The sequence below is a fragment of the Haliaeetus leucocephalus genome, unplaced genomic scaffold (assembly GCF_000737465.1).
Source record: "Haliaeetus leucocephalus isolate CR32 unplaced genomic scaffold, Haliaeetus_leucocephalus-4.0 Scaffold517, whole genome shotgun sequence".
In the NCBI taxonomy this organism is placed as follows: Eukaryota; Metazoa; Chordata; class Aves; order Accipitriformes; family Accipitridae; genus Haliaeetus; species Haliaeetus leucocephalus.
In genome coordinates, this window is record NW_010972953.1 from 87,078 (window position 1) to 159,166 (window position 72,089).

Genomic DNA, 72,089 nt, shown 5'->3' on the forward strand with positions numbered 1-72,089 from the left:
AGGCAGCCGCGGCTGCTGAAGGCTTGCGCTTGTTTCCTGACAGACATATTCAGAATCAAACATTAAGACTATGGGGTTTCGTGCGTTTCTGTGAGGGCACAAAGCATCCCAGCTTATTCGGTATGAAATGTTGTTGTTGTTACGATAGTAAAAATTATTATCATTATTACCAGCCTCAATTCTCTGGCGAATAAGAAAATGTCCTTCTGGAACTGCTGCAACTCTGACATTTTGTTTTGCAAAATATTTCTCTGACTGCACTAGGGCAGGATGTTAATTTTCAACATTAGAATACTTTTTTTCCTATTAGTCTAGGAAAGGCATTACTAGAATGAATATTCTTCTGCTGCTCTCCATCATTATAGTGACAGCACGGGAATTGTAGTATTAGCCTAATTCTAAAAATTTTCTACCTTGTGCTCATTTTCTATTCTTGATTGGTTCAATGTCTTTGCGTAATGTGACTGCCACACAACTCGTCTTTTGTAATGATAAAGTTATTCATCCTTGGTCACCTCATAACATTGCAGATTCTTTTATCAGAATATCTAAAAGCCTGTTGAAGTTTGAATAGCATTCAAGTTTCTTTAGGTTCTTAACCGTGTTTTGGGTTCTTAGCTATATACCTGTATTTATAACTGTTCGTAAAGAGAGCAAAATTTGATGTTAAACAGAAGCATGGGAGGCCTACAGGGAAGGGAAGACCAAAGCCTGAGAATGTCAAAAAAGCTAGGTTACACAGTGGGCTGTTCTTTCAGCATCATAGTTCCCATTGCTTACGTCTTAAAGCACAACATAATATACTGTCCTTTTTCCAGTGATGATGCTGGAAATAGTCACCTCACATTTCTTTATTTTGACATGGGGAGTCTAATCTTAAGCATCTCAATTTTCGTTGTACCATATAGAAAAAATACCCAGTGCCCTAAACTGGGATCCGCAGTAGCCTGCTTACTGAATTGCTTTAACCAGCAAATAGAAAGTGCCGAAGAAAACAATGGGCTTAAGATTCCACTTTGTTAAGGATTCAGATGCCTGACTTCGTTAAACAACCAAGGCAGGTTAGTCTTTTTTCATACAGAATACAGCAAGGAGAAGGTCCACTTATATGCAGTATTGATAGGCTGGAATTCAAGTGCCTTAGGAATTTGCCCTGTGGAAACTTAGATACACAGGGAATTCAGGTACCCTTCAGAGCTGACTGGCAACTAAGTAGAGCATTTGGGAATTAAGCTCATAGGTCCCACTTGTAAATTTATTGCTAAATGGTTCTTTTGAGTTTTATAGTTCATTTTTTTTTAACATCTAAGTGGAGAACGTGTGGTTCTTTATGCCTATGTACATGACCAAACCAGTAAAACTTAGTTGTGCTCACAATGATGTTAGGAACAACAGTTATGGCTTCTTGAGATTTTTAATTGTCTTGCTTGGAAACATGAACTGTCAAGATTGAGAAAATTGTTTTCTAAACCAAGTGGTCACAACACATGCTTTTCTCATCTCATTTCCTCCATTGATTATACTTGAAATGTATTGAATCCAGGAACAGTTTGAAGAAAAGCGCTGTAGGTCGAGATGTGATTAAACCAGAAATAGTGTAAAGGGGGGAGTGTCTGAGACTTTAGTTTGCCTTGTCTAGCTGAAATGAATTTGAAATGTAGGATAAACTTACACCCTCATACATTCCTGTGACAACCTACTTGACATCAACAGCAGTTAATACAGAACTATGAATTTGACCTCCTTGTGGCTGGGTCTAAATGCAGTTTAAAATCTGAGCAAAATGAAGACCTAGATTTGGATGCATTTTTATATATTTGTGTCATTGTGTTATAACTCTGTGGAAGCAAATGGACTGCATATGCCGATTCAGATGCATACAAGTCTGAACCTTAAGTATTTAAAGTAGTATTGGGTAATAATTTTAATGGTTTGGAGATTGGAAAATACTATTTCTGTCCGTGTGTACTTTGTTTTGTTTGAAAATTTCATCATGCTTTGGAATGGTAGCTTACCAGGGCATTATACTCTGCTAGAAAGAATTTGCATGTCTGGGTTTATTGACTGATAAATAGTAAATTGCAAGCTGTATGGCCAGCATACTTGCCAATGATTTGCAGATTGCTGTACACATACTGAAGAAATTTATGGAAAACTTCAAATTCAAGGATTTTGGCTTTAAGTACATTAAGTAATTGTCTCTACTTCAGATGTAGTGAAGCTGCTGGTTGGTACGGTGCAAAAGGCATGTTGGCAGTACCAGGCAAAGGCAGTTATTGGAATGTTTTGTTCATCACTGAATACTTGCAAATAGTGCCCTAAATAAAATTAAATAAGGAACTTAAATGAAGTTTAAAACCTAGGCTTAGTGCAAATATAAAGAAACTGTAATTCTGTATGACTTGAGAATATGATATTTATCAAGTGTGGTGTTTTCTAGGTAAATATGTGGGGCTGCTGTCAGACCTTGCATTGCAGTGACAATCATCTGGTCTAATTTGTGTATCTTGATAATATTTTGGTTACTTGGTAGGGTCTAATCACTGCTGACCACAGCAAATAACATAAGTGACAAATCCTGCTCACTCTTATCTGCACGTTATTCCCAGACACATGTTGAATGATTTTGTTTGTTTGTTTGTTTTGGTTTTAATTCTGTAATCACTAAGCGAACAGTATAGGCAACGTAATTATTATCTGTGCTGCAGTTTTCCTTTTCAATGTTGTTTGTTTCCTGAAGGATTACACTGCATGCTTTTCTTTGTTACTGGCTTCTTACAGCAGGAGATATGGTAAATGCACTATTTTCTGCCATCTCTTCACTGTACTCCTTCACAGAGTTTTCTACTCAGTCTTTCTAAAGAATTCCTTGTTTCATCTCTTAAAAATAAACTTTATGAAAGATGGTTTAAATGTCTTTACAGTGCATCTCTTAAGCCTCTAAATGGCCAAGGCATTAGTTAGGGGTTTTGACTTTCCTTCTGTTTTGTTTATTGCTTTGGGCAAATAATTGGAGTGAAAATACAAATGCTTTACTGAAGTGCAATACACTGAAAAGAACATTATCTCTTAATTTTAAATATATGCTGAATACAGGTAGAATGTGAGACTTGTTTAATATAATATTCCAGTTTAGTTATTGTATAACAGAATAAGAAATCCCAGAGGAATTTTGTTAGCAAGGTAAAATAGAATCATATACACTCCTTATTATTGCAAAAGTTTCCTTAATCACATTGTTTAAACTTTTCAATACACTGTAATGCTCATTAGTGGTTTTTCATTTTCAGCTGTCAGATAATTCCTTTTGCTAACTCTGGATAAATAGTACTCTCAATACTTTTGGTTTTAGTTATAGATGATTTATATATGACCAGACAGCTGATATAATAAAGAAGTATTGTGTTTTCCACTGTGGTGAACTTAGAGGTTCAAATGTGTTAATGCAATTGATTTGATTGTAATATTTGATAAAAGTTTCTTCAACTAAAATACTGTTAGTGATTCTTGTTGCCAAAGGTTATGAAAGAAAATTAAATGTACTTTGAGCTGTAATGATGGCAGATGGTCAGGGTCTAAACCAGAGGAAATAGAAATAATCTCGTGGTCTTTTTTTTGTTCCTGTTTTCCAATGACAACTGTACATTAACAAAAGTCCTTATAATTAGAGGCACTGAAATGTATCTTCTTTTAAATGAGCATGTGTGAGGAAATAAATGAAAATTTTCCAAGATTTGGAGTATCAGTTTGCTATGCAATTTCCAATGATGCTTCCTCTTTTTGGCTATGTGTTCCTTTTATTTCTTTTGTTTATCAATTTGAAATTTGATTTGTGTTTGAGTCGGAAGTATTCAAAGAGAGAAGTGGGTAAGGATCTTGAATAGACCTATCAAAATTGTCAGGAGCTTTTAAAAACAAATACCTAAATAAATCTCATTTTTTGTTGTTTGCCAGTTGTTGTTGTTGTTGTTTTGTTGGGGGGAGGGAAGTACTGAACCTGGGGCTGGTTGGCATCTGTATGCTTTGGTATGGAAAAGTCATCTAGTATTCAAAGGGGAAGATAATGAATGAAGAGTCTGCTGTTTAGACTTATGAGTGCACTCATAAGAATTTTCAAGTCTAGCATGAGTCTTTATGGTTTGAACTTTATAGGTTACTTTTTTTTTAATTGAAGCAAAGGAAATAAAGTAAGTGGCGTAGTTTGCTATTGAGATGTTGTATTCGGGCTAAGTGGTATTGGATAAAGGAGTTAATAGAATGTAACATGAGTACAATGTCTTAGCAATTCTGAACTGCTTAAATTTTAAAAACTTGAAATTTAGTAACTTTTTAGGAAACTTAAGGATGGAGAACAATGGAAATGGGGCAGGCTAATACTATATTTCAACCATTAATGCCTTCCTGAATCCATTAACTTTTCTAAAAATGCACTGTACTCAGCTAAATTGGGTTGTCTGGAGAGGAAAATGTTCAAAAATACCAAGAGAGTGTGGACAGTCCCCTATTTAAACTGGATCACCTCCACTATTAAGAAGTGATGTGGGGTGTTAAGGTTTTTTCCCCCGATGTCTAATTTGTATGTGTTTAGCTCTGTTTTCTTTCTTTTCAGACCAGTATTCTAAAGCCTGCAAAATATTAATAATTTTCTTTCCGTGATGATCCTTATACATGATGATGAAGTTAGTTCTCAGAGTCTTTTCTTAAACAAAAAATACTGAGTTCTGCAGGTCACTTGTAATGATGAGGGTCTTTCTGTAAGTCTTTGTTATCCCTTTTAAATAGGAACACCAGAAGAACTTGTGTTACACTTGCTTTGATTAATTGATGCATACTGCAATAATGGAATAATTTCCCCTTGTCTTCTCTACTCTTACATGGACCCAGTTACTGCTTTAATCCATTTTTCCACACCACCACAGTGGAAGCTTAAAATGGAGTGCTTCCCTAAGTCCTTCTCGGAAGCTTTCTTCTCCCAAGATCTTGTCCTCTAATCTGTACCTGTGGCTTGAATCCCTTTTTGATATCTACATTTTGCATTTTCTTGTATTAGAATATGGTAGAATACAATATATTAGAATATAGCGGTAGTAGTTTGTTAAAAATCCACATGGCTTTTTAAGCCTGAACAAACTTCATCATTGTTAATGAATTTGCCAATACTAAAAACGAAGGAGAGAGAGGACTTAAGCCTGCAGAGGGGTGTTTTTGTTTAAATAGGTCTGTGCATAAGTCTTCTCCCAAAGCACAGATGCTTGAAGAAAAATTGTGACATTTTCTGGTTTTATAAAAAGTGTCTGGAGTCTCTTGGATTTATAGAATTTTAAGTGCTGAAGGCATTATGATTTCTTTTATATCATAAGCTGTGTATAATAAATGATCAGCCTTGGAATACTGCATTGGGTTTGGCTAAGTGGAATTTCTAGAGGGGTATCAAGTGTATACTTGAAAATATAAAGAGAGAGAGAATATGCTTCTCCTGCAGCAATATGTTTCAGTTATTGATCCTTTTCCTTTAGTGAGCATGGCCAATGTTTTTGCATGGAATTTTAATAGAAGTACCCATAATTCCAAGATAGAAAATGCAGGCAAACATAAGATCAATCAGAAATCACCGATGGTAATTTCTAGTCATTCTTCTGGCCAATGGAAAAGGAAGGGGTGATCCTTCTTATCTAGTCTGTGCCCCTTAACCTTACTAACTGTTGTAAATAATTGCCATTAGAAGTTGCCTCTTTTCGGAGTGAGTCTTTTGAGATAAGATAATTAACATCTTAGTAAATTACAAGGGGTAGCTTATCACGTGAAAATCTGAGTTACTTGGCTTATATTTAGATTCTCCCCCCCCCCCCCCCGTTTAAAATTTAGGAGAATGGTATTTCCATGCTTCTCTAGCTTCAAAATGTTTACAGAAGATGAGTGACCGCTGCATTTGAACACAGAGCGTGTCCTTCGTGCCAGCTTCTCCCTGTAATGCTCAGTGGCTAAAATAGAATTCTGCTGGAACACTGAGTCACGAGGGCTGACCCAGCAGAGCGCTGTGTATGTGACACATAATGAAAGGTTGAACTGTCTGTCTCTGAGGTGGCGTAGCAGATCAAATCACAGAGGATCAGGCGGAGATATGTTGCCTTGCTCTGAGTGACAGAAGTTAATAATTAGTGACAATGATTGACAGATACACTCCATCTGCCGCTCTGACGCCCAGGAGCAGTTATTCCACAACTGTCTGCAGGCACAATGAACTCCTCTGGGAGAAAAAGATGGTCTGTGATTGACAGCTGCCTCCGAGAGAGACAGGCCACTGACAGTAAAGTCACTGTCAGCAAAAGTGTTGAAGTCTCCCCCTGTTCCCTGGAAGTTTCACTAGCTGTATACATTTATTCTCTTTCATTTATCATGTCAGGTGGGGTTTTAAATATATTACTAGCCAGCCGTTTTCTTAACTGCAGGTTTTTTTTCCAGTCGTAGTGTAGAGATCCATATACAGTGAGATGACTTCAGCTATCTTTGGCTGAATGAAATACTCTATAACAGCATACTGACATAGCTGTATCTAATTAATCTGTCTTTCTGTCTGTTGGGAAAGAAGAAATCTTGCATTACTTTCTCTGTATGTTGATATTTTGAATGTTCACGTAAAAAAATGTTACATTTTTAGTATTTCCAAATGCAGAAAAAATATTCGGAAAGACTTTGTAATTAAACTTAAGTCATGTGGTATTGTCCTTTCAGATTTGCAGTATTATAGTAGAAATATAGGTGGTTTTTGACAGAGATCATAATCTGTAGTTCCTAGATTTTAATAACACGCGCAGCAGACTGATAACTATGATTTGTAATGTAAAAACGTACTTAAACAATAAAGTCAAACCAAATTTACTCTGAAGTCTGTAAGGTAGAAACATGTAAGAAAATGTATTGTAGCATGCTTAAAATATGTATTTCATCACTTTAATTATAGATTATTTGTTCTATGGAAATAAGTGCAAACAGCATTAAACTTTTGTGGGTCTCATTTCTTAGCATAATACTAGCAGCCTTCAATATTTGGGAAGATTTAAGAGTATAATAATTCTTTTTAGTTTTTTTTTGTTTTGTTTTCCTTTAAGTTACATTAGTATATCCAGAATATGTTTAGCGAAACCCTATATAAAATTGCAGTTGTTGAACATTAGATACCAAGCTGTTTCCATTTAGCAGGAAGTTGGTTTTACCCTACTACACATATAAAAATAAATTCTGTGATCCATTCATAATTGCCTACTTTCTTCCTTCTAGCATATGAGACCACAAAAGAATAGAGTTCCTGCTCAACAGATTCCCACAGATGCTCCAATAGTTCTTTATGGTGTATGTTTCTCTTATGTTGAGGATGTTATTTTTGCACTGGTTTGTGAAGCTCTAAGGTGTGGTCTTGTCTTGTTAATCAAATATTATATACTAAGTAGAGGACATCTACATTGAATTTTGTTCCAGTTTCCTTTCTCGTTTTGAATCCCTCTTCACAATTTTCTGTAGCTATACATTTTGGATTGCCTGGTTAGCTAAAAAGCTATAAAATGTAGAACAAACAAAATACTGGAAGAGGCTTACTCTTTGCTTCTTTTCATAATAACCCTTACTATGGTCGGTAGTGGTAGATACAATGCTTAAATTTTGAGTTTGTTTTTTTTTTAATTTAATAAATTTGTGTGATGTTTTTAAGCGATCAGCTAAATCTTCATGCACAGGTTGTGTGTTGTGATAGCTGAAGAAATCTAAATGGATTCAGTCATAATAGAAAGCTTGTCTGTAGAGAGGCCTGGTTAGCTTCCATCTTTCTGTTACTCTTCTCTTGCTATATTGTGGTGCTAAAATCTCTGTGCTGCTCCTGTCAGGCCAGGAAGGAAGTACATCATATGCTAAAAATACATACAAGGTTCAGTGGAGCAGTTCCATATAGAAGAGCCCCCATGCAGCAAAATTCAAGGTAAAGGGTTCCAAGATCACTGTGCTCCCCCTTGGTGAATATTAGATTGCTCTAGATATAAGCATCTTCAAATTGTATTTTAGAATAGTTTCTAACAAAATACATGTAGAGATACTAATGTGTTTGAATATGGTTACTGTATTGTCAAATGCCAGTTATAACAAGAAAAGGCATTTTGCTTATACCTGATTTCATTGGTTGCAATTTCCCCCTAAAAAGTGTTTTCTATCACTGGTTTCTCCAGTTCTGATTTCTCTTCACAAAATGAACTGTAGTCTGGACTGACCTTTTTACTGAGTGGTTCTTTAAAGCTAAAGCTTAGGAAATTCATGTTTGACATGCACTCTGTCACTTCAAAAGTAAGGTTAGGCTTTTGAGGGTTCAAATGTTAGTCAGTCAAGTTGCAGCTTAGCTTGACACGATTTTGAAGTATATTTTTCAAAGAAGCCAAGTTAAAATGACTTTTGAATTGTTCCAAGTGCTTAAATTAAAGGGTTTGATAGAATCGAACTTTGACATTTGTGCATAGTTATGGAAGTGATCTGTTATACAATGATACTTATTTGGGCTATGTTTGTGGCAACAGAAAGCTAACAAAGCTACTTTCGTAGTTAAAATACAAGTGAATTAAAGGCCCCACTAAATAACTTGCCTAACTGCTATAATTTTTTTTTTATAAAATCTTCTGGTTTACCTCTTATCTGATTTTTGATTTATTTTCAAAAATTTTGCTCCATCTTTTTCTTTTACTAACTTTAACAACTGTGTGAGATTTATCACCATCTTTGAAAATAGTATCATTTAGGTTTTTCATTTTCTAACCTGTTGCAATAGGGAAGCGATACTTACAAAATGGAAAGTTAGCTATCATTTGGAGTAAAATTGTCCAAAATGTTCATCTTGGTGCTTGCTGGGAATATATAGAATTATAGGACACATAGGTGTTTACTCTTGCACTATGTCTGTAGCCCAAAGGGATTTGCTGCTTTGCTGTTTCTCTGCTCCAACCTAAATCTAAACCTGTTGGGTATGTCTGATAGAGTCAAATGCTTTTGTTTTTAGAGTAATGCAGTAACATGAAGTCTTCAGAATGTTAAGCAGGCACATACATCTTCCACAGGTAAATAGTTAACAAGTTGGGTTTGTTTATAATTGACTTGATCATTTTTTCCTTCCTTAGTCTAGATGTTTGGCTTAAATTTTCATTTTAAGATTAAATGACCTGTTTCATTTTATTGCCTAGGACTAAACATTGTCATTGCTGGACTTTCTTTGCTTAGCAGGCATTTGCATCTGAAATACATATGGGCGTGATGATACTGCATTATAAGGGAAGATTCCAGCTGATATTTAGATACAAGAAACAAAACAAAAAATATAACAAAATTATCAAATAAGGTGTCTATATAAACTAAAGTGTCTCAATTTCAGACTTCTCAAATAATAAGTCTCTTGGTGTCAAAACATTTGTTCTACACTGGCCTTAAGTAAGGAAAAATAGAGGGCAATTCTAAATTGTTACCTTTTTGTTAGTAGCACCAGAACACAGGAACAGGCTGAATTTCAAACTCTGAAGTGTAACAACAGTCTGGAAAAGGTACCTGCTTATATGAGGATATAAACTTTCCTCAGTTTGTTTGAAACTGCAGCTTGGTCTTCAGATTTGGAGGCCTGTAAACCTTAGAAAAATTTGATTATGAGAAAGGGTATTGTTGCTGTCCTGTCTTGCTGCAGGAGGGTCTAGTATTCTCTGGCTTTCTGCCAGAAGAAGAGATTCTATGGTTAGTCATATAGTTAGAAGGTGGACTAAGCTGGAGAATGGCAAAAACTTTTTAACCCACAGCTGTACATGACTATGACTATAGATAGCATGATATGTTAAGTAAATAGGTGAAATCCTGTCACTTAAGACATTTAAAACAAATCTACATGAAGAATTCAGGAATTTGACAGTTGTGAGACAGTACAATTGTCAATAGGCAAAACAAGGAGATTTATAGTGTCTTCTAAATCTAACCCAAGGTATCTTGTAGAGTAAATTATAATTTGTAATTATTAGATTAGATTTTATTAATTAGAGCAATCACAAATCTGTAGAATCTTTATGTATTTTGTATATTAGCTCTATCTTGCCTCTAAGGAAAGCGATTATGCTGCAGTCAGCACTATTCTATCCATTCCTTTCAATATCCCAGGAGATTTTTTGCTCTGTGGAGCGACAGTGTTTCCTGAACTCCTAGAGAACACAGCAACTGCTCTACTTTTTCTGAGAGATGAAATGCTTGTTTTCTTCCAAGTATAGACTTTGTCAGCCTGAAAAATGGTGGTGAAGAATGGTACCAACACCTCTCAAGAATGCATAGATTAGAACTGTGAACTCCAGATACAGGGCTGTAAAAGAGGAAGTGAGTTCTCTAGTAAGAATCATCCTTTGTTTATGTAATTTTTTTTTGTGTATTACCATCAGGTGGTAATTCTGCAATTTGTGTTGCTAAAAAATAAAAATTCTGACTTAGATTTCTTTTATAAGAAGTTCTGTTCTTAGGAAGCTCATAAGCAGAATGTCAAAGAATGAATGGACTCTAACTGGGACTGTAAAATAACTTACTTCATTTTCAGTATTGAATTTAAGCCTAATGGCAGCGTTCTAGCAAGCCAAGTATTCTCGACAGCAAATTGAAAAAAAGACTCAGCTTTATTTCTGTTTTCTTCACTTGTATTAGTCTCCTAATACCTCAGTCAGTAAACATGCCACATTTCCTAATGATATGCCAAAGAAAAGCAGGCCAATCAGTTTGCCAGAGAATGGAAAAATGAAAGAAACCCCATCTGTCTGTGAATGTTTAAAAAAAAAAAAAAAAAAGACAGACATTTTTATGAAAACCTAGAGATCATCATTTATTGCTTGTCTTGTTCTTCGCTGCTTTCAGTTGTGTTTTTTTGTGGTGTGCTTATAGTAAGTCTAAAAGAAGATTTGTATAAGCTTTTAAATCAGCAGGTTTTTATTATTTGTATGTGAGAACCCAGGGGCTACCATGCTGTTTTACAGAATCCTTAATTTTAAGAAGCCTGACTCGGCAGTGTGTGTGTGTACTTTTTTGTTTGTTTTTAATTTGAATCCTATAGGAAAGGACTTACACCCAAGAGTAACTAAGGTTAAAATACACTCCTAGCAAGTCAGTATGTGAGTAAATAGTTCTCACTTCTTATGTGTTTATGTACTGTAACCTCAGTACATAAACTTGGTGATAACCAGTTCTTCTCACATGCCCTAAGCTCTTCATTCCTCTACCTTTACCTACCTCTTATGTTGTTTAACTAGTATTGGGGCTGGGGCAGCACAGTGTTGTGACCGATTCCAAGCAAACCATATGTAGGTTTGCTGCCAAAAGATGGGCAATTGTTGAGTTTGCTTCAATGGGGGGCAACAAATTGAATGTTTTTCCTCTATCTAGCTGTTGTTTTTTCGGAGTTGGGTTTCAGGGTTTTTTTGTTCTGTTTTGTTTGGGTGTGGGTTTTTGTTTGGTTGGTTTTTTTTGCTGGGTTTTCCTTTGTTGGGGATTTTTTGAATGAAATTGGATAGAACTTTAGATCTTAATTATTCTGCCAAATTTGCATGCAGATGACTAACCAGGTGAAAGCAATCATTGGGCAGGGATGGATGACCACTGTTATTTATGAAACTATAGAAGTCTATGGAAAAGAAAGATATTGTTGTCGCCCTCCTGCTGCCCTTCTGATAGGGCTCTATTCACTTCCAAACTTAAACCGATTTACACTTGAATATCTACACTGGATTCTTCTGCATTGCACTTGGTTTACACTGTAGTAAATAGCAGAATCAAATCCTGTTTCTCTATATTTTGTGCTCTGAGATATCTATAAGATGCAAACACTTATTAGTTTCTTTTTTTTTTCTTTTAATGATAACAATTTGAGATAACTGCTGACTAAAAAAAAAGAAATAAAAATTCCCAGCATGGTTTTATTCATTTATTAGTGAATGGTTTTGACTAAAGAACTTACTCAAATTTCCTTAAAGCTACTAAGCATCATAGAGATCTTCCTTGAGGGATGAAGAATGCAGTGCTGCTTTCTCCTGATTGTCTTTTTCAAAAGAAGTCTTTTACCAAATGCCATTGGAACTGTGGTGAGAAAATTCTTTCTCATGTAACTCGAGTGTTCTGAAGTACCAATGATTTAATTACTTTTTTTGTTTTTTATTACCATAAACCTCAAGAAAGTGCATATCTAAAGGGTAGAATCAGCTGCCGGCACTCGAAAAGAACTTCCATGATTCAACTTGTTGGATATTTTGTTTGTTTCTTTGTTTGAAGAATGTCTCATTGGTCATCAGGCTCCAGTTATCTTAAGTAATGGTAGATAAAAGTGCAGAATCGCTGTCATCCTTCCAGTTCTGGGGAATAGCCCTTGACGGTCTCTGTACTTGCCTTCCAAGTCATTATTTGGATAAATTAACTAGGAAATTCTGTGTTACTATTAAGAAATCAAGTTCAACATACAAAGTTATTTCAGTTATTCCAAAGTCTATATGAAAAACCTCTTATGCAATATAATGGTATAATACTGGAAAAATAAAGCAAATTTGTTGTCTCCATTTTAAGGGGGAATCACATTACTCTTCCATTAAACAAAAACTATATTGATTTTCCAGAATGTTACATTTTTGACTGTCAACAGTCAGGTTGTGTGTCTTTTCCCATTTCAAATCTTTCCTTGACTCACAATTTGAATTAAAGATCTGGAAAGAACAAGGCCAACTGAGAGAACTGCTTCAATCAAGCTGAGAGGCAGAGACTACAACTTAGAGTCTGAAGCTTTGGGCTTTTTGGACACATTCTTTCAGTCTGAGGCTTCATTTGCAAAGTTCAATGTCCATGCCTGTTAGCAGTGAAAGTCAAGTCTTGTTGAGTGTCTGTTTGCTAGCACAGCGGGAGGTACATCATCTGTCTTTGAATAGGGCTGCTGTCGTTTCAGCTGACATGTACAAGAAGCAGCATGCCTTGCAGAAATAAGTGTGTGATAACTATACAGTGAACAAAATATTCTTAAGGCATTAGGAAACTGAACATATCTCACTGTGTTATAGTTCATCTTCACAATTCAAAATGACACATTTTTATAAGTTCAACAGTCATAACAGAATACATGTGTCTGGCCCTGTGAACGTGACCCTTTAAAAACCCTTAAGTTTTATGAACTGCTTTGCAACACAGACCTCTATAGAGATGGTTTTTAAAGAGAGGGGGGGAAAAACGGCTCATCTCAAGTGTGATTAGAAAGAAGCTTCTCCCCCTCCCTCCCCCAGGTTACCTCACAGAACTTAAAATACTTAGTAGAATGAATAAGTATCAGCTGAGAGCATCTTTTTTTCCATCTTCATAATTTTCTTTCCTTCTCTTTTTTTTTGTTTACACCATCCATTCTAGCATGTGCTACCTCAGCATTATTATTTCTGAGTTGATGTCCTTACCAGAAAGATGTGTCTAGCTGTAATCTTTGTCTCATGGTTAGCAGCCTGCTGTGAATCTGCTCTTCAGTTGCTGGGCATTGATTTGGTAATGTACATTTCCTCAGTGATACTTCCCCTCAGAGTGTTACTTTTTTCTACTTCCCATTGTAGAATAATTAACCCTTTTGACCAGTATACTGAGACCATCTCAAGTCTATACATAAGCCCCGCAGGGCTGTGAGGAAACAGATGCTACCAGCACTTCATTGTTCAATTATGATTACAGATGTTTTTGCACTCAGGAGACTTGTCTGTCTTCGCAGTACATTTCCCACCCATTCAGTCAACAGAATGTGAAATACGTTTCTGGGTTGCTTTTGCAATACAATACCTACTTACCTCCCAACAGGAAAAAAAAACACACCAGCGTAAACTGGAATGAAGCAGATCATGAGTTTTTTCTACAGCCAGAGCAGTGTTAAATTGCCTAACTCTCTCTAGAGTTGATTTCAAACCTAAATTTTTTTTTTAAGTCCCAAGGTACATGAGGATGACTGTGTAGAAATATAGCTGTAGTGTTCATATGTTTTGGGGAACATGGGAAGCACCGAGTGATAGTTTGGTTCATCCCTTGCAAGGCTTTTTCTCCGCTGTTTTTGTCCCTTTAAAGCACATTTTAATGTTGTTCTGTATATTGGTCTGTGCCTTTGGTTTGTTTTCTCAAATTAAGTTGAAGGAGTTATTTCATTTGGAGAGTGGAAATGAGCCTGTGGTCAGGGCGATCACACTAACAGTGAACATATGAAATGGCTCAGTTTAAACTGAGAGGCAGCTGGAAAAGTGGACGAATTTCACCACAGTTTGCTTTTCCAAAACATGTATGTGGTTAAGCTGTTTCTTATCTTATTTCTTCAAGACACTAAGTGCCACTTTTAAAGCCATTTAAGTATTTTAGCGGAATTTCATTCTTCACTAACTTGAGATGCCAGATGATATCTTATCTATGCTTGACTCCTCAAGATGGAATTTCAGAAAACGAGAACTCTGCTGATAAGGATTGCCTGATGAGGATACAGCTCTGCAGCCAGGTCTATCCCTTGCAGAAATCAACTTCCACCCTTCACTTAAGTTCCATGGTGTGTGATCACATGGTAATATATGTCCTTTGCTTTGTTGTTGGTGTGGGCTTGTCCCTCCAGAACAGTGGGAGTTAATAATTTTCTCTTAAAAGTTTTCACATAGTTTTGTGATACAACTTGAGTAAAGAGATACTTGTGTGTGTGTGTGTAGTTACTGTGTGAGTAACAAAAACGTATTTATGAAAACGTTCTTGGGAGTAGGAATCTTGTGAGAGCAGCACTGTGTAGAGCCCAGATTCTTTATCGAAAATCCAGCCACAGAGCCTAAGGCTCTTTCTAGCATGGGACCTGGCAGGTTTGGGGCAGGCACAGAGGAGCAGAAAGGTGCCTACTGAAGCTTTGGCAAGGTAATTCATCACTTGTCTCTACTCTTCTGCCAAAGCACTGCTAACTCTTTAACTCTTAGTGCACTGGTGCAAATTGGTCTGCTGTTGCAGGAGGGAGGGAAGATGAGAACTTGCTTAGATGGCTAAAGTGGCATTAACCTGACTTCTTCTGATGACCCTGAAGTAACTAATGCTTGGATATTTGCAATTCCAAAGCCTACTTCTCAAAAGTAATTTTTCTTTTTGTTATGATTAAAAATATATCCATGACATAACTGAGAAAGTTTACCAGCAGTCCTTCATAGAGGACGTGGCTCTGCAAAATCTATCATATGAGAATGTTTTGCTTACATGTAGTTCTTGCGGTTATGTGGATTGCCCATATGGATTTTGTGTACACTGATCATTCCTAAATATTTAACAAATTCATAATAAATTTTGAACATTTAGGAGAGCTAGAGTTAGTATTACTGATAGTCCTGTTTTTTTTAAAGTAAAATTTTCAAGCCTAAGGCATTAGGGCAAAGACACAACTGTATGCAAATGAATAAGTAACTGTTTTCTATGTATTGTCTTAAGTTGCTAACAGCTTTGTTTTGCTCCAGGGGAAAAAAACCCAACAAACCAAAAAACACCAAAAACCTTTATAAATAAATAAATAAAACCTAAAAAGAACAAACAAACAAAACCTTCCTCTTTTGCATCTGTTGCTTCATTTCTACCAGTCAGTTGCATCCCTTTGCTACATTGAGATTACAAATACAGTTTAAAAAAACAAACAACGAACCCCCCATTCTGCTCGATGGCTTAATTATTAAATCACTGAGGTTGATGGAAGTTTTATATTTGGTCTTGTTCAGCTGATACTGAAGCTAATGAGTGCTGTGGAAAACAACCTTGTTATTCCCTTGTGTTACCATCTCCAAAAATTGTGCTTTCTTGAGAAGATTTTTCGTAGTTGGTAATTGATTAAGCCTGCAGTTTGGATTTTGTTCCTGCAGTTTGTTGTACGTACAAAATTAAAGGCTTTGAGAAAAGATAAAAGAAAAGATAATTTTGTTTTTTTTACACACCCAATGAGAAAGCATTAAGAGAATATGAATGGTTGCAACAACACTAAATGGTCTGAAAAGAATGTGGACATATTCTTAAGTGCATTGGTACAAATATTTTCTATTTATTGCTTTTGCTTATATATATATATATACACACATAACTTTTTATGAAGATACTTAAAATTTCTGAAGATAACTTAGTGGCACACAGCTTTAAAAAAATCTTTATTTTCACTTTTATGGGCACTACGTTAGATCTTTATGCTTTGAAGAGAAAGTCCTAGCTATTGGGGTTTTGGTTTTGGTTGTATAACTTTAAATAATGTATTTAGAAGTAAAGCAGGTAGTTCACAAAGTGTCATTAAGGTTTTCTTAAGCAATGTTAAAACGTAATTCAGAAATTCAGAAGTATCCTAGCAGTTAGTGCTTTTGCTTATCTTGTTTATAGCTGGAGAATGGATGGTGATGAAATAGTTTTAGGGGCAGATGCTGCAGTCTACAAATATTCTTATTTTAAAATAATTTGTAAGGATTTTTGATAGCTCTCCACATTATAATAAAAATGTTTCTGATCCAAGGTATATGTTCTTCAAATGCTTATGTTTGCAAAAAGTAGGTATGTACATAATAGAATTGGTTGTGAAATCCGTAGCATCTCAACTCTATCTCAGGAAGGGAAATAAACAAAGATTGCTTTCAGACTAATGGCTTTTATTTGATCAGGATGAGAGTAAAAGCAGAACCATTTATTTATCTAGACAGAAGAACTGGGAATGCCTATTAAAATCCCCTACGTTTTCAGGTAAGACATGTTAGATTTTTCTTTGAGATGAAAGGGCTAAGGCCTGCAACAAAGCTGCTCCAATTGAAAATAAAGCTTCAGGTGAATCACATCAAAGACACTTCTCCTATTGTTAGCTTCTCCCATGCAGGGGTAGATTGTCTCATTAAGAGCAGGAAAAGTACACTGTTTACATAAGACAAGCCTGATTTATAGCATACAATGGCTGCCATATTTATACCACCTTGAGCTTTCCTGCCACAGGAGAGCACTTCAGCTATCATGTGATGGCTCCTTTGAAGGTGTGTTCCCTTGAAAAAGGATGCCTGTGATTGCACTTGTTCGGTTTCCATTTGGTTTTCTTCCCTAATTAGGTGATTACAGATAGAGCGGTATCTAGTAAGTTGAGACGTAAAACAGCATAACTCTGTCTGCAAAATTAGCTTCACAGCTACTTTGATTAAGCTGTACAGTGTTAGAAGCATTGTCATACTGCACTATTAAATCCTTGTTCTTGTGGGACTTTCATACTTTTGATCATTAGGCCAATGTTTGTCTAACTGCTAGGGATATTTTTATAGAAACTGTGTGAAAGTAATTATGGTATAATTATTACAGAACCCTATCACTATTCTGAGATTTTTCTGAAAGGGCAGAATGTTTATACACGAAAAATATTCCTGGTCTGGGAAATACAGATCTAAATTACATCTGATGTTGGGTTTTTTCATTGTTGTTGTTATGTTTCTGGTTGGTTGGTTGGTTGGTTTTGTCCCTTAGACTCTCCTGCGTATGGCTGTCAAAGGGAAGTGCGTGGCTCTGTTGTTCGTCATTAGTATGTCAATGCAGGCTAGAAATTTGGAGCTAGACAGCCAGGCTTGTTTTGCATGTTTTTCACAATAAGTTATCAGATCTGAAAGCTCAAGTACTATGGCAATATATAAATAAATACTTAATTCTATGTAAGTACATAAAATACAGATCTTAGTGTGCAGAATACATCAAACACATGAGAAATAAATGCGTTCAGATAGATTGTTTCCCAGACATGGATGATCTTCAAGTCTTTTGTTGTTGCTCTTGTTGCTTATGTGTGGTCATTTTGATATGCTTTAGAAGAATTGAAATCTGATTTATTTGGAATTCATTTCTGTTCTGTGTTGTTGATTTGTACCATAACAGTAATGGTCCCAATAGAATTGCTTAGTCATTAGTGAACTATCCAGTAGTTCATGAGCTCACAAGTCTCTTGAAGACAAAACCATGACAATTCCGATGTTTATAATAGACAAGCCTTGTGTTGTTTGGCAGATAAGATTTTTGGTATGTTTGTTGAACGCCTGTAATATCAGGGTGTTAAGCTGATATTTTAAGAACTAGTTTTATCTGTAGATTTAATGATGTTCTTGCATGCCGAAGCTGCTGACCTTGCACAAGCAGTATCCCCTTCTGTCAGGTAACTGGAGTTTGTATCCAGCATTTTAATGAGAAAAAAGGTGCGTGTGGTGACGGCTGGAGCCTGCTGACAGCAGTCTTCTGTCAGATTCCTGGTCTCTCACCATCCTGAACTTTGTTTAACCACATCTGTTGCTTGTATGAAGCTTGCTGGAAGAGTGGCTTCCTAATTTATTTTCTTCATTATTTTCTTCGAAATTTTTAATGGTTTGCAGAATCTGCAGTTATTTTTGTAATTAAAGTGATAGATGCTGTTGTGGTTTAGCCCCAGCCAGCAACCAAGCGCTATGCAGCCACTCGCTCACCTCCCTCACAGTGGGATGGGGGAGAGAATCAGAAGGGTAAAAGTGAGAAAACTCGTGGGCTGAGATAAAGACAGTTTAATAGGTAAAGCAAAAGCCATGCGTGCACACAAGCAAAGCAAAACAAGGAATTCATTCACCACTTCCCATCAGCAGGCAGGTGTACAGGCATCTCCAGGAAAGCAGGAGTACTGCGTAACGGTGACTTGGGAAGACAAAACACCATAACTCCAAATGTTCCCCTCACCCCCCTTCCTCCTTCTTCTCCCACCTTTATATGCTAAGCATGATGTCATATGGTCTGGGATATCCCTTAGGTCAGCTGGGGTCAGCTGTCCCGGCTGTGTCCCCTCCCAGCTTCTTGTGGCCTTCCAGCCTCCTCGCTGATAGGGTGGGGTGAGAAGCAGAAAAGGCCTTGGCTCTGTGTCAGCACTGCACGAAAACATCTCTCTGTATTATCAACACTTGTTTTCAGCACAAATCCAAAACATAGCCCTATACTGGCTATTATGAAGAAAATTATCTTTATCCCAGCCACAACCAGCACAGAAGCAATAAATTTGCAAACCCTAATTTTACTGTACACTGCATAATTTAGTTATCAGTTGCCAGTCCCACTTAACTTTGTACAAGAATTTTAAATAGGAAGGCCACAGTTCTATTAAGTAGATCGAGCTAATTTTGGGGGGTGGGGGTGTAGGGGGTTGAAGTGACTTTTTGGCTGGACCAAATAACTGATGCTTGTTAGCATCTAATCAAAACTGTTTCTCCTCAAGACAGCTGGACTACAATATGACCTGCATGTTTCAAGGGTGCTGTAGTTTGTTCATAATAACAAAACCATCTTATGATATCGTAGCCTCCCACTCACTTTTTAATATTTTTTTCGATGCTTAGATCATTAGAAGCTCTCTGATCCTCCCATAGGAGTAACTGACTTCCTGTACATACAATATGTTTTTTTAAAAACTAGTACTTTAGAAATTGAGATAGGTTGCACTGTTGGTATACTTTTTTTAAAAATTATTTTTCAAGAAAATGATGCAGTAGTATAAGAATGTTCAGCTGGTACCTATTAAATCAGAAAATACCATTTTTTAATTACTTCAGCCTTGGCGTGTTCTGTTTGCCTTTGTTGGTTTTGCATTTGAAAATCATGAACCTTTTTTTTCTGAAGTCCCATACTTCTTGGTTATCCAGTTTGCATTTTCAGTGTTAGCCTTTCTCTTTCTAAACCATTCAAGCTATCAGCCATTCTGAACTGTTAAGCCTATATTCCTCTTCAGAGCAATAATGAGCAACCCACATAAATTCTTCTCAGCATAAGCAACCCCTCCTAGCAGGGTTAGGTTTGCCAGGTAAACATTTCTATTTTTGTAAGTGGGTATATATGGATAAAAATTGCAAAACTATTTTTTTTATTTGCTTTGGAAGACGTGTGAAAAGAAATTTTGGAAGAAATTTGAAGGAACTTGTAATTTTCTTGTCCTGTGTAAAATGTTACCAGGGCTTTGATGCTTGTAGCTTGACTTTTGGGGTCGTGTGAAGTTATCTCTGTTGTCGTAGCAGAAGTCCTCAACAAACAGTTGCCTGATACCTTTTTCTGTTGCACAGGTATCTGAAAGCTCATTGAAATGGTGTAGATTGGTTTAGGAAATAAGCAATGCAAGTGGTGCTGAAGCTTGCCTTTTTCTGATTCTGAAGCGGGTTCTAATATGTGTGGTGAAACTATAAACTTCTGCATTGTTTGTTGCCCTGTTACATTTCAGTTCTTATAAAATAATTTTTAAATATTTAAAATATTTTTTCATTGTTTTTATTCAAGTGTATTGATGCTATTGATTATTATTGGAAGTTCAAGGTAGGCTTTCATATTGGGCTTAGGAAATAAACCCAAGAACATATTATTTTCTCTTGAGGAATCTTCTAGTGGTACTGTATTTCAGTATATTCTGTGATTGCATGAGGTTAACAAATTTGGTATTTTCAAACCAGTTTTGTTTTCTGGTAACAGGGTAGAATTCCAATTTTACTCCTTCCTGGTGTGTTGTAATCCTCTATTACCTCTTTTTTTTTTCATCTGGGTCTTTTTGGCTAGTGTGATATTGTTGTGCCGACTGGCATAATACTAACCAAAACCTGTATCTCTGGCTAGTGAAGGGACAAAATTGCAGGTCTGCAATATTTCTGACCGGACAGCTAACCGATCGTATTGCCAGTCTTTGTTTTATACTTTCTGAGGCATTTATCTCTATTTGAAACTTCTTAAGAAAGAATTGAAATATTGTAAATGTTCTGTTACTATACTTCTGTGTTTCTTCTTTTAATGTGCAAATATTTTAGTTCTGGTTTAGTGACTTAAAACTCATAAAAGCAGGTTTGACTAATTTAAAAAATAATTCTTTTCACCAGCCCTTTAATAAAGAGGAGACATCCGAAGTGCCTGGTTATGGTTCCCATTTCATTTGCAGGGTGTTGGCCCTGCTTCATTCAGTATAAACTGTAATGCAAAGGTCATGGAGATTAAATAACATATTTAAAAATGATAACGATGCAGATAAAATTGTAGGGTTATGTCACATTTTTACAATCTAGAATTTTTGACTAATGTAATGAATCAAGAACTGTGTTTGTTAGAAGATAGAGGTCTTTGACCTTTCTTTGACTTGATTAACTGAGAGCAAGATGGTAATTTTAAGATTGATGGGACTGGTATTTAATTTCTTTCAATGCTTTGTTTATAATTAAACAGTAACACTTCTAATGGCCACTTTAATTGGCCCAATCGAAAAATCTCTTACTGTACTTTTTCAACCAGCATTTCAAATATTGGTACTTGTGGTGCAAGAAAATACATATTTTATTTTGCCACCTGTGGACCGAATTGTTTTGTTGTTGAATTAGTGGAGACTTTGCCTCAGACCAAAATAAAGAAGCAAGGTGAGGAAAGAAGATTCTAAGCTTCGATTAGAAGGGCTTAGTATTGGCAGGCAGAATGTTCAAAGCAGCGTTCATGAAAGCATTGCCTGCAGTATTGGCCGCATTCTAATTATAACAAACCTTTCAGAACATGACAGATGCAATTCCTTAGAAATGAGTATGCATCAATAGCATGCAAGATGTGTATATATAGCTCCTATTTTCAGAACACGTAGATATGAACAGTTGGATTCAGTTATCTGAATGCCAGCCCTAATAGAGTTTTACGCGCTGCTACCAGCAGCTACTTCTCCAGAAGGGTATGGCTCTCCTCTGTCCTTGTCCTGGTTTCAGCTGGGATAGAGTTAACTGTCTTCCTAGTAGCTGGTACAGTGCTATGTTTTGAGTTCAGTATGTGAAGAATGTTGGTAACACTGATGTTTTCAGTTGTTGCTCAGTAGTGTTTAGACTATAGTCAAGGATTTTTCAGCTTCTCATGCCCAGCCAGGGCACCTGACCCAAACTGGCCAACAGTGTATTCCATACCATGTGACGTCCCATCTAGTTTAGGAACTGGGAAGTGGGGGGCAGGGATTTGCCACTCAGGGACTGGCTGGGTGTCCGTCGGCGGGTGGTGAGCAATTGCCCTGCGCATCATTTGTACATTCCAATCCTTTTATTACTACTGTTGCCATTTTATTAGTGTTACCATTATCATTATTAGTTTCTTCTTTTCTGTTCTATTAAACCGTTCTTATCTCAACCCAGGAGTTTTACTTCTTTTCCTGATTTTCTCCCCCATCCCACTGGATGGGCGGGGAGTGAGTGAGCGGCTGCGTGGTGCTTAGTTGCTGGCTGGGGGTAAACCACGACAGTCCTGTATTATGTTTGCAAATCATGTAGGGCTACCTAAGGAGTCTGAAAAGTTCAGAGCTTAGACTGTGTAGTATTGGAAGTCAGTTACTTTTGAAGGGCGACTGTCTTATTTTTATGCTGTTGCTTGCTAAAGCTGATGTACCCTAACAAAGTTTCGTGGGTCATGCTTTAATTCCGCTGAAATTGCCTGAATGGGCCCGTTGCATCTCCAAATACGGATACACTTTTCTGTTACATACTTGGCGTGATTGTGAAGGAACAGTGTGGCAGTTTTGAGTTGGGTGCAGCTGTGCTTCTGATTTCAGATTGGTCATATCATCTTGCCTAGTGCTCTCGTGTATTGAGAGCCTAGATCAGTGGGAGGTTGAGAGATGCTATTGGACCAATTGCACGCTGTGATTCAATAAAGGGTCTTCGTATGCAACTAGGCAGGCTTGTTTCGCTGCAGGCCCTCATCACCTCCCTAATAAGAATGCACTGACTGAAGCATGTTTGCCCTTACAGCTCTCCTAGAGGAGCCATCTCCTCACCTCTGCTCTATCTTCAGTCACCCCTCTTTGGCTGTGAGGAAAGTTGTTAAAAAGAATGTTTCTCCCTCTGCTGTTACAATCCACTTAGTGACACAAGAAATGTCACTCATGATGATTAACATTTTAAAGCCGTAAATCTTGAAGGTCAGTCTGAAACAGAGGACAGGGAATGCTCATGGCTTTCCTTCCCTGTCTGCCTCCCATGAGGAAATGTATTGCATGAAAGTAGTGTTGGCGGGGTAATAATGACCCCTTGCTTTTCCATTGTTTTCCATCAGTAAAAAAGGTGGAAATTATTTTAGACACATTTCATGTAAATATCAAATAAATGAATAACTGTATTTATCTTGTAGAAAATGCACTACTTTGGCTTACTCCCATATTCTCAGAAAAGAGCTGCTGCTTAAACCAATGCACCTTCCTCTTAGGCAGTGTCAGCTTGCTCTTTCGAACTCGTTAATTAGACTATTGAAATGATACAGTAAACATAAAGAAAACCCCATAACATAGGAACAGGGGATTTTTTAATAGCAAAAGATGCCCCCTCTGTAAAACCCCCAAATTAAAGCCCCCCCCCCCCCCCCCCCCCCCCCCCCAGGTTTCTTGCTAAGTGCATTCTGATGCCACATTGAAACATAAAATAGGTAGAATCAAGCAGCCACCAACGGCTATTTATATGCTAATATATATCCCCCAAGCTGAAGTAGGCACCTAAAGCCTATTGCTGCTACTAATGATGGCTATGCTTTAACCTCTATGGAAAAAAGAAAAGTATTTTTCCTTAAGAAAACAACTCAGTTTCTTTAAGATGAAATGTAATTATCTATTATCAGATGTCCTTTAAAAATGGAAGGCCTATTTAAGCTGCTAAAAATATTGAAGCCCTAATTCCACCATAATAGCATTTTAATTTCAGCAAATCACAGCTCTATTGTTACAGGACATTTTGCTGTAGGAATGTGGTAAGAGGTCCATCTTAGCTTTTTAAAGAAACATTTCCCTTTCTTTTAGACATTCAATTAAATCTTTGCAATCATCTAACCTTTTGTGACACAAAATTTTACTTACTGAATGAGAAAACAATGGCCATTAGCATCTAAAAGAATTTGTTTTAAAAAGTAGTTGAAGCTTAATTGCTTTACGTATTCTCATCAGAATAGTTTTTGGCTGTTGGCTTACTCATTTACTGTGGAAAGCTAGAGTTCAATTCATTACTGTTTTCCATTTAAAAGACTTATTTAAATCGCTGGACAAAGTTGGTGTAAACTCCTGCTGTAACTAGGTCTGTGAATTGATGCTGATGATCACTTAAAGAGTAATGACAATGGCAGATGAATGCAAGGGTCGCTGTTTTCTGTTATCAAGTAAATTTACTTTTCTATTTAAAATTGCTTAGTTATCAACATTTTTACTGTTATAGTGCACATACGTGGGTGATACAGTTTTAGCATCCTCATTTATGTTGATGATTTTGTACTGTCATGACAGTAGGTGGCTTATACAAAGCTATGCTGCCAATAGGTACCTCAGATGTCTTTTTAAAAAGTTGAGCTTTGCTTCACTTTTTCTGTTGTATGCTACTCCTGCTTATCCTTAGAATTTTTGTTCTACAGGATCAGATGAAAAACTTTCGTGGACTGGCTTCATTATGATGTCCAGTGTGATTACATGAAGTTTGGTTTTTTTCCCCAGTGTTCTGTAGCACAGGGGCTTCTGGTACTGTGAAACAGTTTTATTAGGCCTGGAGCTGACCCTTAATGGCACTTGCATTTGAAGGCCAAAATCTGAAAACAGACGACTTTGTCTCACATCAGAAAAAACAATGATACATGAGGCTATTTCCCTAGCTGTTTATCTCATCTGAATTTTATATGGGAGTAAGATCTTTAACTTCAGATAGTCTCTACTGCTTTAGCATGGAATTCTATATTTAACATGTTATTTGCTCTGGGTTTTCACTTTCCGGCTTTTCACTTTTAATCAAAATAAACTGGAAAATATTGTTGGGTTACTAGTAATGCATAATGAAATTCTAAACCTCCTGTAATGTGTTTAAAAATGTATTATTGCTGTTATACAATCAAACAAAATTCAGCTGTGTGAGATTTGTTCTCAATATGTGAGAAGTGCATTAAGGAAAACTCTTTCATTGTCAGAACTATATAGGTCATATGTAGTGCAAATGCTTCTGTACATTTCCTGAATAATGATAATAATACTAGGAAAGGAACAACAACAAAACTAAAACTGTTGAATTTGAGAGAAGTTCTACTGCTTGTGGTGGAAAACAGCATTGAGAATTATTAATGTTAAATCTGGGGCCATTGATGAAGTGTTTCAGCTTTAAGTTTTGTTTGGGGTTTTAAAAATAATTTTAGGAACATAGTGAAAAAAGCTAAAGAGCACTAACTACATGATTTCTTTGTTCAGTAGAAGAATTTATTTTCTTTTGTACATTTCTTTATTCTTACCTTCCATTCACTTTTCACCAGGGTTTCATAGTTTCATTTAATCAATAGATTATCTTCTCTGAGTTAACATTGTGGTTTTTAAACAGTGAACTACATTGACTGCATTCAGACTATTGATAGGCTTCAATATCTGTCATATTGACATCAATTGGAACAAAATGTCCTTATACATGCTCTTAAATTGTGGGGGTTTTATGGCAGTAGGAAAGACAAGGCCAAAGCCCCTAAGAGGAGCTCCTGTCAGATTCTTGTCCAAACACATACGTTATCTGGACAGTATGGTGCATCTGTACATAAGTTGGGTAGTGAATTAAAGGTATCTTGAAATATGTAGGTGAAAGAAGCCTGCTTTTGATACATGCGAAACTGATTAGTACAACTTGCAGATTGTCTTCTGTAAAATTGTCTCTAGGGAGTGATGGTCTTTTTTTAATCAACAACCCTTGTTAAACTTGAAGCCAAAAAAAAAAGTCAAATCTCTAAACAGAATAAAAGGATTCTAGCTCTGCAGCATGTGGAATTAATACTGTCTTATTGTGCAAGATATAATAAACAGGATACAGTGTAATACATAAACGGAACAGTTATAATTCAATTAAACTTCTAGTTATTCCAGCACTGAAAAGAATAGCAGTGGCAGGCCTGTATAGCCATGGCATATAGCTATATGAAACAACCTATTTAAGGTAAATCACCTCCTACTTAAATGACTGCAATAAGCATTTGCAGAGCAGCTCTACCCCTGGGGGTGTCATTTATCACAGTGTAATAGAAAATTGTAATGAATAATAACACCTAGCTATTCTGCAGGAGCTTGCATATATTAGGGGAAATGCAAATAATGTGTCCAAGTGAAAAGATGAGCACTGTAGTGTTTTGGGGTTTTTTTTCTTCCTTTACCTCTCCCCACCCCTTTAAAAAGTACATATCTGTAATGTGTACAGAATGAATTCTCCTTGCCTGGAAGGTTTGTGTTTGAGAGGCAAAGACTATCTCTCTATCATTCTAATCTATGTCTATTTTCTCTGCAGTGTACTGTACAATACTGGCTTAGGTAATATTTACTAAACGGGAGAGTGAAGTAGAGAGAAACCTGTTGTTCTGTAAAGAGTGTGGGCTTTGGCCCGAACTTTAGCAAATGTGTAAGAATGCAAAATTGCAACAAATTTGCTAGAGCTCTAAACAAGATTTTACAGCTGCTATTCCCCTTAATGCTGATGGCTAATTTTCAGTGTTCTCTAGCAGCAGTCACTCTTGTCCCTGCACCTCTTGTGTCAGATACCTAAAACCACACCTTCTTTATGCTTCTTTATTCAAATAGATGTTCCTGGAGTCGATTTTGCTATAGTTACTTATCTATGACACCAGAGAATGGGAGGGTTTAAAAGATATGTTAGAGGGGCTAGGATGCTGCTGTTATCTTGGTTGTCCAGGAATTGCTTTTATCCTTTGTGGACAGCTTTAGGATTCTGAGGAGCGAAGCCCTTATCTCCAGGGCTGGGCTGTCCTTCTCTTTGTGATGAGCTGGGGTCTTTTAGTTTGCTTACTCAAGTGTGGCTATTCAGTATACAATGTAAACTATACATGTATCTTAGGAAAGTTAATATAATTCCACATTATGAAGACTAATTGGTATAAAAAAGGAATGAGATCTTCCTAACACTTGGAAGCTCCCCCCCTACCTCCTGTAAACTGGATTCTGTTTGTTGCATTCTAAGTGAGAGTACCTGCAAGTAGGTTTTTATGGGGTTTGGGGTTTTATTTAAGAATTCATGTTCACACTCTATAACATCCCATTGTAAGTTGGGTGAACTTTTTGCACAACTGCAACTTCTACTTTGTCATGAGTAGACATCCCATCAGCCAAGGTGTGCTAATAACATTCCCCTAGTTATTATTCCATTAATAAGACTGTTACAACCATTGAATAGCAGAAACTTATTTCCAGGAGCAAATATCACTTGCAGGTGGGCTGTTAGAGCTGAATAAGCATATTTCTTGACTTAAGTTCATAAAACATATCCACTAGTAATACTTTAATTTTGATGATGAATGGAAAGAGTAAGCCATTAACAAGCCCTTTAAAAGCTACTGACTACAGTAATACCTTCTGTAAATGGAAATAGCAGTTTTTAATCAAGTATTTAAGGTTATAAACTCACTAGTAAGTGCTGCTTTGTGCATTAATAGTGAATCTAATTCTGTGCTGTAACGAAAGGTATAAGTAAGAAAATAATTTCAAATGGCTAATTAAGCTATTTTGTAGGCCCAGTTATTGAAGTTGAATCAATGTGAAGCTACCATTTTTTAAAATGATTTTTTCATTTTGATCATAAATGGGGGCCACCATGATTACATTGCATTAGGGGGAATTTAAAGAGCAGGAATGAAATGGTAAGGAATTATTTTCATGTCTTGCTCAGAGGACCTGTACTTTGAGAGAAGTTTTGAGGGTAGGAAGAAAACATTGCTGTTGCGATCTATGCTTCATTAAAAATAACTGTCCCTGATGCTGGAAAGTTACTTATTGTTCGAAGTTAATTGCTATAAAATGACCTTTGTGATAAAATAGACTTGAGATTATGTATGCATAATTATACCATCAAATTATGTATTTTTAAAGAGTTTTAGGGTTGGGGGGAAGCCAGTAGGAAATTGTGGTCTTTTACAGCAAACAACAAATCCCAGGCCATCAACCATAAAACCTATGCTTTAGGGGCTGATGCAGTGTGTATGGGGTTTATCTTTTTAAGTTGTACCTTGGTGTTTATTTTCAAGATAATTATTTCACACACAGATCTCTTTGAACAATGCCTTTATTTCAATATTAAAATCAAAAAGCCTTGTCTCCTAGGGGACACTGTGTTTTGAGTTGTGTTCTTTGTGCAGGTTTAACTCGGAAGAGGGAGTTTTGCTCCCCTGATAGTATATCATAGATGAGTTCTATTCTTTCATCTTCATACCTTAGCGCTATCAACAGCCAAATAATGTCACGGAAGTTCAGATTAGTGGTTGCATTTTTAAATGTTATTGCTGAAGATGTGAGAGACTGGTTTTAACTGCTTCGGATACATTTGACACGCAGTTCTCTCTCTGGCTCCCCTTAGAAAAATTAGTATCCAAGCTTGGATCTCTGACTTATAAGAAAGTGTTTTCCACTTCCTTATAATCTTTTTTTCTTTTTATCTGGGACATCCACAAAGCAGCTGATGGTTATTGGTATAGTTTGATTTTATATTATAGAAATCAGGGTACTCTTTTTTAATTATTACTATTTTTCCATATGAATGAGTGTTTTGTGATTTTTTTAAAATAATTTTTTCTATAGGGAAAAGCTTTTTATTTTTGTGTTGACAGTATTCACTGAAATCTGCATATCTATTGTATTTTTATTGTATCTTTGGATCTGTATTTCCTGTGTTTTAGTTGTAGGATACAAAATACATTGTCAGGCAAACTGCAAAAATTGATATGTAGTTATTTTCTCCTGTTTACTCTAAGATTGACTGTTAGGGAAAATTTACTACTGTACAGAAGATCAGTTTAAGAACTCCTCAACAATTAAGAGATCAAAATAATTTTAATGAGATTTATTGGCAGCACACACACGTGGATCAACTACAGTAATGCAGTGTGAATTTGCACGGGGGTTCATTGTAGCTGCGGAAGCTGAGTCTGTTGCATGTGATGCAACAGTTTAATATATTAAAGAAATTTAAGCAAACTTCAAGAAACCTTAGTATGAATGGTCACTGGTGGAACTAGTTTGTAATAGGAAGACAATAATAGGTGCTCCAGAGTTTGGATTGTTCCACTGTAAAATAAAATGACATATAAGGAAAGGCTAAGGGAGCAGAGTTTAACATGTCTTCTCAGGCCAACTCTTCTTGGAGATTCAGTGAAAGGACAAGTGGCGGGAGTCACAAGTTGCAACAAGGAAAAACTCTGATTTTACATAAAGAAAATAATTTAACAGAGATAGCAGGTAAGCGCTCAGACAGGTTGCCTAGAGTACCTGTGGCATCTCCATCAGCTGTTGTTATCAAAACCTTCTGGAAAACTCCTGAGCAACGTGATTTAACTTTGAGGTTAGCTCTGCACAAAGCAGGAGTTTTGAATAGATGACCTCCTGGAGTCCTTCCAACCCAAGGGGGGTGTGTGGTGTGATTTTATAAGCATTAGTCTGCATTTATTGAATTGGAGTGTATGTGTGTAAACTTTGGGAAGCTTCCTGATATTGCTGGCACTCATATTCAATCATTTCCTTAATTCCCTTTGTTTGGGGTTTTAAAAACTTAGAATAAAAATAATTTTAAAAACCCAAACAAAACCCTACTGAACTTGATGGCGTGTAAGCAGAGGGAGAGAAATTAAAGCAGGCAGAATAAATATTTAGATGTAAATGAGTTAAATGTTTTACAGCAAGGGATGGGAACAGATACAACTCAGACTTACAAGTGCCAAAATGATAGGTCATTATCACAGCATGGTGATAATGACAAATTAAAGTCATATTATCTTTGTGATGAGGGCCATTTGTTTCCAGAAGTTCAGAAAAGAAATGGCCCTGTTTAATGCTGTTGCTAATAGTAAATAATTTATTATACTGAGACTCATTTGCCTATAAGGCGTTGATTTAAAGCTGCGGTTCACAATAATTCTCACCTTTAGTGGGAATGTGAAAGTTTAGTACTGAGATGCTTCAAAAAAAAGGGGGGGGGGGCAGTAAAAAAGGAAGAAAAGAAAGAAAACAGTAACATAACCCCTTTCAACATTTCCTGAAAGTCAGAACTTGTCTGAAAAACCCTTACTCCTTAGTTCCAATTCATAACCTGTACTTCATGACACAGAAGTCAATGTGTAACTGTGGCAGGGGTAAATCTGCCATGTTTGCAGTGTGGAAAATGGGAATCCAGGAGCTGTTTGTCTTATTTAAAATAGCTCGATAAGGGGCAAGTAAATAAAAAACATGTGAACTTTTTGACTAGAGATACTACTAAGAGAAAAGCATCCAGACAAATTATGTTCTACTTTTGTAAACCTAGCATTATATACTGCATTTATGAGACCCAGTGATGTAAAAGGTTGGTTTGGTATTACGTTGCAATAGTCCTGAAAAATAGAACATTTTTATCCATTTCTCCAAATAAAACTGCCATGCAATTACATAGTTATGCATTTCTGCAATGTCTTGGTGCTTATTCTGGTAGTTCAGTTTCCAGTTCAGCTGCTTTCAAGATGTGAAAATTTAAACGTGTAATAAAAAAATTACCTGTGAAATAGTTTTTATATATAAAGTTTTATTTTAAAAGAATATCTAACAGGAAATGCCAATAATAACAGAAAATGTGTATTTCAAATTATGAGGAATGTATATAAACTTATGTATGTGAATATGCACAGGACTGCTTGGTATTTGATAGGGTTTTTTGTTTGGTTGGTTTTTTTCGTTTTTTTTTAGGGTTTGGATTTTGTGTGTGTGTGTGTGTGTTTTTGGGTTTGGTTGGTTTTTTTTTTAAATGTTCAAAGCTTACAAGATACGAAGCTGTTTCAAGTTAACATCTTAATCATGAAACAAATGAAGTTTGTATAAAATGGGTTCAAGGAAGATATGACAGTACCAATGGTTAAATTTACCAAATTTGGACAAAACATATGTGTTGCGCTCTGAAGTTATCCAAATTTCCATTTTTAGTAAGCAGTTTTCAAATGGCATAAATATGTTCAAGCAAAAATAGTAGTAGTATACAACCCAAGAGATAGAGTAATTTCAGCCTTTTTTCTTATGTCCCTCTCAAAATAGGTGTGATGCTACTACTTTTTAGTAGAGGGGTGTTTTCCCCCTTTTACAAAAGGTGATAGACTAGACTTTTCTCAAATGTTTCTTCTTTAGGTAGAGATTAATGTGAAATGTGGCCAAACAAAGTGAAGATACAAGAGAGTGCAGCAGAAACTGTTGTAATCCTTAAACTGTCACACTAGTTGGTCATTATTTGTTGAGCATAAATAGATGAATGGAAGATGGAACTTGTTTTGCCAGTATAGCTAACATCCTGTCTTTGTGTTAGTGGACCTTTAAGATTTGTTATCAAAATTATAAGTCTAACAAAGAGCCGTCTCATAACATTACTTCTAAACAATAAAATAGAGTTTTGATAAATTATTGTCTATACTGAAGCACCCCTCCAAACTTAAACCTTTTCCTTTTTCTCTCCCTACCGGATGCGCAAGCTCTTGGGTCCATATATTATTCATTACAATCAAATAAGACACAGTGGTGGCTCAGTAAACTTGCTTTTCATATAAGAATTGATTTTATTGAGTAACGCACGCTGCAGACCCTAGCTTCCAGCAGCCAGGGCTGAAATGAGCAATTCTCTCATTGTAATAATGTGCCTCTGTCATCTCCTTATTATCAGCATGATAAAAGATGAAATATTCACAGATGCTGCCCTCCTAACCTGATCACAGCTTGATATTTGAGCTTTGGAAATGAGTTTTATAAGCTTTAATATACTCCTTGGCGGAGTGACCCCTGAAATTAAACATTATTACAGAGCGGATATTTAAAAAGCTGGGGCCGCAAATTACATCAAAATGAAAATATTAAGGAGTATTACGACTATACCAAGTGGGATCTCACTGCTGTTGAAACTATGAATGCCATAAAGCTCAGCACATTGGTGTCAAAAACATCAGAAAAAATAATAACAGTGCAGACACCTTGACTTCAGTTATTTTATACGCAGGGCTAAACTAAATTACTGGATTTTTTTTTTTTTTCCTATAGGCTGGTTTTCCAGGAAGAAGAGGCACATTATTCTCAACTTTGTCTGTAGCACTCTTCATAGTTCTTTTAAAATGCACACTGCTTCCTTTCTGTGCAAACACCAATAAAAAATACTTAAGTGTAATGAAATCAAAGATTACACTTAAAAAAAGAATAAGCCAACATCTCTAGATGAAACATTTTGATTCCATTTCCATTGCTGTCACTATTTTGATGGACAGGTTTCTACCAAAGCCTCGGACATGAAAAGCTAAGGAAGTTTCCTAAACATGAAAACAGACAAATGTGCAACATATATTACAGATCTTTCAACCCAAATATTGTATTTTCTTGTTAAAGTTAGTAAATAGCAAATTTTAACTCCCTGTAAAGGTGATTTTATCAGGAAGAAGGACATGTGATTTATTAATTTACATATAGTATCAGTTAAAGGAAGATCTGATATTTCTTTCATGTTTGTAACTTGAGTTTACCAAAGAAACTTGTTCTGCTATTTGATTTTTAAAACAATAAAGTGTCTGGAAATGTAAACTTTTACAAGAGATCAGACTTGATATTCCTTTGTGTTCCATATATTCAGATGAGTTAGAAACAAATTTCCTTGTTTTTTTTTAATATATTTTTTAAAATTATTGGTTTATGGGATGTAGCAATATTTTTTCAGAAAAATGAAGTAATGCATTTCAAGAGAAAAAAAACCATTTTGATGCCTGCAGCATTAAGTTTCCTAATGAGCATATTTATACACTAGCTATTGTTCAGGTTTAAAACTATGCAAATAGTATGTTACTGTACATTCCTTTCAATGAATTTCTTTTTTTACCCATGTTCTGCCCTTAATGTTTCTCTATAGATATTAATGGAAGTATTGGTTCTGTTACACCATCACAACATAATTTGTCCATTAGTTTATGCAAAAACATTTTAGAGAGATTTTTAAAACACCATCTACATGCATACAGTTCTGTTCTGTGGTCCCTTGGGTTCAGGCACTCTCTGCATTGTTAATGATGCATAAAAATAAGCTTTAGTGGCAAATACTTGTCAAAGAAGGTACCTCAGTCAGAGCTGCTCTCTTACTAGCTGCTCTATGCAGTTTAATTGGAATGTATCCTTTGTCCTTAGGGTACTTTAGCAAAATAGATTGGATTGTTGAACTCTTGAAAAGTAATCGGTATCTTGTTTTTACAGTTTGATGCTTCCATAGGATGCAATACCTTGATGTTTGCTACAGGTGTTTCAGGTTCTGAAAACTGTACTAGATAGCAAATCACTAGTCATTTGCGAAGGCCAAAAAAGCAGCTCTACGTTAAAGTAGGGGACTGGATCCAATCGGGTAAATTCTTACGCAGAGTTTTATTTTAATTATTTTATGCTGTATGAAACTGAGAGAATGAAGTGTATTTTCATGACTTCTCACATCCAGTAGGTGATCTGTCACTTCCCTTTGTAACACAAAGCTTGACTGCTGAGAAAGACCTGTGTAAGTATTGTAAGCCATATGAAATGAAAGACCGGTGAGAGATTTGAAGCCTTCCTCCTTCATTCATTCCAGAAGTAAAACACACTGTGGGTAAGCTGCCTTATTTTCCAAGGAGAGACACATAGAAAAATGTGTTTTGTTGCAGACTGCGAGTGTAAAGCTTGTCATAGAGCAAAGCAAGAATCCTTTTGTCCTTCCAGGGATTCTTCCCTGGTGAGGCCGTGGTTTTGCACAACGATTCGGAATTCTCAAAGCTATTTGGGTTCTGTAGTTCACACTGATAAATGAAAACAAGGAGGGAAGGTGCTGGAAGAACAATGACAGGTTGCTCAGAGAGGATGCTGAGTTGCCATCTGTGGAGATTATTTCAGAAGGTGACCAGGAAAAGTCCTGAGCAACCTGATCATACCTTAGTTACCTGTTCTTGTAGCAGAAAATTGAGATGGATGATCTCCAGAAGTCACTTCTAACTGATGTTTCTAAAGCAAACAGCTCAGATCATAAGACCCACTTCTGTTTCTAAGTCTTAAAAGCTGTTTGCAAAAACTGAAGCGTATTAGTTTCAATTGAATGATCATTGAATGACAAAGTTATGTAGAAAAATCTTTGAAAAAATAATGTCCAATTCTTCCAGGTTGCAAGATCTTCCTGACCAAAACTATCACCACAGAAATGTAGCCTGATGTGGGGTAGGCAATGAGCAAGATTTTCAAAAGCTTTAAAGTGGCTCTAGAGAAATGTTGCATTTATTCCGACGTCTGTATGGAAACTGTCTGTTTGCCCAGTAATTTCCAGTCTCCTGGTCAAGCTGAGTTAAACATAACAGGAAAGTTGACCTTTCAAAGACAGTTGAGTTCCTATCTGCTTTGGGAAAATTGATTTTCGATTAAAAGAAGGGGTTATACCCCAGTGCCCCCACTGAAAAAAGAGTACCCTGTTATAGCAGCAGCCACCAGGTATATGATGCCCTCCTATTTGTGGTAGTTCTCCTGATTTAGAGCCATTGCAGTTGGAAAGGGGAAGTACAGCAAATGTAACTCCTACAAGTTTAAGAGCTACAGTTCAGCTATGCGTGGAACAACTTGTTTAAAAAGAAGCGGGGCAGGGGGGGAACCCAAACCCGAAGCAACCAAACCCCCCAGAAACCCTATTCCTGATCCTCATTGTGGCATTTCAGCCAGTTAGTTATTCTGAAGATGATTTAGCGAACTTGTATGGAGAAGATTGTAATAAACTTTAAGAATATGACCTGGTCATTATACATTGAAGATTCAGTCTCCAGAGGTTATCCAGTTGTGTATTTTGACATTCTTTCTTGGATCCATTGGGCTTGTGTGTTTATATCGTGTTGCCTTTGCAGTTTAAACAGTGGAGTGCTCTTCCAATGAAACCATTGACTACCATTTCTAATTTTTATCTTACTGCTGAATTATGAATTCACTGCTGAATTTTATGAATTAGGACATCAAAAATTAGTAGAATTATATTCATTAGTCCTAAATTAAGCATAAAATTTTGAATAGCTGAAATGGTTTGATGTACTTTGTACCTTTTTTAGTGTTGATAGTCTGCAAAATTGTGCATGCAAATCTGATTATTATAGGTTTACTGAAGTCATGTGCAAATGTAGATTTTGTGCTGGTTAAGAGGTGTCGTCTTAATCTTGATTTACATTGTAGATTACTTCTGAAATATGGGGCAAGATCCAGAGAAGGGCTAAAGAAGTACTTAGTGCAGTAATACATCTGGAATTGGACACCCAAGCTTGTCCTTTGTGATATAACATGTTTGTAGATAGTAGTTGTGGTCCTGTACCTTATTTCTCCTATCAGCTCAGTGATGAGCATACTCATTAGGGCTGTAAGATAACACTATTCAGATTGAGAGGTGATTAATCTTCTCTCTTGAGAGAATCTAGAGCTAAGGGTTCCACTTTCCAGGAAATTATTTTAATTGTAACCTATTGGCTGAAGCTTGACATGTAGCTGATTTCAGAAACATAGAGGAAATTGCATCCTATTTGGTTTCAAGCATGGCAGAAAGCAGAGTTCAAAGTGTGCTTTTGCGGCTCTCGTGAATGATACTGTTTCTCCAGTCCCAATTAGATGCATCAAAACTTGTAATATGAGACTTAACTTACGTTCTGAAATTTAAATTTCAAGCTCTGTGCTGTATACAATTTTCTTCTATTTATATCATCAATAAAACATGATCCTGATTGCCAAGGATTCTAAACTTAAAATTTTGCAACCTACCCCCCCAATTTCTTAAATAAACTGTAATTGAAAGAATTAGCACCAAAACACAAAGTGATTGGGGAGGGAGAAAGTTTCTGTGTGGGGTTAGACCAGTGTTCAGTCTAGAACATTTTTGTCTCTAGCAGAGATAAAAGGAGATTCTAACTAGACAGAAGATGCTTAGTCCATCTACTCTCTGTGGTCTGTCCTCTTCCTATTCCTTCAGTATGCAAAACCACATCTATTTTAAATTGATCCACCAGTACTTTCAATGAATGTTCTGTGGTTCCAGTACTGCAGATTTACATTCACTGAATCCACTGCTTTCACAATTTTGAAGTGGTTCAATTTTCTAATTTCTCAGTTCATCTCTTCTCTAAATTGAAGAGTTCTAGCCTCTTGTTCTTCCTTCATAAGGCAGCCATTCCCTTTCCATAATCAGTTTACTTGTCCTTTTCTGTATGTCTGCCAACTGTACTACCTTCTCCTGGAGATGTGGAGTCCACAGCTTAAGTGCTCAAAGTGCAGGTCATCCGATTTTTTAAATAGCAGCAAAACGCTGCCCTCTGTCTGGGTCCTAACACCTTTCCTGATGATAGCCCACATTTTGTTGGTGTTTTCTGGTCTTCTGCTGCACTTTGAGCCAGTGATTTCAGAGATCTGCCACTGACAACTCAAACGTCTCTATCTGTAATGGCCAGTTTCAAGCTCAGCATTATGAAGATCCGATTTAGAACTTTTTTTTTTCTTTTTTTTTTTTCCTCTGTAGTATGCTGCTTCACTTCTATGCTGAAGTTTGTTTGGTGCTTTTTCCCCTCTCAGTCAATTTTCTTTAGGGTTTTCTGGAGCTCAACTGTTGGCGTGGCATTTGAGAGTGCATACTGATAAGTCAGCGTGCACATGTTGGCCATAGTATTTTCCATCAGGACATTTGCAGTCTGTTCTAATTTCCATCATTGACTGAAGAGATGATTCTTTTAGGGTTGTATATGTTAAAATTCTTGTGAATGTTAAATAAAATGTGGCATTTCCTGCTTCAAATCCGTGTTTGATATATAGGATGCCAAAAAAAAAAAATTATAAGGAAGGGGATGAAAAATTTAGGTATGTTTTGTTAGGTTTGTTTAGATATGCATAAACTAAAGAGAAACAATCTTACAGAACAGATACATTCTGTATTTATAGCTGTTGACTTTCTCCTGATTTCAGTGATCATTAGACAATCCTTTTAGGTAAACATGAGACTGAAACACGAATCCTGTGCAAGTCATACAGTGAGATGGTGCTCAGTGCATTCAGAAGATAGGGGTGGCGGTCGGGGAAATGTTTCTTCTTTCTGTGATGGAAATGAGAGGTGAGGGGTTTTGTTGCTGTTTTGTGGATTATTTCTGTTTGTTTGTTTTCAGTTGAGGCCTTTCATGACCTTCTGAAGTTCTTGTTGACTTAAGTATGCCTGCCTTAGTGCATAAGCTGCATTCTTTTATTCTCGACTCATAATTTTAAGGCCTGTTGTGGTTTAACCCCAGCCAGCAACTAAGCACCACACAGCTGCTCACTCACTCCCCCACACACCCAGTGGGATGGGGGAGAAAATTGGGAAAAACCCGTGGGTTGAGATAAGAACGGTTTAATAGAACAGAAAAGAAGAAAATAATAATGATAATGATAACACTAATAAAATGACAATAGTAATAATAAAAGGATTGGAATGTAGAAATGATGTGCAGTGCAATTGCTCACCACCCGCTGATCGACACCCAGCTAGTCCCCGAGCGGTGATCCCCTGCCTCCACTCCCCCCAGTTCCTATACTAGCTGTGACGTCGCATGGTATGGAATACCCCTTTGGCCAGTTTGGGTCAGATGCCCTGGCTGTGTCCCGTGCCAACTTCTTGTGCCCCTCTAGCTTTCTTGCTGGCTGGGCTTGAGAAGCTGAAAAATCCTTGACTTTAGACTAAACACTACTGAGCAACAACTGAAAACATCAGTGTGTTATCAACATTCTTTGCATACTGAACTCAAAACATAGCACTGTACCAGCTACTAGGAAGACAATTAACTATATCCCAGGTGAAACCAGGACAAGGCCATTATTTAATTTTTATTTACATTTTAGCTTTTTAAATCTGGCGCTCTACTGAAATGTGTATAGCTTTCAGCCTATTTATAGTTTTGAGTTACATATCTGTGGTAGTTTGGACATCACCAAGTCAATGTGATTGTAATATTCTCTGCACTGATCTAAGCCAAAGCTCTTGCTAAATTGAGCTCAGCAGGAGCAAGTCCAGTGACCTCATAAATAGTGGAAATGATTGCAAATCAGAATTCATACATGTTCCTGCCTCAGTGGGTAACCATATCCCCCACAAAGGAAGCAATCATCTCTTTCAAATTTCTGTTTGCCCTTTCACTCAGATATGTTTGAAGATAATACGGAGAGGGAGATCTTACAGTGTCTGACAGAACTGTTACCAGAAATCTAAAATAAATGTCCTATATCTAACAGTGCTACTTAGAGATACATGTTTCAAACATTACCCCTACTGCAAAGAACTTGGGGCATGGTATGTTAGAGTTCCCTAGCTGGGTTTGGCACTTCTTGGCATTTTTACTTGTTTCCTTAAATGACCTTTTTATTTTATTAGAAAGATTTCCTTTGTTTTTCCTTACTATTCTGTGATCTGAATTCTTGTTAGTATTCATAGTTTGGTATTGAAATGATGGAGATTCATCTGCAGTTTTCTTTCAGTAACATTCTATACATCGTTGTATGTTCAGTAACATTGTATACATCGTTGAATTTCTCATAGTTGAAGTGGCTGCTTTCTTTGCCAGTCTGCTGAAAGTTGAAAGTAGTTACTCTTTTAGTATTAATAATACACATATTAAGAATTCTTGCTTCAACTTCTGTACATTACTTAATGAAGCTTGTAAAAGAAGAATCCAGTTCTTAGTATTCTCTTCTGTTTTGTCTCAATGAGAACATAGCTAGATGTAAGTTGTTATGATTATAGACACACTAAGATTCTTTATAAAAGTAAGAATACATGTAGCCTCATATCCTGGCTTTGGTACTGCACAGTAATACATCCTTAGCTAAAGCATAGAAGAGATGTTTTGCCCAGTATACTTTCTCTTCTTTTGACATTGGTTTTGGGATTCCTGACAGAGCAGTTCCACCTAGATTTTGATACATACTAACCATCACCTTTGTAAGAGCAAGAAGAAACCTGTCATAGAATGGACAATATTTGTGAAAGGCATTCATATATTAGCTTCCCCCCCCCAATTTTTAGACAAAAAAAAAAAATTAAAAGCGTAGAATCATTTGGGATGGAGTAGACTTCTGACTTCTTATACTTATCTCAGCTCCTGCAGACTTTTTAGGCATATGTATATACACATTTCAGTCATTTTTGTTCTGGTACTGGAAGTAGCCAGGAAACACAAATACTGTAGGTTACACCAACTCAAGCCCTTACTGGTAAGTAAATAGCTATATTTAAGGTGTTTGTTTTTTTCACATCATGCTTACCTAGACTGACTATCAGCGAGTCAAACTTAGGGGTGGAGGTAATCTCCTTACTGGCATCTGTCACAAGGTCTGTATAAAATGTAGCTAAACCTAAATGCTCCAAAGTCAGTCTTAGCTATGCTAAGCAGCCTGTTCTTTGGCTATACAGTAGCTCCTGTTACATGTGCTACTTTATACCTATCTATTGGCCAGAATTCCTGGGAATACTTTATGTTCTTAGAAATAGATTTGTTTGGGGTTCAAGGTATATTTTGGACCATATTCTTTTCTTGCTCCAGGAGATAGTGACCTCCAGTGGCAGTAGTCCCTTGAAATAGAATCTTCTGACTTCAAAAACTATCCAAGAAAAAATTCTACAGATTTTTTTCTTTTGCCAAGATACAGCCTATCACTGCATTGAAAGAATGGTGAATAAAAGAAATACTATTACTGCAAACTAGAGATGACAAAGTGTGAGTTACAATGGCACGCTCACAGCACGGTTTATAGGCTGAGATCGGATTTGCCGATCATTCCTTTGTAGAAGCAAACATGCTCCTAGTAGAGTGGCTACTAAGATCCCTGTACTCGCATAATTCCTAGGGGAACTTGGGGAGTTTTGCCCAGAACAAGTCACTGGTAGGGAAACAGTTGAATCAAAGAGATGTTACACAGCTACAGCTTTCAAGGACAGAAAGAGGCACAAAAAGAGCTAGTGCAAGAGGCAGTACTAAAGGTGCAAGGTGCTTCTAGGATTCAGGCAGCTGGGGTAAGCCAGCAGCAGAATGTACAGAGAGGGCAGAGATGAAATGCAAATCTGCCTGACTGATGTTGAATGTTTAGGAGGCAATAAATCACTGGCTAGCAAGCTGCTGAAGGGAAGGAAAGAGGCAGCAAAGCTGAGCTCAAATAGAGAGCAGCCATGACTAAGCATGAGCCACCGAATTGCAGAAGTGTATAACAAAGGAAAATGAAATGTATGCATAACCTAAAGCACAAGCTCTGTTTCTCATCAGATTGAATAAGAATTGCACTTGAGATTGCACCCTTTTTCTGTTTCTTTTTGCTGCACTACTGTCACAGTTCAGGAAAGCATTTGTATAAATCTGCTTATCAGTGTGCCATTTACTGCAAGCACAATCTCTTTTCTGTCTTTGCTCTGCTAGTTAGTCATACTCAGATATGTGTTTGGACAATGGCATTTCTTCTTAAGTTTTTTGGTAATTTAGTTAAAAGTGGTCTGCCTTTATATTTGTGAATTGACTTGAGAATGGCATCTTTAATTGGGATTTATTTTATGTTGCCTTTTAAGTTTATTTAATTGCATTGTACTAAGGTTGGAAGAATTTTACAACCATGTAATGGAAAGAGTAAGAAAGATTTAATTAAACTCTGAATTTTTTTTTGCATTTCTACTCATAAGGTAGTTGATTAGTAGTTTATTTCCAAGGTGTCCTTATCTTAAATCTGTCAGTTCTTCTTCCTTTTTTGCTCATCTAACTCTCCTTTTCTTTCTTCCCCGTTACCAAATGATTTAGCATGTGGCTGAAACCATTTTGTGTTTCAGTGTTCGTGATCTGTGCTGGCGACCCCATTATGTCCAACATAAAATGGTATTACTGGCATATTTTATGGTTGTCTGCAAAAGTGCTGTGATATTTTAACTGCAATCTAGCTATTAATGAGAAAGATCTATAATCTTGTAGGGATGAGTGATACATTTGGCACTTTCAACACAAGCAGTACATTTCTTTAAATATATGTACTGTTTTGTACTATTAGTGATGGAGGAGAAAAATCTTACTACTTACATCATTTTGTTTGCTTACTTCATACAAATATTGACACAATAGGACTAGGAAACACTACATGTTTAAAGTCATGGGACTGCAGTCAGAATCTCACCTTTCTGTATTTTCTCGGGTTATAATACTTCCACTTAAAGGAATTCTTAGAGTACCTAATTTGTTTATTACTTTGAGGATTCAGGTATCTTTACCCCCAGTATTCCTTTTTGCACATCATCTTTACATGTAGAGATTAGCTGGAGGGGAAAACATGTCAGAATACCTATGCCTAAATAAACTGGCTTGGATTGATAGCTCAGACCTCAAGAAAATTTCTGCCAGTCCAGCTGTCACTTCCTTACTTAGGAGCCCAGATGCACTTAGGAAAGAGCTTGAAGCAGTTTAAACATCTAAACCAACAGATGTCCTTGTTCCTCACTTCTTGACTACATTTCAGGATCCTTTTCTTTTTTTTTTTTAAGGTTCACTCCTATCACACTTGGAAGGGAGCACTAGTTGTCACATTGTTCTGCTGGTGTATCAGTGGTAGCAGGCATATGTTTTGCAGCTGTAAAATCCAGCACACAGACTATGTGCCTGCTAGGTAGCCTAATTTTTACTGAAGAAGAGACAAAAAGCTGGTAGCAGTTTGCTAAATTACTAATGGTCTTTATCTCGTTGTTCATGTTACTGATTCATGTCATCTGTTGGTCTTTTGGTGCTCTTCACTGTATCATGTGGTATCTTTTAGAAGCAAGGATAGAGTGATACCTCTTACTCTCAGGTGATGTTGCTGACAGTGATTTTGAAGCAACTGTTCTAAGAGATTTGGCTTAGAGTTTTAAAAAAATCCCAGCCCAGAGTTTTACTTTGTAATAGCAGCTGCCATTGGATATCTGTTTTCCCTGAAATCACTGATTTTCTTACTCATTTATGAATAGAGTATAATAGTACTGGATAAATAATGTAATCAGTACTTTCTCTTCAGAAAAAAGAAGTGTTCCTAACCACTGCTGCCATATAGTAGTTTGAGGATAGAGGGAATCAGGCAGTTGTTTTCAACCACCATTTAAAATGCTGTTACCATTACACGTTGTAGAGGCTCCATCTAGTCCAGTTTCCTGATGTCCTCACAGTTCACTTCTTAGAGACTGTATATTCCATTACTCTGTGGTCCCTTTATAGCATTCTTACCACTCTGAGATAGAAGTCAGAATAGGGCAAGAATATAGTTAAACTCCAAACTCTTGGTGGAGGAAGGGATACTGGAGATACTCAGAGAAGTACTCGGGTGGCTAGGGAAGAGTTTTAGTTTTTCAAATATGCCATTTCCTTCTCTCCTTATCTTCTGATCCAAGTAGAATTGCCGTTGGTTTTCCCATTAAGGCTGATTGTCATCCAGTGGTCCTATTCTGTCATGTTTCATGTTCTAACCTCAATTGTTTATATTTAAGAAGTCTTACTACTTCAGAACTGAAATTATTCCCTTTGGTTCTTTTAGACTGCATTAAAAGAATGCAATGAACCTCACAGAAACAAGTGAACTTGCTAATAGAGTAGCAGATGCCTGTTTATTATCTAGAGATGGTATTAGGTCAGTAATAGTTGCAAGTTGCTTGGAAAGAGGTGTGGAGGACAGAAGCCTTTGGGTTTATAGTGTTAATTTAACAGTCAAATGTTGCTGGTTCTACCAGTTTGATAAGTATAGACCCTAGGACCCTGTCAGTTCTCTTCCAAGCGCTCCCACGAAGGCTAGGCTAGCACTCCCACCACTGTTCAGCAGCCTTCAGTTGCCTTTGTCTGGGCCTGGTGGCTGTGTTGAAGTGGCATCACCTGACACACAGACCATCTGTTAGCAGAGGAAAAAAGTTGTGCAAGCCTTGCATTCAGAAATACTGAGTCAGCATGGCACAGGCTTACTGCCATATGGAAGGATCACAAAAGAATGACAACTAGGAAGACAAGGAAATTTGTGGTGGTGGTATTTATTTGTTAGTCATAAACAGCCAACAGTAGCTTTTGTCACAGGTTGCGGACAGTATCGGCCTCTGTTAGTGCTGATGAACACAGTAATAGTTTTGAGCAAACGGATCCTTTTTGTTGTGGATGTCTTAATGCCGTTCATGAAGTGAAGTGAGTTGACGCACAGTTATGTCTGTCCTGCATGCTTCCTTTTCCTCTGAATGGCTTTCAGCTTTTGAAAATTTGTCTTTCTTTCAAAATGCCTGAGGTGCCAGGTTGTGTAGCGAATTTAAACTAATTGAGAAAAGCTTCACCTTGCTTAGTTACCTTTTAAAGGTCACATAGATGCAGTAGTATGCAGAGTCTGTGAACCTCAGCTAAAAGAACACTAGGCTGGAAAATATTTAAGCAGACAAGTACCTTCTACTTGTGGACCCTCAAAATTGAAAGCATGAGCATGTGAACATGATGCAGTTTACGTTCAAAACTCCCATAGCACTGCTTCTGTGGCATCAATGCTTGAATTCACAGCCTTTATTTTCTGTCTCTTGGAGTTTGCTCTGATTATCCCAGAGGCAGGTAGAGTGAGAAATAATGCCTTGCCTGGTATTGTGCTAGTCAGGTTACTTGGACAGGTTCCAAGGTCAGTAGGTGGAAAGAATATTCCACTTTCAGAGCCTGACTACGTGTGAAAGGGACAAGGCTACTCTGTTAAGCCTTAGGACCAGGGTGCAAACTGTCTGCATCCCTGGTAATTACTGTTGTGGCTTCTGGGGTAGCCCTGCTGTGCATTCTGAAGTTACTATCTGGATCTTTCTTTCTGCTTTTGATGGCTAACAAATCAGCTTGTTGAATATTCAAACATAAAAGAAAAAACTCAGAAATCATTAATAAGCTGTGAAAGGCTAAGCTAGCACCAGTCTGTATGTTTATGGGCTCCCTTGCAGAGTTCCGTATGTGGCACTGCTATTAAAACCCAAGGGAAAAATAAAATACTGCATGTTTAAATAAAGTCCAACAGGGTATGATTCACATCTGGGAAAGCAATGTAGAGTGTAATTTCAAGACATTCTTTAAGCTGAGGACCATCATGATGTTTGCACTAATGTTTGGGGGCTTTTAGAAAGAAATCCTGATCTATTCTCAAAGGCTTTAATACAGTTGTGGTGTCTTCTTGGCTGAATAATTGGTAGAACTACAGAGATCATGCTTGCGTCCTGTAGGCCCTCCCCAGGCCAGTACCCCAACAACACTGTAGTTAAATACCCATCTGCATCTGCAGTAACTAGTCCAGAAATTAAGCAGCCAATCAGAATTTGTTACTAGATATTTTAATGAAAATGGTAGTGCTATATTGAAGAGAGGCAAGGAACTATTATTCTTGACCTTTACATTGTGAAAATGCAGCATGTTGTTTTGCACTAGGAAGTGCTTGGTCCATTCTGGTCCCAGTAAGAAAGGCTCACATTCTGTAGGATGTCATTTAAAATGTTATTTATTAGAGCTAACACTGTAAGGAGAGAATAGCATAGATAATCTTATGCCTCTTTAGATGCTGGGAGCAATGTAGCATCAAACAGGACTCTGACCCACATGCAGCACGCCATGCACACATCATCCGTAAGCAGAGATTCTCACCTTTCAGTCAGTTGAGCCATTATATGATTTTCTTACAAGGAAACAACTCTTTATCATTTCTACAGTCAGACAGAACCAAAGGCCAAGCTGTGTGGGCAGCGCAGTGCAGCACAGCACAGGCCTGGGCGTGCTCGTGTCATCTGCATCATGGATCATTCATTTGTCGATGTACAATGGTCTTCCAGTGAGGATCGCTGCATGTCTCATCTCTAGTCATTCTATCAATAATATAGAGAGACTGTTCTGTGAGCAATAGCAGATGAGTTTGGCACTTTTCATCTAGCAGATTACATATTCAAAGTGGAGTTGATTCAAACTCATGGAATGAAAATTATATCTTGACTCAAAAGAGTCGATGTATTTTTGTTACTGTTCTGTTTCCTGAAGGCATGTTGAAGAGGGAGGGAAAATGCAGTTACCTAGGTTTGCCTTTTTACTTTTCTTCCCTTTGCATGCAGTGTTTACCTGACATTGTTCAAATAATAAGCACAATTTTACTTTCCATTAACCAGATCTGTGAGAGAAAGAAAGAAGACTGCACTGTCTTCTCTAACATCTAACTCCTTTCTGCCTGTGCAACCATTTAGTTGAGCAGACTCTCAATGAATGCACATTTCGTATTGCAAGGTAAAATATGGGACTATAAATCTACCTTTAACTGTATTTTGATGCTGTTGTTACAGCTTAATTTTATTATTTAACATTTTGGAAGGACTCCTTCCCCCCCTTCGATTTTCCTGCCTTCCCTTCATGCTAATTCCTACACTTGGAATTTCTTCCCTTCTTTTTAATGTTTCCTCCTTTTCTCATCTTGCAGGGCCTCCCACTAGTGACCAACTATTATGGAAAACACTACCTGCTGGAAAGCCACACTATCAACTCTCACTATTTTTCTGTTTCCTATGATATCTCTATTTCTCCAGTCATAAACTAAACTCAGGCTCTCTTTTAAGCTGTAAAGCGCTAAACACCCCATAGGTCTCGATTACAAAGAATAAACCCCCCCAAAATACAGTTCTTAAAAAAAAAAAAAGCTTTCTTTGTAGGCAATCAGCACAGAAAAATTGTTTTGCTAGACTATAGTAATTATAAATAAATAGAAAATAGAAGATGCTGGCAAAGAAACTGTAGCAAAAATAGAGAAACAGAAAAAATGCTCCACCCCAAAGCATCAAGTCAGATCCTTTCTCTTCAGCAAGAACTCTCACTGCCATATCCACCACGGTGGTCTTTAAATGTACCTCAATCACTGTAGTGTCTGATACCCATGAAAATCTGTACAACTTACTTTCTTGGCATTTTTCCCATTGCTGAGACCTCATTGTTTCTCAGAGAGACACAATACTTCATTAATGTGCATTATTGAACTTGCTAAATATCAGGTATCCAGTTGCAAATATTCTCAAGGTTTTGTGTTTTGGGGGGGTTGTTGGTTGGTTTGTTGGGTTTTTTTGGTTTTGTTTTTTTTTTTTTTTTAGAGTGGCTGCCTCTTGAGGAATGTATGGTAAGGTTATAGTCTCTGCCATTTGCAGTCCTGTAAGATTCCTGTGTTGTCCTTGATAATTTCTTCTAGAGTAAATAGATATAATGAAAATATTTAACTCTATATTTATATTATCGATAATAGCAAAATAATCATACTTCATTACACCCCATGGTTTTTTTAGAATATATGGTTACATACCACCTCAAACAGAGAAGATACCATGTTAGTCCTTCAGTTGTAACTGAAGATGGTTAAGCTTACTTAAGGTATCTCCAGGCATTGTGGCCATTTAGTGAGATTCTGTTTCTTCTTAGGTGTGAAAGAGACAGGCACTGCTAGCAGCTGCAGAACTGGAATAACACCTTTGCAGACTTATAAGCTTTGCAAAGATACTCTTTGTCAGTACTTCTTGGAGGCACTGGTCCTGGTTTACCACTGAATTCAGTGCTTTAGCTGGTCTGATAACTGAGGAGGGTGCAATACTGTGTTCTGGGTATTTGTGAGTAGGAATGCATATGATGTTCGGTGTTCACGCATTTTGACACATCTGCCTCTGCATGTTGTCTCCGCTGGATTACTTATCTGCCTGTGACCTTGGATGTTTACAGTTTTGCAGATGTGCCCGTGATACTTAGCTGGAACATTCTTTATCTTGTAAGGAAGCATAGACTGTTTTATTACTATGTGTTAGCAATTTGTGTGACAAGTATCATAAAGCAAAGGCTATCTGTATGTATTATCAAATATAAACATGACAGTTTAGTGGAGGATTTTAAGCCATTACAAAATGTGCTACCACTATCCGTGTGTTTCTTTACTTCAGTAAGGACCTGGCAGAGCATTTTGCCTTCCCTGTCGTTATAAAAAGCTCCTGGAGGTGGTGCTATTTAACAAACACATAGTTCAAAGACGCTTATATGTCAGTTCACTCGAATTAAAGCCCTAGCAACATTGCTGAGATTCAGAACAAGTTATATCAGTGTCCAGTATGTACTGGCAGATGTTGGGGAAGGGTTTTTTGGGGTTTTTTTTTTGGTTGGTTTTTTTTGTTTGTTTGGGTTTTTTTTGCTTTCAAATGCATTTGGAACTGGCTAACAAAGTAGAAACTTGAACCTCTGATACTGAGAGCAGCTTACAGCAGCCTTCAGGGTAGCATGTTAAGATTTCTTATCCTATAGCTGCATGAAGGACCTAACTGCTGCTTGTGAAAAATGAATAAGGGCAAAATTTTGTGTGCATGGTGTTATATTCAGAGATCCAGTCAAGGATATGACCCCTTGTGTAGCTCAGAAATCTTTTTTAAAATTAAACTTTGAGTAATTCTGCCATTTTTGTGTGCTCCATCTAAAGGCAAATAGTAAAATGGAGTCACTTCTGACCTAGGCAACCTGGAATCAAGTATTCTACAAGTGCTTCCATTCTGTTTCTTAAGGTGCTGCTTTGGTTTTATTAAACATTTTTCAGTCTGAAAAGTCAGAAGGAAAGCTGCATCTGCTGTTGTTATTAGACACAAGTCCTCTCTTTATCTGGCACTAATATCACCACCTTTCTGTTCTCATAGCTAGATTTATTCATGGCTTCTTGGCATATGCTGAATGCAGCAAGAACTTTTGTACCAATCTCTTTCAAAGTTGGCATTTTGACCACAAATGGGGGCCAAGACAGTTATCAGTTATGAACAGACTTGTGATCCATACAAAAATGTGCTAGGAGGCCTAGTAAATAAAAACTCCAGACTGATCATTACTACATGGTCTTCTGGAGTTCTTTTGACTTTTAAGGGAATCAGGGGTCCAAAGTTAGGTGCCTAAAGTTATATGGTGACTACATTTCACTATGTTCCTCATACTCACAGTAAAGAAAGAGTCTCTACCCCAGCAGCATACAATCTAATTCAATCTTTGGTTGCAACTCTATAGGTCTATGACTCTCTAACAGACAGAGCAGTTTGAATTATCTGTTACAAACTCACCAAATCAGTGGATGAAATTTAAGAATTCTCTGTGCTTTCCTCCTGTACTGCCAGAGGGTCTTTTGCTACATCAAACATCAAAGTTCTATTTTAACAACTACCAAGATGACCTACACTGCATCACTGAAAAGTAGTTGGTTACTTTTTTGAGTTAAAAAAAAAAAAAGAAAAAAACCCAAGCAAACAAACAAAAAAACCCCCAACCCAGCCTAGCAGCCTGTTTAGGTTTGTTGCAGTGCAAACTACTTAAAAGTTAGCATCTGCATAATGAAGCTGAGGTCTCAAAAAATAAAGTAATATGATGGATCTTGGAGATTATGCTTAACAGTAAGGATCTTACTTAGCTGCACCAACGTCTTGTCTAACTTGCAAGGCTATTTGACTTATGCTAAGGCTTGTTTTGTCTCAGAAAATATGTGCAGTTAGGCTGTCCCTGCTTCTAGTATTGAAGAGGATTTAAAGACGACATGCCTGTGGAAGTGCTTGCTTTATTTCTAACTCAGAATGGAAAGATCTCCTTCCTTTCTCTTCCTGGCACTTGTCCTCATGACCCATGATTGAGTACTAGACTGTCATATCAAGATGATTTCCTTCCCTCCTTCTTAAGGTCTCCTGATTGATTCTCCTTATCTCCTTAAGGCATACCATAATTGGCACAGTCCTGGCTTTATGCAGCTTTCCCATGTTGTGGCATCTCAGTAGTTAGAAGAAAGGAAATAAGTTTAAAAAAAAAAAAAAAAAAGTCATCAGTATGAATACCTAAAGCAAACTTTCATATATAGCATTCCAAGGCATGGAGGAGAAACTCTTTCTGCATCATAGAAGCTAGGAAATACACTTCAAACTGTCCTGTAAATCTCAAATTATGTTCACTGACTGCTGCCTATCTGGTATATTGTGAGCTTTATTTATTTATTTATTTTAAAATAAAGTGCATTTCCATATGACTTCGGGTTACAAGCACCAGGCCTTCCTTTTTATTTTCATTCTTTATCTTTGGTATTTGTAAACTGTTGTATGAAGCATGAATAGACAGAGATGTCTAAGAATTGGTGTTAATGGCATTAAAATTATTCTGATCGAAGCAATATTCACTTTATTATGTCTTAGAGGGTAAGCTCCCTAGAGAGAGAGAGACCACAAAGGCATAGACTGCCTAGAAACGCTCATTCTTGAGGCTTTTTGTCCTGGGAGACCTAGTTAATGTGGAGGGTAGGAGTGTAAAACAAAACCAAACCCTAATAAAAGCAGGAGCTAATGTAAGCAGGGGAAGGGAATAGAGAGTCGGGCCTTTGGGGAGAGAAATAGATGGATATTTGGCCTTGTCAATACCTTGAGAAAATCAGTTTCCTGTTCTGAACTCCGCTTGAGTGTCCTAGAGGAGCTATGTGGATGAAGCCTGTCTATCTCTCTTCAAGAATAGAAATGGTTCTTGTTGAAGTCTCTGTTGAAATTTGTTGCGTGTAGAATCCAGTAGCTATGCTCAAATCTCTAGCAGACCACTCAATCTTTAGTTGTTGACTACTGTACTGACATAGGTGCTTATCAGTAATTGCCATTTTCTATATGCGTTCTCCAGTATGCAGAGCTACCAGCGCTGGAACAGGATCAAAAAAATACTGAGAATACAAATTCTATCATTTAAGAGCATTGTATTTGCGGCCTGTTAACTGTAGGCAGCTGTTGCGGTTACATGTAGGTGTATTCCTATTAAAATAACATGCACTTTCTAGTTGGAAGTGAACTCTAGAAATCAAATCCCTACCGAGAAGTAGAAATTATTTAATTGAACATAATCTGTATTTATTACATTCACCACTAAAGCAGATCACAGATGTTTTATTCAGTGCAAGATTATTAACTACTGAAATATCAGACAAGAGGCCTGGTATCTGGCAATGCCTAATTTAAGAAAACCAATTGAAGCATGGTGTTTCAAATTACAGTATTAGATTATTGGCAATTTGCACTAGAGGGAGCCAGTCTTTAGGACACGGTGCTTTAATGAAATACAGTTCCCAGGAAGGCACATTGGAGTAGAAACTGAAACATGTAGGTGCATAAGTGCAGAAACTGAAACATTTAAGTGCATGTTTCTTTCTGGTTCACTGCTTTTCTGGTAGAAGAGGCAGGCAAACAGTTGTTCAAGCAGTGCATGATGCCCTAACAGCAGAATGACTCCCACTGTGACTGTAAGCATCCATCAGCTTAGAGAACCAGCTGTTATTACATCCACCTGAAAGTGCTGCTCTTCCTGTTTGTGTGGATGGCAAGGAGCTGTTAATGTCATGCAAGGGGTGGTCCCAGAACTGTGATCTGGTCCCCAGAGCTGTAAAGTTGGACTGTTGCCCATCTTTGTAGGTAAAGATTGGCATTATCCAGGATGCTTCCAAAATACATTAGCATAGGCACTGGAGATGGTATAGCATAATATTGCACTCAAGCACAACTGTAGTAGTTTTAACTGTTACCCTTTTATACTGTCAGTGCTGAGTTTTTAAATCAGATTGTCCCTTACTGCTGTGAAACATCAGATACTTTTCAGTCATTCATCCCGTATGGTTGGGGTACAGCATAAACAGTGCCATGTTACCCTTGAAAGTGATAACAGGTCCGACTGAAACATGTTGAGCTAGAAAAGTTTTAGGAACAGTAACAGCTGTCAAAATAAATATGAAGATCCTTTGCACTGCTGCTTATTATTTTTAAAAGTTATTATGTCATCAGTTTAAAACCATCTTTTAGTGTTGCGGGAATTTGTATTGCTGAGCTAGTGTTGGCAGTATGTTAGCAGTGCTGATCTCTGGTAAACCCTGGCTAAGTGTCCAAGAATTTACAGTCAAGGAGAAACATGAGGCAGGATAGAAAGGAAAACTTTGAAATCATATACTTCTGTTTTCTACCAAAAACAGAAGAAGAAAAGGCACTACCAAAGAATTTTCCAATTATGACTTAAGCAACTGAAGCCACTCAAAAGTCCACTTCATATTTAAGTTATTTGTGAGTTCTAGATGGAAAGGCTAATGTGTTTGCTTTTCTAAAACATGTCCATTCTTTTTCTTGCATTGCTGCAAGCTAGTTCACCACAGCTCAGGATTGTAATTGGCATATTTGGTCCTTTGGCTGGTGGAGACTTATTGCAGAAGTGACAGTAACAGCTTTCAGGGAGAATGGAGCCAGACGATGTACACAGCTGTCAGAGCCTGCTAGAGCAGAAGCTGCTTTCACTCTGGAGGCATTACTTGGCCATCTTTGCAGCCAACAGGGAAGTAACCAAGGGCAAGACTAAGACTTTGCCAATGAAAGAGTATAGTATGACAAATTCAGGCCTTTTAGTAATGCAGAATCATTAAAGGAGAAGATAAGATTGAAAGATGTTAGTGAAATGAAGTAACTTTTTTTTTTTTCACACAGATATGAGGAATTTTTTTTTATTTGCAGACTGAATTAATTATGTAGAAAATTAAGGTTGATTCTGTACCCCGCATTGTCACACACAGCCTGTAGGTGATTGAACAGCAGAGTGTATCAAATTAACATGCAGGGTTTCACTTCTAAGCCCTTGTACCTGTGAAGCCTGGGATCTAACAGTCACCTGGGTTTCAGAAGCAAGACTCAAACTGGGGTTACAGTGGGAAAACCCTCCAAAGAAAAGTGACTTGATTGTCTGTATTGACGATAAGATTAATGGGCTTACTAAGAGACAGAGTTTATGACAGTAGGGAAATACTGTCATGAGTGTCCTAGGAAAGAAGTGGGAAGAGGGGGAGAAGTGACAGGATGAAGAAAGGTCAGTAGAGAGTAGCTTGGATCAGGTGTGAAGGTACATACTAATGCACTGCCTGAAATCAACAACTGCAGCAGAGAGGCAACCAGCCATTTTTTGATTCACACCACTGGTAAGAATGAGTGCTTCCATAACACTAATAGGAAGGACTCCCTTGATTATGTTGAGAGGCATCTCAAACCTCTTTTTTTTTTTCATATTTAAATTACTTATTTTGGTTATATGTATTGGTCCTTTCCAACATTCATCTCTATTTTAGGGAAGAGACTGTTCTGGTATGAGCTTCTTGTGTTGATTTTCTTAAGAATTACGCAGCAGGAACACTCACAATAAAATTTTAGTTTACTGAAATGAGTAAGAATGCCATTCAGGAGAAAGAGAGGACTAGACAAAAAAAGTTACTTGGGCTTGTCTAATATAGGCATTACACTTCCTAAAAAGTAGGCACTGGGACGCTGGAAGATGCTCCAGCTCAGCTAGGTTAACCAGTTAATTCTTTATGCTGAATGAGTCAGGCACTTCAATGCACCATTCAGATGCTGAGCAGGGAGCACCTTCATGCCAGTAGATACTTAGTTTGCTATATATATGTGTCGTGGTTTAAGCCCAGCCGGTAACAAAGCACCACAAAGCCGCTGGCTCACTCCTCCCCTCTGACCCCGGTGGAATGAGGAGAAAATATAAAGAAAAGCTCGTGGGTCGAGACAAGGACAGGGAAAGATCACTCACCACTTATGGTCACGGGCAAAAGACAGGCCCAACTTGGGGAAGAAACAAAATCAATTCAATTTACTACCATTCAAATCAAAACAAGGATACTGAGAAGTAAACCCAAACCTTAGAACACCTTCCCCCCACTCCTCCCGCCTTCCCACCTCAACTCCACTCCCGGTTTTCTCTCCTTCCCCGCCTCCCCCCTCCCCCCCTCCTCCCCCGCGCAGGGGAACAGGGGTTGGGGTCTGCTCATCCCACCTTGTCTCTGACGCTCCTTCCTCCTCAGGGGAAGGACTTCTCACTCTTCCCCTGCTCCACCGTGGGGTCCCTCCCACGGGAGACAGTCCTTCACGAACTTCTCCAACGTCAGTCCTTTCCACGGGCTGCAGTTCCTCACAAACTTCCCTGGCGTGGGTCCTTCCCCCGGGCCGATCTTCAGTCACAGACTGCCCCAGCGCGGGCTTTCCCCTGGAGTCGCGGCCATCCCCCTGCTCCGGCGTGGGCTCCTCCCCGGGCTGCAGGTGGGCATCTGCTTCCCCGCTCCCCTCCATGGGCTGTAGGGCGACAGCCTGCCGTCTCACCCCGGGCTGCGGGGGCATCAACCTCCTCCCCGGCGCCCCTCCTCCCCTTCCTTCTTCACAGACCTCTGTATCCTCAGAGAGGTTTCTCTCACATTCTAATCTCCCCCCCAACTCCAGGTTCCCCCTCTTAAATCTGTGCTCCCCAGAGCCGCGACCGCCGTCGCTGATTGGCTCGGCCTGGGCCAGAGGTGGGTCCGACGCGGAGCCGGGGAAGCTTCTAGCAGCTTCTCACAGGAGCCACCGGTGTGGACCAGCTGTGGCTACCGAAACTCAGCCACACAAACCCGAAACAATCTGGAACTCTGCTTGTCTCTGGATATCAGGTATTGAGTTGTATGGTAGAATTCTCTGGGTGCAAGATGTAGTATGCTAATAAATCTTTTGTCTGGTGTCCTAGCGTTTGGAACACATACTCCAAAATGGACAGAATTGAGTTCAAGGTTAGTCTGAGAGGGTTCTGACTCCTGATCTGCTCCCTGAAGTGCCTGGAGGCTATAAGCAATTCAGAGTTAAGGCATATTCTGACTCCTGTTGAAGCAGTAGAGAATGCCAAAATCATGGGTTATAGAAGTGTCTGGGGAACTGGCCCAAAATAGAACAGACCTGGTTTCTGATCTTTGGTCCCTGGACTATTTATGTATTTTCCATGAGGCAGTACCTGGTATTAGAACAAGGATGTTAGCAAGAATATTAATGGGAAAGTGGAAGAGTAATAAACTCACAGTTTACACACTGGTGATGGCTTAAAAAGTTATGTTTGAGCACTTCAAATGTCCAAGAATACTACTTTGGTTAAAATAGTGTTGTTAGAAGTGAAAATTTTCAAGGAAAACAATGATATGCATCAAAGTGTTCTGTTTTTCAATGAAAGGCAAAAAGTTCATCTCCTTTCTTTTCATTTATCTGTCTTTCTGTCTTGCCTTTTTGCCCTTTTCAAGGGAAACAGAAGAGGGAAAAGAAAAATCCTGTCATGCCTTCTGAATTAAAAAAAAAAATCTGCAAGCAAATTTAAATGAAGAAAAGAATGTTTTCTAAATGTAGTGAAACTTTGTGCCATAATTAAAATGAAGGTCCTGGTGGCTTGGTGGCGTCTTAAGTTTACTGTGGTGCTGCCATAAGTTTTGGTTGAACTTGGTGTAGAATGGGACGAGTATTCAGGAGGCTTCTGCTCTCCCTTGCAACTGGAAACTTTCTTTGGAAGAGAACACAGGGTTAACAGTCAGTTGGGTGCTGTTTCCTTATAGATAACACTGTGTGTCCTTGTGGAGTTTGCCTGGAGCAGTGCTAGCCCTGCTAGCAATCATTCGTATCCAGTGTCAGGCTCGTGATTTATAGGCCTGTTTAAGTGAAGGCCATGCTTACTCCCAGCACAGCCATTTGTTTTAACTCCCTTTCATTTTTTAACCACTTCAGAAGGATGTGGTTTTGGAGGGGCAGATATGTAAAGCTGACAATATGTTGCTGACAATTATGGGCTTTTTTCTTTGTAAATGAGAACAACTTTCTCACCGATCAGACCTAGGGAACAAGTCAGTGTTACAAACAGCAGTGTAGATTCAAACAGTGATCACGGTTTTATCTGTCTAATCATCTTCCCTAACATTTAGATAGAATTTTTTAACAGCAGCTCTCACTATATCTCCATTTTGCAAATGGGAAGCTGTTTACTTTAAGGTCCTGTTGAAGCTGGCCCTAGACTAATATGGTCAGGTGGACTTTGCGTCCCTCTTTTTAGTATGACAGCAGTAGAGAGCCCTTTTAGTGTCTTCTCCATAAAACCTTAGTTCCCATTGTCTTAGCTTGGTAATTTGCAATTAAAAAAAATAAAAATAAAAACAACTAAATAAATTAATATAATACTGAATTTTCCTTGAAATTATGTATGAAGAACATTTAACTTGAGTTACAAATGTCCCTCAGTGTTTTTTCTAGTGAATGATACAAATTTTTATTTACCTGTAATGGACTGGAATTCTTACCAGTTCTGGCTACCTGTAATTCTGGGTGCTCGAAGCATTAAGAAAAAGACAAAGGTTTCACAACTTCCACAGACAGTCTGATCCCATGTTTCTCTATGAATAGCCTTAGAAAGTTTTCCATAGTATTGAACCTCATTTCCCTTGCTATGATTTGAGCCATTTACCTTTTGCCTTGTTCATATTCCCCCTATGCTCATGGGGAAGGAGCTTATTTCCTCTTTATTTACTAGCCTTTTCCATATTTGAATACTTGCTGTCATGTTTTTCTCCCCTCTATCTTCTGTAGATTTCAATTTTTCCTTGCAGATCTTGTGTTCTACATAACTGCTTGTTCTTGTTCCTTTCCTGTTGTCTGTATTCAGTTTATACATGTGTTTGTTAAATATGGTGCTCAAAGCTTAATTTTTGGTATACCAGCTAAGGCCTTAATGTAGAAAATATTCAAGGCTTTACAAATTGACGTGTCATCCTTGTGGAGGCCCATATTAATCTAAATATCATTCAATTTTTAGTTAATGTCACATGAAGGCAAGCATATAGCCTTATAATGTGCCATGATAGTGTATGTACTTGTACTTGCCAGCTATGATAATATAACAGGGAGCCTCAAACTGAACGTGCTCTGTACATCTCATTGGATGTACTACAATGAGATGGAACTCTTTTCTGCAGGAACAAACAGTGCTTCCCTTTTTTCCATTCCTGTGAGTATGGCTGAATGTACAGCTGTAGCGCATGCCCTTTTTGCTTGGCTAAAAATATTAAACATCCTTCATTTTGATGAGAAGCTGGCAGTTAGCTCATTGGTTACATTCTAAAGCAAAAAGGGAGAGTTAATAGTGGTAATATGGGTCACTGTGTACATGTGCTTGTAGTTGCTATGCTGGCATGTTGCTCTGACTTTGCCTTTTAGCTATAGTGCAGGTTTCTATGTGGGCTCTGTCAGATCTAATATTGCCTACAAGGATAGCTGAATTTATTATGCTACTTGTACCTCTCTTCTCATTCCTACCTGTGGTGACCTTTCTATTCTCCAGGTCAGATGGCTGAATTCTTTAAAGTCTTTTATTCTTTTCTGTGGACTTAAAGATATTTGAAAGTTTCTATAGATCTGTTGTCTGGCTGTGGAAAGGTCTGGAAAGTTTACAGATCACTTACACCTAGACAAGAGACTGATCTAATGTAAAAGTTTCAGTTTTGCTAATCAGGCTAGCCTGCAGGTGAGCCTATCCATCAATTTGTTTCTGCTCTCTGGAAGATCTTGGCAGTAAGTAATTTGGGCCTTACATAAATAAATTATATGTGATCGTACTTTTAGAAGACTGTAAGTCAAGGAATGTTGTACGGCTGCAGTATCTTTTATTTGGGCCTCTGCCTTCAACTAAATGCGATGGAGGGCAAGCTGTTGAGGAGTTAACGAGTACTAGTAATTCACAGCAGCTCTGAGCATCAGACGCCAAGACGTTGAGTGCTGAGTCTTAGAATGACTGAAATTGCTGTAATCTAACTGCAAAAATGTAGATATTGTTTCTTGCAGCCATTGGACATATTTGGGGGGTGGGTTCGACTGAACAGTACATGTTTGACAGTCCAGAGAGGCTGAGGCTAGAACTAAAAATTTGCAGAGACAGCAGGGCTTAGGGTTATAGAAGGAGGGCTTGATAAGACTTGTTTTATTTATATGTAACTGTGCTGTGTATGATTCTTTCTGTTACTTAGCTAGTTTTGCACTATCAACAGTGGAGATGTTCAGAGTGCACACATGATGACAGGCTGGGCAATTTCTACGTGACCATCTGGTTTAAAGCTGCTTTTTGATTTAGTCTGACAAGGGGTCATGAAACACAGTGATCATCTGAGGATGTTGCCTAGTACCTGTAACGCTGGAAGCAACAGACTTGACATGCTTGAATGTTCTTAGGTGATGGAAACAGCATAAGTAAATTCCTGTAGCTTATGTGTACAAGGACAACAATGTCCCAAGCATTCTGTCCAAGAGGTCTGTGTCCCTGTATTAGTGCTTGAGTTCAAATGTAGGGAATTTTCTTCCCCTGAGTCTTAACATGAAGGGGATTTGATTGGTTATGGTAAGTGGTTTCTTATTTCTCTTTTTGCCCTTTTTCTCACTGGGGACTGTTCATATGTTTTGTTTGACTTGGATGGTCACCGGTGTTAAGTTATCACTTGTTGGCTTGTTTCAGCCTCTAAAGAAAGATTAGTTGTCAGTTGTCACCTTTGTACCATGGCTGGCAGAATGTGAGAGCCAGTCTCCTACTTTCAGCTTCCTTTGTTGCCTGCTCTCCAGCCCTACTATACTTTCAGAAGATGATGCTAGTGGCAACTGCTCAGACCAGCTCCCAGTTCACAGTAACTTCTTTATAATGTTGTATGGTGTTTTCTTAGCCTTCATTTTCCCTTATCTTCAGAAATCGCATTAGATTATGAATGAATGAACTTACCATCTTGTTATAAAGAATTAGTTCTAGGACTAGATTTGTGCAGACTCTTTGTAACTCTGTTATAACTATCTGCTTACACGTAATCTGTAACAGTCAAGTGGTTGGTAATCTGGGCATTGAAAGCTGTCCACATGCAGACCATCAAGCTATTGGCTGACTCTCTGGAGTAAAGGCTAAGTCTGAAATATGTTTTAAATTTTATATTGTTTCCTTCTTACTTTGGCTTGAAAGTATTTTCAAAACAAAAATTCAGGTTAGTGTTCTGATTCAGGAGTAAAACATATGTAAATGGTGAAGGAATACTGGTATACCGGTGCATTTTTACTCATTCTGTATTAGACACCTAATTAGAATGAAACTTTTTGCACCTTTTCAATACAATTGTGGATTTCAGACATGGTTGCAGTTTAGTGTCTAAAGTCTTTCAAATAGAGACAAGGAGGTGGAAATGTTTGACTCTACCTTCTGCTGGAAAAGATGCATCTTATTCCTGTTCTGATGAAAAACAGACTTTGGAGAAGGGAAAAAGGATCATCCAAAAGAAATGGCTATTTAAACATCAATATACTGTAGTTGGTTATGCAACAATTAACTTGCAAACAATTTAATCTGTGAGTATTCCTCAATTTTTTCCTGTATCTTTGTTTCTGCAAAGGAGCCTGATAAAGGTGTTTGGGAGCTAAATTCTAATCCTAACTTGGGTAGTAAATTATGCTGTCACTTTCAACAAACTGTATAATTTTTGCATGTCCAAGTTTCTTTTAATCTGTAGAAATTAAAAACATTTTTCTCAGAAGTACGTGTAATGTCTTTATGAAACCTCATAAAGAGCTTTTTATGATCACTATGGAGGTAATTGTACTGAGGAGGGAGCAGAGAGGCAGCAGTTTGGGACCAGAGACTCCACACTAGTCCAGTTAGGATCTTTGCAATACTTTTTGGGCACTGCACAGTGTGCAGCACAGAAGCTGCACTGTCTCTGGAACTGGTGTGCTGATATATACGGTCAGGGCACCACTGCACATTCCATTAAGCCTAAGCATCTCATGTCAGGATTGTGAGCATTGCTAGAAGTCTCCTTCTCCGGAGTTCATGTTTTGCTAAAAGCTTCCTGTGTTTGGCCATTCTGTGGAGTGTACTGTTTCTCTTTCCCTTCTACCAAGAGTTACCCAAGGGAATCCATCCATCACTTCATGTATTTGCAGTGGCTTCAGGTTTTGCAGCTGAGAACTGCAACATTCAGACTTGTACGGCATTTGGCTAAAAGTCCAGTTGGCCTGTTACCTTGTCTGGCACAGGCCAAAAGCAGCTGTCTGAGGAAAGAATGTAAGTATAGCAAGTGTATTGCCCCCATAATGTACAGTAAGCATATAGCAGTACTCCCCCTGTATTCTGTTTGAGTCTTCAACACTTTTTAATTATGGGACTTCCTGCAATTGTTCTACCTAGTAGTTCTTGATGGGTTTCTCTTCTGATAGCTTGTCCCCTTACACCTTGAGCTGATAACATCTTTAAGCATCCATGGCATTCTCTGGCAAATTCCAGAGCTTAAGGAAGTGCTGTCTGAAGACTTATGCCCTTTTTTTCCCCTCCACTTTGAACTTTTAACCTGTTAGTTTCACTTGATGCGCCCCATTTCTTGTAGTTGAAGAGGCAGAGAACAGTCCCTCTTGATTGCTAATTGTGAGTTAGCAGCAGTGAACACCAGTGATGCCGATCATTTTTCAGAGAAAGGTAACATAAGATTTCATGCAAGGAATATGGTTATTTGCTGATGTACATATGATAGGTGGTTAGGATAGGAATGTTAGACAGCCAATCAGATCTGGGAATCAGGACCACGAGCTTTGAAATACCAATTTTGAAGCAGATTGTGTTTAGGGAGAAGGATTCATGATGGCTAAGCCTTCAGTTTAGCTTATCAAAACAACTGTCTCAAGGACCTTCAAACTCTCCACAATATTTAGGAGTGATGAGGCCCAAGGCAATGGTTGTGGCTGGGTTTGATTTTTCTTTCTGTTTCGTCTTTAGTAGGCACGCTGATCTTCACAGTGTTTGTGACCAAAATGTAATTATGTACTACTGAGTATGAGACATTGGAAGAAGAGGTAGCTTTAGACACAAAAACCTTTTCTTATTTCTGTGGATGAGGTTGAGGAACATACAGTAGTAGAAATTGTTGCGCTATTGATAATTTTGAGTAGATAAAATTATTTGTAAAAGCTTGTAACCAAGATGAAGGGAGAAGAGTGATAGATCAGGGGAAGAATTTTGAGGTAAAACGAGGAACTTTGTTTTGTTTTGTTTTCTGCCTTTAGCTGTTCAGTTCTCGACTGTAGAGTACATTGCACAATATAATACTGTTAACAGGACAATGCTGAGAAATAGGTTTAGAAGATAGGCAGACTCTGTAAATAAATAGTATCGAACACCTCTGTTGGAAAGAAGGTGGCTTTTTTAATTTTAGAAAGGTCCATAACCCCAAATAGAATAACGCACAATACAGTTTGAATTAAGCTTGGAGCAAATGTCTGGCACTTTTGCAGTTCACAAGAGCACTGTGAACAATGTCAGGTGCTGAAAAATGCGAGGAAGGGGCTGTGTTAATGTCTCAACATTATGAAAGAATAACTGAGCAAACTAATTAAGCATTTGAAGGTTTGCCTACAATTATGCCACTGTTTGTCATTTCAATGCAATCTGTTGAAGGTTTCAATGGAATATATGAATCAAATGTTAAGGTCTACATTTAAAACATCATGAAGAAAAATCCTTTTGTGTTCTAATAATGGAAACATTCTTTTACCAACTGCAAGCTAGTGGAGTGGTTACTTGACCGTCTTCTACCAACTCCACTATCCTCTGTCATATTCAAAATCCATTGTTTCATGGTGTACACATGCTTAAATGCCTGCCTAATCTCACCCTCAAAAATTTACCTTGTGTTTGTTTTTGATTGTGTGGAAGAGTCATCATATCCAATGGTGTATGAAATATATTATTAAATCTACAGACCTTACTAAAGTTTGTTCATTTACATCTTCAATTTGAAGTCTACGATCAGGATCCCACTATGCTGAATGCTGCATAAAGTAAGTTTTTTGTTGTTTGTTTTTTTGTTTTGTTTAAAGAGGCAGTTCCTGTCAGAGAGCTTACAATCTAAAAGGAAGACAATAGATAGCAGTTTAGTAAAGCAAACTCCTAGGGAAGTAGAGGGAATGAAAGACACTATGCTTCTTAGAATGAAAAGCAGTTCATTGTAACTGTAAACATAAGAATACTTACTGAATTTCTCTTCATGCAATAGCATTTTCAGGTAAATACAGCCCTCCTTGTGATCAAAGACTGGCTTCCTCTGCAAACATCCTGATTAAATTGCTTCTAAAATGATTTAAAGAGAAAATTCCAGTTGGTGAAGCTTGAAATTAGAAAGTTAGAAAATCAGAAACACATGTTGACAGGACTTGCCTAGAGATAGAAAATCACCACTTTCTCTCAAGTTATAGCAAAATTTTCCAGTTGTCTCTTCTTTCAGCGTAGTGAGTCTCTTGCAAGTCAACTCATTGTGTTGTCTATTTTTAGCCCAGAAGTTCAATAAAGGAAGAATATATTTTACAGCAAGCAAATAATCTCATTTTGAGTTTTAAGCAGGGTTGCTGCGACTCCGACCATAATCACCTGCATTACCAAATCTTCCTTCCAATTTGATATTTTATGGCCACAGCTTTAATTTCTTCAGAAGTCCCTTTGTTTACCTTTGGTACCTTGTCTAAGTACGAAGGTGTCAAACAGCCATTTGCACAGCTGTCAGTGTTCTGTCTGTTTTTTTACTTATCTGCTGCTTCTTACTGACCTTGTTTTGAATTCCGTTTAGAATTTCCATGTTTATCTGCACTGTATTTACTGACCTTTAACCCTAGCTTTTTCTGCTGTGAAGTGTTATAAGCCATCTTGAAGTCCAAATATATTATGTCTGTTAGTCTGTCCCATCAGTTCTTATTGTGACTTTTTCACAGAAATTAATCAGATTTGTTCAGCATGACCTACTATCTCATGATTTCCTGTTGTACCTCTCCCTTTGCATGTGTCCCTTTATCATTTATGTCACTTACGACCCTCTTGTAATGACTGCATCCAACATACAAACCCATTTTCCTTCAGTGTTAGTCACCTTTGCTTCCCTTCTGTTTTCTGTACTGCTGCTAATGCTTTTTCCTCTGCTTCACTAATTTTAGTATTTGCCACTGCTCCATGTGTGTTACTTATTCCAGTCCAAGTCCAGCATATATTAAGTGAATAGGATGTGACTTGGTCCTGAATATGTTGGTCCCCCTTTTTTTAAAGCAGAAGGAATTTAATCTCTGTGTATAACACACATCTGATCCATCAAGATACTTTAAATGTCCCGACAGTCAATGGCCATAAGCAAACCCAGATCCTGCTAGTTAATCTAAACATAGACATTCCCTAAGAGAGCTTTGCTCTTCTTTGCGAGGCTAAAAAAATCCTTATTTACTGATTTAATGCAGTTTTCTAGTACACAGCATTCAGTTTAGTATTGGTTCTTCAGTACAAGTCATTTCATCAATGTAATTTTGAAGGTCCATTTCTTCTGTATTGACATTTGGCTGCAAATCAATATTTGAATCTACCCACTTAAAGTTCTGTTCTTGTTGCTGGACCATAAATGGTGATACTGGGATAAGCAGTAACAGAAATCTGTTGACCAGTGCCATAGCAGAGCCATCATATGGCTCACGGAGACATGTTCCTTATAAACTCAGCGTCTGTTTTCTGGCTTCTGATGCTTTCATTTGCCAAGCTGCTGAAGTTTTGAAATATCATTGTTTCCTTTTTCTTAATCCTTGCTGTTAGTATTTGAAACATTCATCAAACCAGATAATTGCAGAGTTAAGTTTTTTATTTTCTGTGAACAGAAAAATCTTTTTCTTACTTCAGAAATACTGCTGAGAAGGAAGTCTCATATTAATGTGTGCCCAAGATGTATAAAAGCATAGAAGGTGTATCTGTCATACCACAGGCTGAACTATCTGTGCAATGAAAGAGAGGCAAAGTCATAAAAGTATGCGTGTATTGATTTGTTGCTTTTTCATTGTTATGTGGGTTGCTGTGGATTGTCAACACTACGTGAAGACGTTTGTGTTTCATCGGGTTTTGATTTGATATTTCTTATGAAAGGGACTGTCCGCAGGTTCCACTTTTTGCAAAGGGGATTGGAATATGAAAATCCTCAGAACTTGGCACAGTCTGTTCCCTTTGGTTCCCTTGCCCCAAGGAGGGCGGGTAGTGTAAAAGGAGATCTCGGAAGATACAGTCGGAAGGAAAGCTTATGGGAAGTGTAACGGTGGAAACGTCAGAGTAGAGTGGTTCATACCTATTGAATCTGGTCTGTGGTGAGTCTGTATGTTCCCATGCTCTTGCTCTTCTGTGTCTATTTAAATCTTCTGTTGTTGTTCCAGCTTTTAACCTCTTAAACTCCTGACTATGTTTCATGGGTTTATTTTTACAGCAGACAATACATTACAGAAAGACTCGCTTTGGAATGTAGTGAGTGTGTAAGGGATGGATTTCTTCTGAGCAATTCATTGCTGGTTTGATCTTGTAATAGTTATGCAGACACTAATTGTACTGTCACTGCATAAACAGCTACTGAAACATTCTAAATAGACAGTTGCATGGAATGTATTTAACATCCATAAGCAGACAGCATTTTTCTTAGGTTTGTCTATTTAGATAATTTCCTGAACAATTTTTTGGTCTGAATTTTAAACTTGGTTTATGTGAATTAACTATGATAAGAAAGGGATCGTTTGGAGTTGTTTGCTCCCTGTTTAGGAATGCAGACTTCTCATTTTATTGGTATTCACCTGCTTATATAAATTCAAATGTTTGTCTAATTGTTAATCACAACTTACTTGCTAATACACTAGTGGAACAGAAGTACGATGAAGAGTAGAACACAGCTCAAACAATATTGCTTTTCTTAATTCTACTGAGTATTTGTGGTACTATTTTCCCAGCATCTGTTCTTGTCTTGTGGTGCATGAGTACTTTGGAAATATTTTGGTTAAGAGTTAGAAATGACTGAACAGGTTTGTAGTACTACAGGAGGTATAGGGGGAGAAATGCATAGGAAGCTTATTTCTCTGTAGTTGTTATGTTCAAACACCGGCTGTTTATCTTATGCATGTATCATTTTCTGTCTACTCACTTACTAGCATTCCATGAGTAAGAAATTATCTGAAAGAGGTAGCCGTAATAGTGACCATTATGAAGGAAATCCTCATTGTTTCTTCCATTGCCTGCACCAGTATTTGATAGACAAAATAACAAAGAATTGAAAAGTTACTATACTTGGCTACTGAGTGCTAAATGTAAATACGATCTGACAGCAATTGCCTATTCCTTTGTACCGTCAGTTGTAATGCTTTGTTGCTCATTTATATGGGTTTGGTTTGTAAGAAGGTGCATTTAACAGAAAATTAGTCATCTTCTACTCTCAGACCTTATTTGTAGTATATTTGTCAGCAGCTACTCTTGAGTGGATGGATTACAGAGAGATGCAAAATCTAGAGTACTTCCCCCTGTGAGGCATTGGCTGATCATTTGAAAACTTCCCTAGAATGTACGGCAAACAACCTGTAGTAACACAGAGTCTTTAGAACTTGTCAAATCAGAGCATTTACCATAGAGCTCATCTGGGAACTTCATAGAAGCCACAGCGGGTTGTAACAAGTTGCTCTGAGTATGAAGCCCCTTTCTCTTTTTAAACAAAAAAGGAAAAAGGAAAAAAAAGAAAGGGGGGGGGGAAGTGGCATGGAAGAAAAAGGGCAGAGTGAGTGATGCAGGACTGTCGTGGTTTAACCCCAGCCAGCAACCAAGCACAGCACAGCCTCTCGCTCACCTCCCTCACAGTGGGATGGGGGAGAGAATCAGAAGGGCAAAAGTGAGAAAACTCGTGGGCTGAGATAAAGACAGTTTAATAGGTAAAGCAAAAGCCATGCGTGCACACAAGCAAAGCAAAACAAGGAATTCATTCACCACTTCCCATCAGCAGGCAGGTGTTCAGGCATCTCCAGGAAAGCAGGAGTACCGCGTAACGGTGACTTGGGAAGACAAAACACCATAACTCCAAATGTTCCCCTCACCCCCCTTCCTCCTTCTTCTCCCACCTTTATATGCTAAGCATGATGTCATATGGTCTGGGATATCCCTTAGGTCAGCTGGGGTCAGCTGTCCCGGCTGTGTCCCCTCCCAGCTTCTTGTGGCCTTCCAGCCTCCTCGCTGATAGGGTGGGGTGAGAAGCAGAAAAGGCCTTGGCTCTGTGTCAGCACTGCACGAAAACATCTCTCTCTATTATCAACACTTGTTTTCAGCACAAATCCAAAACATAGCCCTATACTGGCTATTATGAAGAAAATTAACTTTATCCCAGCCACAAGCAGCACAAAGCCTAAGCTAGAATTCATAACAACCTGGATAAGAGCAACAATGGATTGCCTTTGAGAAAACAAGGTTTTGATTTTTCTTCCCACTTCCAGAGGGACAGAATGATTTTTGCCATAGTTGTTACACAAAAGTAAATTAGAAAATAGCAATGTAATAAGAATCCAATATTAAGACTTCCAATTCCCATTATAAATCAAATGAAAACCTGAGAATATTTCCTCAGTTAAAGCATCTGGCACAAATTTGATAGTCTGTATAGGTGCTGTCCCTCCTAGTCAAGAGTTATTTCTCTTTGGGGAATGGCAGATAAACAGTGAGGGTGGAGGAAATCATGTTATCTAAACTAGGAAATGAAAGCATCTGACAGGAAATCTGTAATTGGTACATTTTGGCCCTTTGTCCTAGATGAGGCTTAATATGCCATTTGCTCCAGGTTGTTGGCAAGTCCTCATAAACTGCAGACAAATAAGGACAGTTAGCTCTGAGAGTTTGAGTTGCCTTTTGAGTATTTCTCTATTTGATCTACTGTATTTGCATTTAGCTCTCTAGCAAGGCCTTTGCATAGTGTTTGTATGGTCTCATGGACTTTTTTTTTTCTGACTGCTTTATATGTCAAATTAGCAAGATGCTTTTCATGCTTTTCAGTTAATCTGATTTGGAATACGGTTTTCTTCCTAAAAATGCCCCCAGAGGAAAGAAGATTGTTGGACAGTTCCATTCAGAAGAATTCAGTTTATTTAACTAATTCCAACTGCAAGGTAATTTAAAAATAAAACAAACAGTTATAAATAAATGATAGCCCCAATGATTCTGTGTATTAAAACTTACCACTTTTGTCTGATTGATCAGTAAGTATGCTAATAGATGTTTCTGCATTTGGAATTTTTCTGCCTCTCTCTAGTATTTTATTAGAGGGGTAGCCTCAGAGTGGAAAAAGTGACTCTCCAATCTTTCTGTACCACAGATACTAGGAGAAAAGAGACAAATGATGAAAATAGGTAAAGTACAGTACTGTAGAATGTGCACTAGTGAATACTGTATTTTGAAACAGTTCAGAGTTCTAAGCAAGTAGAATAAATACAGATTTTTAGATTGTAGTTACAAATGTAGAAGGTTGAGTTGTTTGTTTGTTATCCTCTCAGTGCTACAAGAAAAGCCCAATTCATGTTGACAGATCAGAGGAGGTGATGGGAAATGGTTTAGAGGAGGTTCCTTTGGCCACAGATTCTACAGGAATATGTGCAGAACTGGGGAGTTAACTGCGAAAGATTTTGCCTCAAAAACATGTCTAATTTCATTTTTAAAACCCTTCCAGTGGAGGTGAAACTGTCTTGTATCTGTGTATTATTTAACCCCAGGAGGGTTTCATAATGGACATCAAAGTAGATGAGTTGTGACAGACACTTCCTGAAGTCTGCAGTAGCCGTTCACACTCGGGGATCTAGTGACCATCACAATTGCAGTGAGTTTCATGTATTTCTTTTCAGGTGTCTGAGTAGGATGCATTTGGTGCCAGTGATAAGATTGGATCATTATGCAAACTTCTTGCACTTAAAAAAAAAAACAAACACAAAACTCTCCTTTTGATGTATCAGTTTAAATGTAGACTACTTTCACATTAGACATGATTGGAATATTTGACAGGGGAAAAATAATTTTTAGAAATTGCACCTTGCAGCCCAGAATCCACTGGGCAGACTAGATAAGCTGTGAGTATATATTGTATCTGCTTAGTTGTCATCTTCTAATTGATCTTTTGCTGGAAGTTTTGAAAATTAGAAGTTATTTCAAGACTTCTTTCTCAATTCTCTGGCTATGCTTGTTTCTTTCCTTGAGATGCTTATTATATTTCTCCTCACATTTTCATGAATACTATATGCATGTTGATATTCCTCTGTTAGTTGATGATTTGGCATATAGGTTGGTCCTTTTTCATGTTGCCTTTTTCATCACATTTTACTAAAAAGTTGAACTTTTTGCCAGAATATTGCCTAATTCTGGACTCTAGGTTTTTTAGATCATCTGGTAGTAGTGGGTGTTTTCCTTCCTTTTGCAATTTTTTCATTCTCTTACATATATTTCCTTTCTTCATTTTCCTTCAATTGTTAGTTCAGTAAACAACAGTAACTTTGTCTTTTCCACATAGTTGTCATTTCTGTTTCCAAGGAATTTCAGCTCCCTGTTCATGAGGTGATTAATGAACAACTTGACAGTTTCTTTACAATTCTAGAAGCGTTTCTGGCTTGCTGTAGTGTGTTGATGCTGTTTAAGATCTCATTCTTTTAAAACTCATGTCAGGTTCCTGTGAATTTTATTATTCCAGACACTGCCTAACAATCAGCATGACATTCCCATGCCAAGATCTGTGTCCCATTGCAACTGAAAATAATGAAGTTGCTGTGATTCTTTTTCATCGGTTGTTAATATTGTGATGTCAAATCACCTTTCTACTTAAATGTGAATTAGAGACTACTTCAGGGAGGGACAGTGCTTTTATACAGATGTTAAAGACAGTCTTTCTTTTCATTGTTTTGTTTGAGCTCTCTCTCCTGTAATAGGTAATGGCACATATTCTAACGGCAGTATTTTTTTGTCATGCTCTTCTTGTATTTTTCTCTCCACCAGATTTTCTGCTTTCCCTTTTCCCCCTGCCCTTCAGTGCCATCTTTCATTCTTTTGAGTATCAGGTCTTTTCCGAGAGGTTGGTGGATTCTATACCTGAGAAAGACAGTGCAACTCGTATTTAAAGCCTGAGGGACAAAATGCATTGCTGACATGAACTCTGAAAAAATTCTGGAAGACATTACATGCTACTCAATCTGCTGCATTTTGATGCACTGTTAATGTCAGGTTTTTCAAAACAGTTACTGATGGGGGGCCAAACTGTCAGCAAATGATACTTGAACTGCACAGTAATCTGTGGAAAGTTAGTCACTTACCCTTTTTCTCCAGAATCTGAAGAGAATTTACTATGTAAGCCTGGAGTTATCCTATCAAAGATGACTTCAGTTCTGCAGCTGGCACCTTCCAGTTCAGTGACAACTTCTTTTTTTTTTTTTTTTCCTCCTTTCTTCAGAGCTAACACAGTATTAGTTTCATGTGACAGGGCCCACTTAATATGCAGTGGAGAAACAGAACTACAAAGAATATAAGATAAGGTGAGAATATTGAATATTTATTTTTCATGGTTGGAGGGTATTTTTCCTGTGATTCAGTTATTCATATTAGCTTTAAATTGTAACTCCTATTTAGACAACAAAGACTTAAAGGAACATAACAAATTATACCAGTTCTGTGAACTTTCTGTGGGAAAAACAACTTTTTAAGCCTTTGTGAGAACTATTATTTGGCAAAGGTTCTTAGGAACGCTTATTTATAGATAGTTGGGTTGGCTTTTTTTTTTCCCTTTTCTTTTCTTCTTTTTTCTCCTAATAGAGAATGATATACTGTAGACTTTTTTTAAGGTTTTATTAAGGTTAAATAACCGGCTTCAATATTTTTAGAGAATCAGCTTGTAACTTAGTATTTTCTCTCTTCAGGTTTTAGAAAGAATGGCATTCTTGCGTACATGGGTTTGTGTTAGGCACTGAGATCACTCAAGAAGCCTAGCTTCCTTCAGTGGTCCCTGGGTGATCAGTTAGTTCTAGGATGGCTCTTCGAGGACCAATCCTGTTTTCTGGTTGCATTACCTTAAGAGATGTGTCTTGCTTTGACATAGATAAACCATTTCCCACCCTGAGGATATTTCATTCTAAGGTCAATTAAAGTGATACAGTACTGTTTTTTAAAGAAAAACCTCCTGTATTACTTTTCTAGGTGCTATCTCTGTCTGGAAGAAGTCTGCATCAGAGTGCACCTATTTATGTTTCCTTTCAAGTTCGTCAGCCCTTGCTGATCTGACCACCTTTTTGGCCACTTACTTTTCTTCTACACCCTTCTAAGTTTATTGTCCTCTTACGTTTTAACGTCCCCTTTGGTGTCTCTTTTCTCAGTCTTGCCAGTGCAGCTGTGTCAGCAAAGTTAGGAGTGTGCTTTTCCCTCTGTATAGTTGTAAACATGGTTGTTTTAGTGAGGTTGTTCATTAACAACTCTGAACAGCTGCTTCTCATCTTGTCTTCCACAGGTAACTTGACATACAGACACCTGTAGATGCATCGTAAATGACAATGTAGATACTTTTGTTTGTCATGGCTCTTGAATATATCTAAAATCTGAAATGATGCAAACAAACTTGGTACAAATTCTGACATTACTTTTAAAAGCTTACTTGATGTCGTTAACAGCTGATTTGTGTATACTAGGTTAAGTTATTAAAGCATTCTTGAGACTCTGGAAATATAAACATAGAAGGTCAATCTTTGTTTTACTTGCCTCTGTCACATACAGTTATTTTGGCTTTAGGCACACTTATTAGAGTAAGTGAAGCTTGAACAGTTGTTGGTGTTGTCATACCTGATCTGTGGATAAATACTGTCTCCAGTCAACAGACAGGCCCTTGCCAGCTAAGCCCAGTACTAGTAATCACAATGCAATTTTTAAAATATTCTTAGATATTGTTTCAAGTGACGGAAGGTGCAGTAGGCTAGAGAAATGCTGAAAAGACCAGAGTATATGTGTTCTTTCTCAAGAGATGGAATATAGCCAATTTTTCTTCTTTTTTTTTTTTCAGCAACTAGCAGTGTTTTTGCTTGTTTTAAATGTTTTGATCAATTGGGTGAGCCAAGAGTCTTTTTGTAGTTTTTCTTTTCTTTGCATTTACACTTGTTGTTGAAACTTAGCATTTCTATGTGGAATGACATTTTCCATACAGCACTCAGTATTTCCACAAAGTAGACCATGCTTACTACTGAATAAAACATTCTAGTATCACCATGTGTGGCTTGCGTAGTTTTACTGGCTAATAGTCCTTTGTTCTATTATAGTTAGCAGCAAATCTCAGTTTAAAGTCTGTCAGCCACTGTTCATCTCAGAAGCTTTGCTGTCTTTCCTCCCATTCCCTCTCATCTGGAAGTGGATGCTACAAGCAAAACTGTTCTTTAAAAGTACTTTCAGTGTTTACTTGTGGCTTTTCAAAACATATGACAGTTCACTTGAAGGGAGAGTTCTTGCTGAAGTCTTTGTTGTTTAAGTGGAAGTTCCAAACCAGATGAGAGGCTTGAGTTCTTGTCCTTTTAGTCTCAAAAGTAGCGTGTGATACAACATACAGTGATACAAGAACAAAAACACTGGTTTAAAAGGCTAGTTTAATGTTAGGAAGGCTCATGTATTCCTGTAAGCTTGTCATGAGTTCTTGGAATTCATCTCTTAAGTGCAGGCAGTAGGTCTTTAGAACATGTAATTAAAAAATGATGTAAATGCTATCTATGTATCAGGAAATACGAACAGCAAACATTGCCTGATGAAGAGCAGTATGTACTGCTGTAGGCCATGGACGTCCTGTGTTATCTTGAGCAGCTCAAGCATAACATAAAGGCCAGTACCTCAGCAATAATAAGTAAAATAATATTAGAAAACATTTAGTGTTTGTATCTGCTGTAGTTTTATTCTTGAAGTGTCTTTGAAATGTTTAAACTCCTCAGGTTCACTCTATCTGCAGAGCTTATGAGATGTGACTTCTATTGTGATCCATCACTGCTTAAAGAGCAGAAAGGATACCGTATTAGTGATTGAGAAATTGGTTCTTGTCTCTTGAAGTTTGAGGCAGTAACCAGCAGCCAAAAGTACAGAGTTAGTGTAGAAACTACTAAGGTCCTAACTAGATTTCTGTCTTAAATAAATGAAAATATTTTTCAAAGAGGCTTGGGAAATCACAAGAAAACCATCATGACCTTTTTTCTATTCTCTGTCTGGTTGTCTGCTGATGTCTAGCCCACATGCTGAAGGATACTAGTGCCACAAAATGATGTACTGTTACGGATACTCATTACTGCACAGGCTACATGGTCGTATACTATTCAAATCAGTATTCTGATTATCAGTGTTCTGGACAGATATTTTCGGTGCTTTTTGTTGTTGTTGTTGTTGTTGTTGTTGGGGGGGGTGTTCTAAATTACACTCTTTCTCACCATTCCAGTTATCTGCTTAAATATTTTCAAGTCCAAGCTGTGGTTTTCCTGGAGATTTCCATATTTTGCCACCTGTATAGAGAGACACCTGTCATAGTGAGAAGTCCTCATACATAATTTCCACTTTCCAGATTAACTATCCTCCCATAAATTATTTCCCTGAGTGGAATTATACTGCCTGACACGAGTGATACTGTTTTACATAAGGGAAACTAGGCATGAGAATCTTAAAGTCTTTGCGAGTATATTTCCAAGGTTATTTTAACATCTAGTTAAATATTCTTACTATTTCTTCTACAAATAGGACTCAAAAAATTGAGATGTGGTATTTGTTAAAATACTACCCTTGAAATTAAACTCGATATATTTGGTTTTGCCATGTTTCTAGAGGACATTTTGAATTGCTTTTCAACAAATCTGTTTGATTTTTATTGTGTCATAATATTACTAACACTAGTGACACAGAGCTGGTGGATTCTCTGTGCTCATGGTGGTGAAAGTTCGATTTGTACCACTTTTAATGTGATCTCATTTTAATAAAATTATAAATTTCCTGAAAATCATTGGAAATGGAAATCTTCCCGTACATTTGATCACCAAAGAGGTCGCTGTCTTATATGGAAAGGGTTTTTCCTGAGTATTTTCAAATCCATTTATGCTTTTCCTTCATAGATTACTTGCTGTCTTCTCTGTTTCCAGTGAGCAGTATGCTGTGACAGAACCCTTTTCTCCAGTTCAGCATGAGATTGATTACTCTGGGTGTTCCGGAGACTGCTTGTGTCTCCAGGCATAAATTCTGCCCTGCATTTTCTCATGCTGCTGCTTTTGGCACTGTGCTGCAGCAGTAAGTAATAGCATGGGGCAGGGCTT